This window comes from Euphorbia lathyris, chromosome 8 (genome assembly GCF_963576675.1).
Source record: "Euphorbia lathyris chromosome 8, ddEupLath1.1, whole genome shotgun sequence".
In the NCBI taxonomy this organism is placed as follows: Eukaryota; Viridiplantae; Streptophyta; class Magnoliopsida; order Malpighiales; family Euphorbiaceae; genus Euphorbia; species Euphorbia lathyris.
Genome location: NC_088917.1, coordinates 75,732,593 through 75,804,681, shown reverse-complemented (window position 1 = coordinate 75,804,681; position 72,089 = coordinate 75,732,593). Strand labels below are relative to the sequence as shown.

At 36.2% G+C, this 72,089-nt stretch overlaps 4 protein-coding genes and 1 long non-coding RNA gene across 7 annotated transcripts in view; 1 reads left to right on the top strand and 4 right to left on the bottom strand.

Annotated features, from left to right (window-relative positions):
* The window catches only part of LOC136202420 (chaperone protein dnaJ A6, chloroplastic-like), a 12,428-nt gene extending 1,220 nt beyond the window's left edge, over positions 1 to 11,208 (bottom strand). The window contains exons 1-7 of one of the 2 annotated variants that reach the window (XM_065993026.1): positions 11,063 to 11,208; positions 10,122 to 10,298; positions 9,080 to 9,233; positions 8,870 to 8,927; positions 2,702 to 2,744; positions 311 to 359; positions 121 to 201 (exon numbers count right to left, since the gene is read on the bottom strand). In XM_065993026.1, coding sequence (XP_065849098.1) covers positions 121 to 201; positions 311 to 359; positions 2,702 to 2,744; positions 8,870 to 8,927; positions 9,080 to 9,233; positions 10,122 to 10,228 — 492 coding nt within the window. In that variant the 5' untranslated portion in view covers positions 10,229 to 10,298; positions 11,063 to 11,208. The remainder of the gene's footprint in view (positions 1 to 120; positions 202 to 310; positions 360 to 2,701; positions 2,745 to 8,869; positions 8,928 to 9,079; positions 9,234 to 10,121; positions 10,299 to 11,062) is intronic. The other variant, XM_065993028.1, reaches the window with a different exon arrangement.
* An 8,145-nt stretch (positions 11,209 to 19,353) lies between these two features.
* On the bottom strand, positions 19,354 to 24,187 carry LOC136201965 (pre-mRNA-splicing factor SPF27 homolog). 2 transcript variants are annotated; one of them, XM_065992365.1, is made up of 7 exons: positions 24,039 to 24,187; positions 23,649 to 23,899; positions 23,387 to 23,565; positions 21,727 to 21,810; positions 19,927 to 19,996; positions 19,704 to 19,837; positions 19,354 to 19,620 (listed from the first exon to the last, which is right to left on the bottom strand). In XM_065992365.1, exons 2-7 carry the CDS (start codon positions 23,889 to 23,891, stop codon positions 19,560 to 19,562), a joined length of 771 nt encoding a protein of 256 aa, XP_065848437.1. In that variant the 5' UTR covers positions 23,892 to 23,899; positions 24,039 to 24,187; the 3' UTR covers positions 19,354 to 19,559. The 2 variants fall into 2 exon arrangements, with proteins under 2 accessions (XP_065848437.1, XP_065848438.1); XM_065992366.1 differs by having other exon boundaries at positions 24,056 to 24,174.
* Positions 24,188 to 44,166: 19,979 nt separating this feature from the next.
* On the bottom strand, positions 44,167 to 53,298 carry LOC136202787 (peroxisome biogenesis protein 3-1-like). Its single transcript, XM_065993664.1, has 7 exons — positions 52,838 to 53,298; positions 52,409 to 52,570; positions 52,104 to 52,303; positions 51,863 to 51,993; positions 46,898 to 47,025; positions 45,628 to 45,855; positions 44,167 to 44,652 (listed from the first exon to the last, which is right to left on the bottom strand). Exons 1-7 carry the CDS (start codon positions 52,849 to 52,851, stop codon positions 44,394 to 44,396), a joined length of 1,122 nt encoding a protein of 373 aa, XP_065849736.1. The 5' UTR covers positions 52,852 to 53,298; the 3' UTR covers positions 44,167 to 44,393.
* Positions 53,299 to 67,137: 13,839 nt separating this feature from the next.
* On the bottom strand, positions 67,138 to 71,589 carry LOC136202789 (peroxisome biogenesis protein 3-1-like). Its single transcript, XM_065993667.1, has 6 exons — positions 71,145 to 71,589; positions 70,716 to 70,877; positions 70,411 to 70,610; positions 70,166 to 70,293; positions 68,344 to 68,428; positions 67,138 to 67,611 (listed from the first exon to the last, which is right to left on the bottom strand). Exons 1-4 carry the CDS (start codon positions 71,156 to 71,158, stop codon positions 70,214 to 70,216), a joined length of 456 nt encoding a protein of 151 aa, XP_065849739.1. The 5' UTR covers positions 71,159 to 71,589; the 3' UTR covers positions 67,138 to 67,611; positions 68,344 to 68,428; positions 70,166 to 70,213.
* Positions 67,607 to 68,341, top strand: LOC136202791 (uncharacterized). Its single transcript, XR_010674597.1, has 3 exons — positions 67,607 to 67,810; positions 67,942 to 68,005; positions 68,088 to 68,341. It is a non-coding gene; the product is annotated as an uncharacterized lncRNA (long non-coding RNA).
* Positions 71,590 to 72,089: the final 500 nt, after the last annotated feature.

The following is a 72,089-nucleotide window of genomic DNA, read 5'->3' as shown; positions in this document are numbered from 1 at the left end:
ACAACAGATCAAACCGTGAGAAAGCAGAAGATGACAGAAAAATATCACAAGGGATTAATAACATTTGAACTATAAATAACAGCTTTGATATTATCCATTCTCCATCGAAATCGAACTTACCCCCATGCCCATTCCAGCACCTTTAATTCCAGCCTCACCATACCTATCATACAGGGATCGTTTTTCATCATCTGACAAGACCTGCAGGGGCAAGTTAGAGCTAGATAAACTAACGTAGATCATGTCCACCAAAACTGCAATGGTCTCTCTGTAAACAAAAGACGGGATAACCAGAAAGGGGAAATGTTACCTCGTAGGCATTACTAATGTCCTTAAACTTTTGTTCTGCCCCAGGTTCTCTGCAGCAAAAGATAGAATATTCCAACAGGTGTCAATGACACAAAAACAGGCCTTGAATAGTATAATTTTCCATGCTTCACAAAATTATGTATTTTGAAGATCCAAAACTGTCTGCTCTGATCTCCAGCTTTATTATAAATATACATATTTGAATGCAAAATTACATTTACACAGCAGGATGTTGAATACCACTCTTAGCAAGTAAATTTCTTATGAGTTTCAATTATTCTTTGTTGCCCAAAGAAATATTCCAGACAGATCCATCCTGAATATGGCCCCCCATCACAGAAATCTATGTTCATGCACAGGTTCTCGCCCCCTTGGCACATATAGACTATAGCTAGCTAGCAACAGATTATACACACAGCTGCATTTTTTAAAGTCTGGCCATATATGCATGTGAAGTGCCTCGGCAAAAGATAAAACTTGGTCTAGGTACTTGGCACAATTTTTCAGTTTGGCCATGCACTTAAATTGTGGCTCATTTTGAAGCCTTGTATTTTAAGTTCTCTAATCATTTGATTATTGACTGACGGTTCTGCTAATAGAATATCATGCACGTTGTCAAAAAGCATGTGACCAAACGGTATTGTCCAATTGTGAACAGTATGTATTTCGGAACCGCCAATCAAGGGCTAAGTTTGCAAAACATAATAATACAGGGAGCCAAATACACCAAAATTGAAGTAGGGGCCCTAAATGACAAATTGTGCCAAGTACAGTGGTCAAATGTGCCAAAATCAAAGTACATGAGCCAATTTGACAATTTCAATAAAGTACAGAGGCCAAATATTTCTTTTTGCCGAAATGCTTATATTAACCTTCAAGCTAATGAGAGGTTGCAATGACCAATTGTTTCATAAACCGAGTCATTAAGTAGCATGATTAATGAACACCTCCATCAGTTCTCAGTCAGCAGGATAGGGGGCAATTTAGATGGAAGGAACAAATTTTTGAAAGCACAAGTTAATCTATTGGGTGAGGGAGGCACAACAACAGTAAGCAGTAAAGACCACTATCGCCATAATATAAATATCGTTTTCAACTTCAAAAAACTATTAAATCGTCGACAAGAACTAGTTATCACTTATCATGTACAAGAGGAAGAAAAAGGAAAACGGATTACTAGCTAGCTGATGCTAAAAAAGGATTGCTAGCTGATGCTATAGATTCCTGCATATTGCAATGGGAGATTGAATAACGGAATTGAAGAGCATAATTTATCTTTTACTTCCAAGTGCCTTTAATTTGACCTACACTTTTCAACCTACATTTCTTGACTTCAGAGATGATTAGCCATGTCCAAAGCATTCCTTGTCTTCTATATATGATTTATCCAACAGCAGATTCACTTTAGTGATCCTAATCTAGGACGAGATCAGCTAGAATCCGAACACTACATTCTTGATTTTGACTAAGTTGCTAGGCATCATAAATAACCAAATTTTTTGAATATTTTAAACCACTGGCTGAAAACAATGCAAGGGCTGGATGATACTGAGAAAGACAACCAACCCCAGTGTATCACTGTCATGGGGTTGTCCACACCACTCACTTCTATATCTAAAATCCATGTCTGTTAACAGGTAAAAACATAGATTTAGAGGTAAAAACTAAAATTTAAGGCTTTTACTTGGGACAATTTGACATGTTTTGATAGAGATCTTGCAACTAATGGGGGGATTTTAGATCAACCAGCCCATGGACCAAGGGAGTTGAGAGTGTATACCCGAAGAAAGAAGAATAAATAGGGGCACGATGGGGTTTTGTTACTTTTAGTTTGTTATGCATAGGGGTGAGGTGGCATAGTTAGTTACTGCTTTTTGGTAGCTAGCAGGTCTAGAAGGTTGGTTATCTAGAGGGGAACGTTTTGTATGGGAAGGGCATACTGTTTTTGGTTATCATTCTGCAGTTTTTGCAGGGCTCAGCTTTTGAGTAGAGAAGGAAGCAATCTTCCTGTGGAGGCTTAGCCTTTTCTTGAATCTCTTCTATCTTTTCGGATTAATAATACAAATCTCTTCCCCTTCTTTACTTGCTATTAAGTTGTTTCCTGTTTTGAGTTCCTATCATATTTGGCTCCCATACTTTAATCTAACATCTAACACCTGGCAAAAGATTTAGCTCTTGACAAACAATTCTATTAACAATGCATTTCACACGTCAGCTCGTCAACAATCAATTTTCTTCAATTATGTTACGATGCATATAATATGCTGCAAGCAGAACTTCTATCAAGGGGCCAAACAGTACAATCTACAGCTGAAAAGAAGAAAAAAGAAGGGACAAAAAAAAGGATACAAGAAGTGAGAAGGGAAATAATCATGCTGATAAGCAAACTTACTTGTTCACATCTGGATGATAACTTCTAGCAAGTTTCCGATATGCTGAATGAGCAAAATGAAGAAAAAGAGTTAGCACATCATAAATAATAAAAAAAAGAACTGGGTTAATCGCAAAATTAAGTTTGTTAAATGTCAGATAAGCATTCAGTAATTGAGATCCATGAATTCTTCTACTGTGATAACATGATTACACTATCAATCCATGTAACTAAAGCCAGGTTTACAAGCTTTCAAATCTTGCCGTAATTCTTAGTTTTACTGCCTTATACAGGTACATGCAGCGAGAGAAAATTTCTTGCACGTGCCATTATCATATTCGGTTTTTCCCAGTGCTTCCACACCGCCACTCAAATTTATGCAATATTTTGATGCTTCAGGTGGTCTATGCCACAGATATAGTTTATTTCTCACCACTGAATGACTGAACAAATCACTTATTGCCTATTTTTGCACAATTTTTATTTATCACTTCAAATATCTCGAACTTCAATCTGTGTTAAAATCAAATTTCAGCTAATTCTTATTCATCTTGGAAATTTTTCAATTGTATTTTAAGACATCATTGCACCAGCTGAATCAATTTGTCTTCTCTCCCTTCCATTTTAGTGACACAACTTAAAAAGCAAGAGAGGAAAGAAAATTCTAGCTATGGCCAATCGAGACAACAAAATATATTAGACATTCCAATATGGATATAAACTCAGCTTTCTAACAAAAATGGCCACAATTAGCTCCCAATGACTGTATTTCCATACTGCAACACATAAAATTTCCCATAAATTGAAAATAAAGGAGAAAAATGAATTTCTGAAATTACACTGCTACTACTGACTACTGAGGCACAATTCATCAACAAACGCATCCGTTTTCCACGGCGATCAAACTTTGGATACTTGTGTTTAAAGGATCCAACAAACCCATTAATTCCAATGGCCTGGCCCTGATTAAATGATCTTTTAGAAAAGAAACCCACAACATCAGAACCCAGTGATTCCACCAAAAAATCAACAGGGAGTAGGGTACTTCAAGACACCATTTAAAACAAGTTAATGAGACTATGAGAGAGTGGCTGGAAGGAGATAGTGTACAAGTCAATGGAGGGTGAAGAGTGAAAAGTTGATGCCAATAATGACATAGAAGGTGTAAACGAAAAATGATAAAGATCGGGAAAGATAACAAATGCAGCGAACAAAAAGACAAGAATCAATTTTTATGGTTTCCAGTTTTCAAAATAAGTAGAAGCAGTCAATAAAACAAGTTTTAGAAACACGCTTTTCTTTCCAAGAAAACGAAAAGTACAACAATGTCAAGCAGAACATTAATGTTCATGCTCATAAAACCGCCTTGATAATGTAAGCTTTCTTGTTGAATGAGTACTAATGGGCTTAGACACCATACTCACATGGCAATAGGACAAATGATTGTGACATGCGAAACTCATGCTTCCCAGAATATTATTACTATCAAAGAACCATCATCCATCCACTATACTTATCCGCACATTATTTATGTCAATAGGATATTATTTGTGATACCAAAATCATCACCTTCTTACACTTAATATTTGTTACTATTGCCAAAAACAAGATGTGGGTGCCCTGCAGCTGTTCTAAGGCACACAAAATCATCATTCTTTTTTGTCGGAAGAAACAAAAACATCATTTTTCAATGTCATACCAAAACTTAAACCTATAACTATGTTTGATGCTTGAAATAAAACATAGAAAACCCAAACCTGATCTGGGAACAGATTTCCAATAAAGGTCCAAAATCTTTGCTTAAAGCTTAATTACAGTCCTCAGCTGAACATGTTCGCAAGACAACCATCGCATACAGCTAATAAGCTTTTCTTGTCTTTTTCTGGAAGAGTAGTCATGATTTTAATTTTTAACGATGATACTTCTTTTTAAAGATTAGGCTTCGACTTCGAACAACCTACTAAAAGAACAGGGTCCTCTAAATGCAGCAATTGCCAGGATGTTCCCGCATCCCATCTCCAATTTGCAACAGTGAAGAGTAGTTCTTGTGTCAGTCCCATTTGCCTAAGAAATCCTAAGATTGATTCTAAGACCTGAAACTTCAATAAAAACAGAAATTCCTCTAACATCACATGACAATTTGCAGCGGTTAGATCTAACTAGCCACTTTTAATGATGATACTTCTTTTTCAAGATTAGGCTCCAAATAACCTACTAAAACAATGGGGTCCTCTAAATGCAGCAATTGCCAGGATGTTTCTGCATCCCATCTCCAATTTGCAACAGTGAAGACTGGTTCTAGTGTAAGTCCCATTTGCCTAAGAAATTCTAGGTTGATTCTTAGACCTAAAATGTCAATAAAAAAACAGATATTCCTCTAACACTAGAGCACCACATAACAATTTGGAGCTTGTTGATGGCTTTTACTGACCCTCATGGTAACTTAACAACTAAGTTCTAAACTAATCCAGTGTTTTAAAGAGGAACATAGCATTCCTTCATGTACATTATAAGCTGTATGGAAATCCTATAAAATTAATTGATACAAAAGCTGTGGGGTTTGGAAGTTTAATTTTCCCCAAACAAGAGGAGAACAGCGCTTAAAACCTTAGAAAAGCAACATTACTAGAAACAATTTGTATGATGCTGCCTACATCATAGAGGAAATTGGACAATATATCTTCACTGCTCTGAACTTCTATGAACAATATTAGGAACTATCATATTGAGAGGCCAGCAAGTATATATATAAATTTTAGACATGTCATGGTGTCCATGTTGACTTCTAGAAAGAAATGGAAATGAGATGCTATACGTTGTGGTGTCTTTCCTCAACATTGTCCATTAAGCGCATCATAAAGACCCCTTTGTAGTGGAGATCCCATTGAATTGGAAAACAACTTCTTGTGAAGTTAGTAGCTTTTCACTAGCTGATGCTTTTCAATATAAGCAAGCTAAATGATTAATATATACAAGGAAACCTAGAAATCACTGACTACTTATTTTGAAGCTGCTATCATAAGAAGCATCATATTGACTTTCTTCTTTTTCTCTTCCCAATATTCTGCCTCTTCAATTATTTGAAATGAATGTTTAGTGGACAACAAGCAACAACAACAACAACAACAAAGCCTTAGTCCCGAAATGATTCGGGGTCGGCTAACATGAACCATCATATAAAACCGTGAAAATCAAGTCGTGTCAGCGACACAGATTCGCTCCCTCCACTCCGTCCTATCCACTACCATATTTTCCTCAATTCCCAATAAACTCATATCACTCTCGATCACCCTCCTCCAAGTTTGCTTAGGTCTTCCCCTACCCCTCACCACTACATCCCTTTGCCACTCTTCGGTTCTCCTAACCGGCGCATCAAGCGCTCTATGTCTCACATGGCCAAACCACCTTAGTCGGTTTTCTCTCATTTTATTCTCAATAGATGTAACCCCTACTTTTGTCCTAATTATTTCATTACGCACCCGGTCCTTTCTCGTGTGACCACACATCCATCTCAACATACGCATCTCCGCCACCGACATCTTATGGATGTGGCAGTGTTTCACTGCCCAACACTCCGTACCATATAACAATGCTGGTCTAATTGCCGTCCGGTAGAATTTTCCCTTCAATCTATTAGGCATGCCGGGATCACAAAGGAAACCCGTAGCACTCTTCCACTTCGACCAACCAGCTTTAATCCTATGGGCAACATCTCCATCTACTTCTCCATCCGTTTGGATAATAGATCCTAAATACCGGAAGCAATCCGAGGCCTGAACAACTCTCCCATCTAGGGTGATTGTCCCTGCCTCCCTACTCCTACGGCCGCTAAACTTACACTCCAAATATTCTGTCTTACTTCGACTCAACTTAAAGCCTCTAGATTCTAGAGTTTGCCTCCATAGTTCCAACTTCATCTCCACTCCTTCTTTCGTCTCATCAACCAACACAATATCATCTGCAAACAGCATGCACCATGGTATACCATCTTGAAGTGAACTTGTTAGTTCATCCATAACGATGGCAAAAAGAAATGGGCTTAGTGCGGAACCTTGATGCACTCCAATCGTAATAGGAAACTCTTCAGTTTTCCCAACACTAGTACGTACACTCGTGCATACTCCCTCATACATGTCCTTTATGATGTCAATATATTTCCGCGAAATGCCTTTCCTTATCAAGGCCCACCAAAGTACTTCCCTTGGTACCTTATCATATGCTTTCTCCAAGTCAATGAAAACCATATGCAAGTCTTTCTTCTTATTTCGATAGTGCTCCATTAATTGTCTCATTAGATGGATGGCTTCCATAGTTGATCTTCCCGGCATAAAGCCAAACTGGTTTTCCGAGATCTTCACCGTCCTCCTTAGCCTTTGTTCAATCACTCGCTCCCAAAGTTTCATAGTGTGACTCATTAATTTGATTCCCCGATAGTTGGCACAATCTTGGACATCGCCTTTGTTCTTATACAAAGGGATTAAGGTACTTTTCCTCCATTCTGATGGCATCTTATTGTTTCTCCAAATTTTGTTGAAGAACGTCGTCAACCATTCGATTCCTCTTTCTCCCAAACATCTCCAAATCTCAATAGGGATGCCATCAGGTCCTACTGCTTTCTTCAACTTCATCTTACTTAATGCCATTTTGACTTCACCCTTTTGAATTCTCCGCAGGCATTCATGATTTATCATATCGTGATGGATACTTATATCTCCAACATCTTGTTGGCGATCTCCATTAAATAAGTCATCAAAATAGGACCTCCATCGTTCCTTGATATCCTTATCTCCAACTAGGACTTTCTGGTCCACATCCTTCACACATTTAACTTTTCCGAGATCTCGCGTCTTCCTATCTCTCATCCGAGCAATTCTATATATGTCTCTTTCCCCTTCTTTCGTATCCAATCTTGTATACAGATCCCGATTCACCTTTGCTCTAGCATCTCGTATGACCTTCTTTACTTCCCTTTTAGCCTCTTTGTATTTTTCGTAGTTCTCGTCACTCCTACATTTCCCCAATAGTTTATAGGATTCTCTCTTACTCTTTACTGCTTGTCGTACTTCTTCTGTCCACCAAGATGTGTCCTTACCCGGTGGCATGCTACCTTTAGATTCCCCTAGAACTTCCTTCGCTACTTCCCTTATACTATGCTCCATCTTATTCCATATTGAATCTATATCCGAATCCATATTGCAAGTCCAAATATCTTTTTTGGTCATCTCATCCACAAATTTTTGTTGATTCTCCCCTTGCAATTTCCACCACTTAATCTTAGTCTCTACTTGAGGTGTTTGTTTTCTTATACATTTCCTACTTCGAAAATCTAGCACCACTACTCTATGTTGGGTTGTCGTACTCTCACCAGGGATCACCTTACAATCAATATAACTCTTTCTCCAAGCACTCCTTACTAAGAAGAAGTCAATTTGGCTCGCATTACCGCCACTCCGATAAGTCACTAAGTGGGATGTTCTCTTCATAAACCATGTGTTCATGATACTCAAGTCATAGGCTGATGCGAATTCCAAAATATCATTTCCGGCTTCATTCTTATCTCCAAAACCATACCCTCCATGAACACTCTCAAACCCATCTCGCCTGACAAGCATGACCAAAAAATTTGTAGAACATATGAAGGGGCTTGGTAGGAAAATGGAGGCCAAACAATTACATTCTTGCACATTGTTTGCACCAATTTAGTATATAAGGTTGTATATGAAACTAATCATTTTCATTTATTAGTACTAGCCAGTGCAATAAATTGGTAGGGGAAGGCTTGCCCCCAGTACACCCTTGTGGTGGGACCCCTCCCCGGACCCTCGCTCAGCGGGGACGCGTAGTGCGACCGGGCCGCCCAGTACTAGCCAGTGCAATTAACAGTTTTGAAATTGTTTTGCAAATATCTCCATGTTGTTCAGCACATGAGCTTTCATAGGATATGTATATTACGTGATTGGAGATCTTTAGTACGTCATTCTATTCTTTTTTATCATCACTTACTATCCTTTTTCTTACATTATTTTTTTCCTCTAAGAGAACTCATTATTTACCATATGTAAATGAAGAAAGCGAGCAAAGATGGACAAGAAAGCAAGGACAATGTTTCATCAACTATTTATGAAAATTTAGGCTCTTAAGCTTTCCACACAAAATTGTACAGAAAACAAGAACAGTAGGTCCACCTACCACTTTTGATTTCAGCTTTAGTTGAATTTTTTGACACTCCAAGTATAGAATAAAAATCCTGCATTTCAGACAGTTTATACTTCAGGTAAATCTATAAGATGAGAATTTCAACAATAAAAACCACAGTAAATAAATAACTGAGGCAAAGGTTATATGATATAATTGTATATATACACACAAGGAAATAGGTAAATGCAGTGTTAGACTCACAGCATCTGCTCTAACAATAAACCGTGATCCTCTACGACGATGTGAAGTTTGTGATGGCCCAATAAAAGACAATAGAGGGAATGAATCTCGCGAAAATAGGCTTGAACTTGGTGCTCCCAAATAGTTCACCTTGCTGTTAAGACTGCACAGTGGTCTAAAGGCACTCAATTATCCGACAGCAAACTAGGTGTGAACCATGTAATAAGATTATAAACTGTCATGCCAAAGAAAAGCCATGATGCACTACATGAAATAAACATCATAGCTGCTATTGTATGAATGATTACCACAACATGCCAGAGAACAAAATAAAACTCATAAAAACATGACAAAATTAATTTTTTTTTTTTAAATGGTCCGAGTTTCCATTTACATAATATACCAAATCAAAAGCACATAAATCTGACAAACTTATCACAAAGCTTGGCAACGAGCAGCAGTTCCTTATTTATCCATTCATTGGCCACAAAACATATCACATGGCTACAAAACCATTCTTCATAGTGTATGCATGTTTCCCATTTTCCCTAGACATAATATCTTTATCACAAGTGTGAATTTCAGGGAGCAGCAATGTAGGACATGTACCCGATCATCTCCCATAATTGGAAACAACTAAATATGAAAGAGGTGATTACAGCTTTGGGAGAAAAGAATCAATTTGTCAGTACACAAATACAATTCCGTTCAACCCAGCTATACAAAGATTTATAAAGCTATTAAACCATACACTTAAGGAGTTCGATATAAAAAGGAAATACCAAGATGGGTAAGGTATACATTGACAATTAGAAGTCTGAAAATTAGTACTCAATAAATAACCTTCAACAACCAGTCAAAAGAGCAAAAGAGTATAACTTCCGAGTATAAACTATAAAGCATGTCAGAAAATACGCCTCCTTCAATGAAGGACCCTATTATGGACATATAATAATGCCAAACAAAAAGTAACAACATATCAACCAAGCTTGAACTTCCAGTCACACAAGGCACATGCATGCAAAAGAAAGGGGAATGGAGTTCATTAAATAGATATGCTCACCCATAATGACAAGATACTATCCTATTCTGGATGTAGGATCTAAGCACGAACTGCGGTCGAATACCCCATTGTGCAACTGATGTGTTTCCACAAGGTATAATAGCCATCTAATCAAATATTTAGCAATGCAAACCAGATGGCCTGATCAATCGTATCAACCAGAAACCTTCGCACAAGCTGAAAAGATGAAAATTTCAAAATTAGTTTAGCACACATAATGCAATCCAAAACAATTACCGGTCTATCCAAAATATATATTGAACATCTTTATTCCAGAAATAAAACAAGCTTTTCCTTTTCCAATTAGAACTTGTGCAACCATTCCATTTAGTTGAAGACATAAAGATTAGGAGTTTAAACATAAAAAATGTAACGGATATCAATTGGTAAGAAGAAACATAGCTAACATAAGCATATCCTCACAATTAGAGTCCACTGATATTGTAAAGTAATTTTAAATTCCTAATGGTTCCACAACAAATTTGAGTGGAAAAGAAGAACACCTCAGAAGCCTAATGAAAACAGAGCGAGCAACAATCCTTTACCCAAAGAAAAAGGCTTCCTAAAGCGAACAATAAATTATGTGCATCGTTTCACTACATTAACAGTTACTAACATAAACCCTTCATTCTCATTCACTTTCGGAAACTTATTTTCCTCCAAAGAACAACAGAGAACGGAATTCAGTTACCAAAAACAATAAAAACAGGTTCCAAAATGGAGATAGCGAAATTCAAAATCTACAAACTAACGACTATAGATTAATATTAAAACTAAAGCAATCCCCAATTACTAAACATGCAATTCATCACTACTCAGCAACTAAACCACAAAAACACTCGAATTCGGCAAGTAAACTACTGTAATTCCCTTCCATAAAAACGGAAAACAAAATACAATCTCTGTAGGTCAACACAATTGAGAGGGAGAGGGAGAGGAACCTGAGTGCTATCTGAAGGAGTAAGCAGCTGCTTCGCCCTCTCGCCCAGACGGAGGAATTGGAGAATTGAAGGGTAGAAAAGGAAGCACACAGAGGAGGAAATGGAGGATTAGGCTAGAGTATTCTCATTGGGGAAGAAGAATACCTCTCGTTTAAATAAGCTGCAATTCCCTGTTTTCTCCTCTATACTTCATTCCCTGCACCCTAATCATCGACCGTTCATCACTGCCTTATATGTGATCCGACGATGTTTTCTGGAAGCTCTTTTAATTTTTTTTCTTTTACCGAATAAATTGATGCATGAATTTGTCTTTACAATATTAAGGAGGCTCTATCACAGAAAAACGAAAAAAAAAAATAATTTGTTTTTTAACAAAGTAATTTTGTGTGTTTTTATTATTGGATTAATTTTATAATCCATCATTTAATAGTGAAAATACACCAAGTAATGGTATTTTGTCAAAAACAAAATAACCATAGAAATCACTGAAAAAAAAATTTATTTGGAGGCTTTGAAATTAAATTATATAAATCTATGAAACTTAAAACAAAATAAAAATTGAGAAGAATGATAAAAATAGTAAACTTGGATATAAGTAATAAAAAAAAATAATTACAAATAGATGCTTTGTGGTTCTGCCGATTTATGGATGGGTATTTGTGGTTTTTTTTTTTAAACGCAACTATGTGGTTCATAAAATTTTACATTTGGGTTCAAGTTGTCAAAATTTGGCCAACAACGACTTCAATATGAAAATTTTCAAGAGTTAAATGATACTTTAAACAACTTTAATTCTTCAATTTTTTAGGTTTGAGGTGTTGTTTTTTTTATAAGAGATGAAGTTAATGTTTAGAGAGAGAAAACTCCAAAAAATGATGATTGCATAGTAAATATGATACTAAACAACTTTAATTCTTGAAAAGTTTCAGTTTTAAGTCGTTATCAGTCAAATTTGGTAAAGTAAAAAAAATTGCAAACCACATGGTTGCGTTTGCAAAAAAAAAAAAAAATACTGGTACCAATTTGCAAATCAGTGAAACCACATGACATCTATTTGTAATTAACCCATTAAAAAAATGTATTTCAGAAATGCATCAATAAGCTTGAATTTGCATTTTCAATATCATAAATCGTGATGTAGTAATAATGTCACTGCGAGAAACATACTCCATTCAGAATCGATTTTGTAGTCTTTTTTCCGATAATAATGTGATGATAGAAAAAAATTCTTCTATTTTTTCATGAAAGAAAATATGATAACACTCATATGGAGAGACATACCACAACCACATATAAACGAAGAAAGAACAAAACAATTACAAATAAAGAACAAATTTACAAAACCTACAATAGTAGATCAATTAAAAACCAAAAAAAAATATCGATCGTCCGATTTGCAAATTTGGATAGGTATATGGTTTAAAGTTTTACATATGGTTTATAAAATTTGCAGTTAAATGGTGTGAGTTAAGCGTTATCGATAAAAAAAAAACACTTGTGATTTATTTAATTTGTAAAGTCTAATTTTATAAATGGGATATACAAGGTTATTCCTTCTATTTACTTTTGATAGCTTTTTTTAAGTAAATATATAGTTACGACAATAATTTTTTATAGAATCATTATTTTATTTTATTTTTATAAAATGTCACATATCATCCCATTAATTTAATAATACAAATACAGTACGAAAGAAAGGGAAATAAAACCTTCATCCCATACAGGCAAAGACACACAAAGGGAAAAAAAGACTACAAAGAGTAATACATAAACTACAAAGAGCAATAAAAGATTACAAAGAGCACTATAAAATCATTATTGAATAGCACTTAAAAATTCTAATTAAGTCAAAAGGTAACTTATTCAGATAAGTTAAAATATTTAATTTAAAATTTTAAGTTAAACAATATCGACTAATATTTTTAAATTCAGTATTTATTTTTAGTATTTATTAAATAGTTGTGTCATTGAATATTTTCAACATTTATAATATTTAACACTTAATGTTTTTTTCAGCACTTAATTTCTAATTTTATCAAACATCTTCTGAGTTTACAAGTGGCGCAAACCACAACTTGTGCTTGTAAATTTTTCAACCACATACTTCAGTTCACTAAAAGAATTATTTGATAATAAATTTGAATATAAAACACAGCTATCGGCTTATTTCTTGTACATGGACAGATCTATGGGGGTTTTGGAGGGGCTTGAGCACACACTCGACATCGGAAATAGAGAAGAAGTGACTGAGACTTATTAGTAAGATGAGAATCAATACATGCATACGCGTTTTAAAGCCGTGAGGCCCAAGATGTTGGATTTGGACCAAAGCGAATAATATCTATATGGTATTGGACCAAAGTGTTACAAATTAAGTCATCTACTATACGGTATTAGTTACGAATCTAGTTATTTCGTCCTTTTTAGCTTGCACAATCTTTTTTTAAAAAGTTGGGTTTTCATACTTATGCAATTTTTCTAGAAAAATGTTGGCACGTTCATCCAATCTGAAAAAGATAAGCAACAGTGTCAAATGTGTCAACCTTAATCCAATCCAATTTTTTTATTCCATAATCGTATCAGCCTAATTGGAGTAGTGTCAATTGCTTGTCATGTCTCCATTCGAATGTTCTTTACAATGTACCTATATTAATAGTGACATTTAAAAATATGTGAGCTTAACCCTGACAATCCAAACATTCGTTAATATTATGTTGGTTTCGTGTGATTTGTTTACAAGTCACATGTAATTTAGCTTTCTCTTTAAGGATGATATAAAAAAAATATGGGAAGTTCTGGTGATATTTGCAAGTAATAATTATAATTTTATTACCTTTATTAATTCAAGTGATATATAAAACATAAGAGATTATGATAATAAGACATTTTAGAGTTATCAGGTCAACTTTTATCTATCCAAAAAATTTACATGTCGATTTCGTATCAACTCAAAAATGACTCACTATCTCTTAAGTTAAACTCAAAACATTATAATTGTATATTCGATTTCATGTTGTGTAACCGATTCATGTGTAATTTTACCCCTTTATTCTAAATGTTGGCAAGGGTTTAGTTTGTCGGGAGAGGTAGGAATAATTGTGTTTTTTTTGTCAAATTTATTGAATGTGAATTCCGTAATTGCTACAATGGTTAAGCACGGTTTGTTTACCGTAAAATAGGGGTGTCAAAATGGGTCATGACACGATAACACGATTCACGTAACCCGCAAATTAAGCGAGTTAGGGTTGAGGCTAAATGGGTCAAAGTGTTAAACGGGTCGATTCGTAAAACTCGATTAATAAATGGGTCGGGTCGCGGGTTGACTCGTGAACTCGTTACAACCCGCATAGTTTTAGACGAGTTAACGTGTCGGGTCAACCTGTTTCACTAACTCGATAAACCCGACCCATATAACTTGTATAACCCATTTAGCAATTGGAAATATCAAATTTTAGAGAGGGTATAATAGTAATTTAGAGGCTTATGTATGCCTAACAAATTGTTAGGTTTTTGTATTCCCTAAACTTATCAGCAGCCATCACAAACAATACAACCCCCTCACATCACACCATATACGATTTCTCTTCTCCCATCCCTTTCTTCTCCTTCAATTTTTTTCAAAGCTCTAACTGCTTTCCGCCGCCTCTACCGTTCTGCCACCGCCACCTTGCCATTGTTTCTGATCTCCTGTTCTTTCTAATGTTGTTTCATGTTTTGTGAATTTTGCGTGTTTTTTTCTTATGGTTTGTTGTTTATGTTGAACTATTTGGATGTTTTTTTTTTTATGTTTTGTTATATTGAACTTGAACTAAATGTTGTTTAATGGATTTGCTGAAATTTTATTGAAAGTTTAAAGTGTTATTGGGTCAGATAACTCGTTTAGGATGTTCTGACTCGTTAAGTATAAACGGGCTGGGTTAAAAATTGACATGTTTATTTATTAATTTAGTTAAATGGGTTATCTAGATTGACCCGTGTCAACCCGTATTTTAACCGAGTCGTGTCGTGTCAACCCGTTAAGTTAAACGAGTCGTGTCTGGGTTTCAATAAACGGGTCAACGGAGTAGGTTGACACGATCCGTTTATGACCCATTAACCCATTTTGACACCCCTGCCGTAAAATATTATGTTTTGAAAATTTTTGTGTTGGATAACTATTACTTTCTTTTTTCTTTTTTCTTTTTTTTTATAAAGGATGACTACTATTTTTAAAAGGGAAATAAAGAATTGAATATGGTTTCACAAGCTTAAAAAAAATTTACTCTTTTCAAAATGATAAAACATTTTCCTCATTTTTTTCGTAAATTTTTCTATTGACTAACCTAAATCAGCAAATGAACACCGAAAAATTATAAAATATTTTTCTGAACAATATTTTCCAACAAACAAACAAACTTTAATATTGGCCATATTCCCTTCTTTCTCAATCTCCTCTTACGAACTAGCCTCTTTCTACGAAGCCTTTTTCATCCGAGCTTTGTTTCTATATCCTTTTATTTCACCTGAAACACTTAATTTATTTTTATTTTTTTTAGTTATCAATTCTTTTATAGTGCATATATTTTAGATCAGTTTAACTCTAGGGATAAAATATAAATTTAGCTATATGGTTACTGGGAGAGAGTGAATTTTAACCTCTACATACAAAATAGTGCAATCTTCACTCTAATATTTATCAAACATTATAATTTCAAACCCCATTAATGAAATATAGTTTTTTTCATTAATGAAAGATGTGTAATTTCAAGCCTTATTAGGTAGTCAGAATGCTTATATGATTGGAGAATGACCCGAACATGAAATTGCACAAGAAACAAAAAGCTCATTTCCTGTTAACGGGTCAAACAAACAGATTTTAATATGCACATTAGACTTAATATTGCATTATTTTATACATAAGGGTTAAATCAACTCTCTGCCATAACCATATGATTAAATTTGTAGCTTATCTAACTTCATTGTGCCAAAAGATTGATTGTTCTTCGAACATATAGAAATATACATAAAGAAATACATTTCCAAGGAGTTTATCTATATACCCTTGAAATATTCTTTTTTTTTTTCTATTCCTCATCATAAACACATGGTTTATATTAAAAAAAAAAAACTCATAAATTTTGTTTTAATTATAAAATTGATTAAATTAATTAAAAAAAGAAGAAGTCAAATTGTAAGTATAATGTTAATTGTAGGTTACTTTAAGGTAAAATAGAGAAAAAAAAATCGATGAGAAATGATGAGATTACTAGTCAACGATCATAATGATTTTTATGTTAAAAAATATAAAATTCAGTAACTTTTATATTACATTTTGAAATTCAATAATAATACCATAAAGACGAGTAAAGTTTGATGGTGATGGTTGTAATTTACCTTGCAAAAGGTTCATAGTGATGGTAACATAACATAGTTACGTTAAAATATAACAAGTCTATAGGCAAAAAAAAAGCGTATTCTTTTTCCTAGTATTTAAGGAATATTGTTTTAATCGTAATTTAACAAACAAGATTTGTGGATTGGCCATGTGATTTTGTACTAGGGGTTTGGTGGATTTGGAGATGGCGGAACCAGATGGTGTTTAAAGGGGCTGAATTAATGGGTCAGAGAGCAAACTTTATCATGGCACGTGTGTTAGAAGCGAAGAAGGCGTCAAAATTTTATTCAGTTGCCAGGGACAGCCAAAGAGTGGACTAGTGGATTTGATGGCATCCTCCCGAGCAGCAATGGGTGAAAGTGAATACAGATGGTGCTAGCGAAAGCAAACCTTAAACTCACATCTGATGGAGGTCTAGTTCGTGATCATCAATGTGATTGGATTGGAGAAGGAGCTTTGCAGTGAGTTTGGACATTTGTACGGCTTTCTTAGCTAAGCTTTGTAGGCTTTTCTTTGGCCTATCTGTTGCCTAGGATAAAAGTTACTGCAAAGTTCAGTTGGAAATAAACTCAGTGGTAACCCTTGGGCGTGGCGTGGCTCATACTCAAATGTCAAGAACTGTGGAATAAAGACTAGGAACTTTGTCTAGTTCACACATATCGGAAAGATAATCGGACTGCTGACTGGATAACGAATTTTGTATGTGCTTGTTTTTTGGTCATCATGAGCGTGATGTGTCTCATGTAGACCTCCAAAATATCCTTCAGACGACCGGAGTAGATAGTCCATGGAAAAGTATAGTTACTAGTTAGTTTGTTCTCTCTATCTACTTTCTTTTTTCCTTATAATAATAATAATAAAAGAACATATTTTATTTTCTCTAGTATTTACAAGATTTTTAACACACCCAGTACTTCTCGTAGGTATTTTTATTTTGTTGTGCTAGTTTGGTAATTACCAAATTTTTGTGTTGTGCTTGTAAATAAATCATGCTTCATATAATTTTTTTTTTTCAGAAAATTAGAACCCCCGTACACAATTCTAGGTGCCTTCTATTGTTACTTTGTTTTTTACAAAGTAAGCCTTACTTCGTGTGTTTTTATCATTGGATGATGGAGCACAAAATTAATCCAATGATAAAAACACACAAAGTAAGACTTTCTTTGTAAAAAAACAAAGTAACCATAGCCTTTACCCATAATTCTATAGTGTTTTTCGATTTTTTTTTTTTTTTAAGATTAGAGTCCCATACACAACTCTATAGTGTTTTCAGTTTTTTTTTTTTAACTAATGGATGCTGAAGCCCATTTTATTTCCCACTCGATCCATCCTAATTATTAGGAGAGAGCAAATATATTCGCACAAAATAATGCAATTTTAAATTTAACCGTTTATTATATGGTGCAATTTCAAACCCCATTAACAGAAAAAGATGTATCAAGATTATCAAAAATCAAATGTATCGAATTGAAAGATTATCAAAAATAAAAAGATGCCTTTTCCCCTTTAGTTCCCCCTTGTAATTATGAGAACAATTCAGGTTCTACGATTAGAAAAAGCAATAGGATCCCGTTATTAGGAATGTAAACAGGGCAGGGCAGTGAAGAAGATTACATTCCTCATTCCTGCTCCCCGACTTATCTGGGATTCCCTGTCCCGTTCCCAACCTATTAGGGATTTCCCATCCCCGAAACCTAAACCGGGATAATTTTATCCTCATCCCAGCAGGGACCCCCATTCCTCTTTTTCTTCTGTTTTATGTATATATATAATTTCCATTCTGCTTTTTCTCCATCTTCTTGCCATTTGAAATAGTATAAGGATAAAGAATAAGATTAAACTAACCTAATAACTCTACAAAAAAAATCACAACAAAATGAAAGTATATAAAAATAAAAATAAATGTTAATTAATTGGAGGATCCGCGGGGATCTCGTGGGAGCATATCTAAGGACGGGCAGTAATTTTCACATGATCAGTGATTGACCAAGTGAATTTGGTCAATCACTACTAGATTTAAACTTATTAAAATTTTGTGGTGGAGATTAAAATCATTGTAAGGTTTAGATTCACACCTGCTAGATCTAACAGTGATTGACTAAATTCACTTGGTTAGTCACTAACCAGGTGAAAACCACAGACGGCAAGGACGGGTACACGGATGTCTGCAAAGTACAAAACAATCCTCATCCTCTCCCCACGGGAATCCCCGACAAGAACGGGGAATCCCCACCCAGTTTGCAACCGGAGCTGTTATATATAAAATCAATCTCTATAGCTTAACTGTGAAACTACATACAACCTTATAGCATAAAATTAGGATAATTAGATAAACTCTCATACCAGTCCTTACACTGCTTCCACTAAGGGTGTCAAAATGGATTGTCGTGTCATAATTGTGTTATGTTATAAAAAAAAAAAAAAAAAAAAGACGGCCCGGTTGCACTACGCGTCCCCGCTGAGCGAGGGTCCGGGGAGGGGTCCCACCACAAGGGTGTACTGGGGGCAAGCCTTCCCCTGCCAATTTATTTGGCAAGAGGCCGCTCCTAAGACTCGAACCCGTGACCTCTTGTGTTATGTTATATCTGATATAAATGCAACAAAGTAAAAATCGTGTCAAACAGGTCTTGTCAAGTGGACTGTCTCTGTAAATCGTGTTGTCGTGTCAAAATTGGCAGTACATGCTTCCAACAATCCAATCTGACAAAACATGTTTATTTCATAATTCACATGCATCTTTGACCTAACATTTCAATCTAGAAAACCATGGCATCCATATCCTATCAGCACTACTTTCAAAGATATAAAAACACCCATGGAAACTGTGCGCGTGGCTTTAATTTTGTGTAAAAACACCCAAAAAATATCAATTTAGCACCCATAAATCACAAGAGATCACCACAAACACCGCTGTTAGTGAATTCTGAATCCATCACTGCCTATCATACTTTCAAAGAATATAAAAGATACTTCTTATCAAGAGTTTCATCATGTATTTGAACCATCCAATCCAACTACTAGTTTCTATCAAAATGATGTTATAATAGTTAACAAATCATTCAAAATAGCACGTCACACAATGACAGCGACCACGTGCAAATGCCATAAAAACAAAGATATTACCTATTGTTCTCCATGATGTGATAAGGAACCATTCTCTACATTAGCTTCCAAATTCCAGCCTCTGAATAGATTGAAATTGGTTAGCTCGTTAACTAGTAAATCGCTCGAAATAAAAAAACTAACCAAATAGAAAAGTTATATAACCTCTCAGCAGCTTCTTTCTTCAATTCCTCTATCTGCATTTCTAGTTTAGCACATGCCCCTTGGATTTCGATATTTTTCAGGGAAAGCTCCTTCCATTGCATAGATAAAGCACTTAGTTCATATGCAGTATTTTGCTGGTTATTGGAATACAGGAAAATTCTTATCAGGTTATCAGCAAATAATTCAAAGAGAATATACAAGGGAAAGAAGAACTCTGCATCACCTGATGATATTTCCTTTCACGGTTCACGGCTTCAATTTTCTCATTTTGTTCCTGAGCTAACTTTTGCATTCTGACAAATATAACAAATGTAACATAAGGGAAGCTATATAACAACGTTAAATTGAACGTAGTTTGTTTGATGATCAGAGAAGAGAAAGCTCCCAAAGCACATCCCATATGGTTAAATAAATCAGAAAGGTAGTTCCGCTCTTGGTATTTATTCACACAATCACACATAATAGTTTTGAGCATTCAACTACAACGACTACAATGTTTTCAACAGAAAATCTCGCACTCTTTCAGGGACAAAAGAGAAGAATAAAAGTCTACATTCCACTAAAATTGCCATCTTGGAACTATTTAAGTTTTGCTTAGAAAAAATTATCACATCAGCTCATTATTAATGCTTTTAGTGGACTAACTGGTAAACCAAACAAAGGCACCACCACACACACAAATATAAGGAAAAAATCACATTTATCCCTCCAGTACCAAAACGCACAAGGACATACTTCCATGAATTGTGAACTTTCACCTAAATGATTGAGTCATTGGGTTCCAAAAAAAAGGTGCTTTGAGTAATGCTATTCAACTTGAACCAGTCAAAAAAGGTGACCATTTCAAAATATATTTTTTTTTGGTAAATAATTTAATAGTCCTTCATTTTCACCTGACACAGTGTTTAGTCCGTGTATTTTAATAATAAACTGTTTGGTCCTTAACTTTTGCTATGTTCAAAAGTTTAGTCCCTCAAATATTTGAATTATTAAACAGTTTAGTCCCTTCCCTCTATAAGGGACTAAACTGTTAAATAAAATAAACATTCAGGACTAAGCAGTTTATTACTAAAATACGAGGACTAAACAGTATGTTAGGTAAAAATATAGGGACTAATTACTTACCCTTTTTTTTGTTGCAGACAAAGTCATGCAAACTAAATAACCACATTGTAAGTCGCTCAAATCAGGGCTACTACAAGCCTCATTGACAAGTAACAGCCTGAGAGAACACTATTTTTGCTACGGGGATTATTCATATTCATCCATGTCTATAGGTCAAGAAACTGTTTTTCCAAATATTTAAAATTGATTCATAAACAGAGTGCTCTCTAATTTTTCTTTGGAGTCGCAAACTATGATGTCAAAGACATTGGGGAACGATGGCCAGAATGCTGGCACGTAAAGAAGCTTGCTTTTTGCTTATTGAGCTATACAAATAAGATGATTCTATTAATTAGATTGGAATTTGGAAGGGTATCCTTGGTACTATGAAACTAATAATGTAGATGCTAGGTAGCAATATAAAACTGATCTGGTACGTGAGTAAAGTAAAAATATAGATGGACAATGAAGTCATAGTTTGCAAAAATCATTGTTCTGACATAATTTAAGCATAAACCTCAAAGCTAAAAGTTACTTCACCCTTTTTGTAATTTATACCAACTACTCTGTGTTACAATCCTCCCACTGTGCCGAATAAGAGGTTAGATAAGGCTACCTTAGTCTTTGTGCTGTTAGAACTCACTTATTCAAATATGAGCCAGTATTTAGTGAAACACTATGGAATGCCAGCTAAGGATAGTGCAAGAGCATTAGTGCATAAGAAAGAGTCTGGAAAAAAAATGTCAAACTTGCAAGAGCATTAGTGAAAATGTCATATAATTAAGACTAGTAACAACTTTCAACTTCCTGAAACAATCTGCAGGATCAATTGAACCACATACATCTGCAGGAACCTCATGCACTAAAGATACAACAATGAAAAAGGTTTTGTACTTCACATGGCATGGTTCAGATATACCTTGCTAGCATGGCTTCTAATCGCCGGTTATGTTGTACCCAAACATCTGGACTATATTTTGTCATCAAATCCAAATTCTCCAGCCTGCAAATACATCCAGAAACAACATACCAAAATACTCAGTACCACAAAAAGTTCATTTAGTCGTCATCATTAAGTCAGGACTTGTCCTATATGGAATGAAGACCGCACTGAAAAAGTTTATGTTACCACACATAATGCCAAAGAAAGTACTATCCATGTCATAGAGAACGTCAAAAATCAACTTCCAGAAGAGCAAGGTCTTGAACATTTTGTGGATGCCAAAAACATTTCTTCATACTTAACTTGATCAATACAAGAGCTAGGCAAATAGAAGTCAACCATTTATCTAAAGGAGCAAGGCAAAACACAGGCCATCTTTGCACAAAAGTATGCATGCTGCTAAAACAACCTCATGGAGCTCATTACCTTTCCCACATCCCCACGATAATAAACCACAAAAAAAAAAAAGGAATATCCATGCAAAGACGGACATATGTGCAGTTGTGCACACAAAAAGACAAAGCCATGCTGTACAGCAATTATTCTAAATGTTTCAGCAAGATATTTTGATACATATCCGAATAATAAAGTCCACAATGTTTAGAACATTTTGGGTTTTTGGAAGTTTCACTATTAATCAATGAAACCTGCAGGTACTGTACATGAAAGAAATTGAATACCCCTCCCTTATGCACAATAGTCAGCATGACATCGGCGCAGAACAATGTGGGTCTTTGCTACCCCTCCCCAGCTATGCACAATAGACTTATTTATTTAACATGCAGGCACTGTATGCGAAAGAAATTGCACATTTACCACAAAGTAAATTTTGAAACTAATACTCTTATTACTGCAAGATTTTCTGTAAAAACTCATTGCTAGGTAGAATTCTTCTCCCAATGACAGTTACTTCCTACAAGAAACTTCAGTGAAGAAAGAATGAACAAAACTCAATGCAAGTGATATATTGAATAAAATCATATTCCTCTCCAGTTTTTTTTTTTTTTTGAAAGCAATATTCCTCTCCAGTTTGATAAGTTAGAAATTTCTTGGAGGCAATTCCTTCGATTAGGTGCTAATAGTAATCATAATTCCAAAGCGCCAGATTCCTATAAAATCACAATCACCTTAACTTCTCACTGCGCCCCTCGGCCCTCGCTAACAATTTCCTTTCTAACGATCATCCTTGAATCAAATTCTAAGTAACCAAGAAAGGCTTGAGCCTATGAGAGGATTTTATTTTAATATCTACTCCGAATGCAACTAGAAAATATCAATACAATAAGTTCATAACCTTTTGGAGTTGCAAATAGAACTGCAAATTTAAAGCAGGCAAGAAATAAGCACACCGGAACAACTAAGCGCAACTTAACCAATAACAAAAACCTCCTTCAACTATAGAAATTTAATCCTATCAATGAGATATTGATAAAATTGATCAATTTGGCTTATAAACTATCTTCAAGGCATACTCTATGCAAAAGCCAACAATACTAACAAGTTTTTAATCCTTACAATGCTTTGCCTCTACACCACATACAAAAAAGTGCACAGCACATACAAAAAACTGTACTAAAAGACTTGACCTTTGTTTACTGTCCTATGAAAATGGCTGAAAATTTCCCCAAATACTCACCTGATCACTTGATGTTGTAACAAGCGTTGCCCTCTCTGAAGTGCTTGCTTCCAAGCAGTTTCATCATTCATCTTATTCACCGATGGCAAATCCAGATGAGAGTATCGTGAAAAATCTAGAGTAACTGGAGGCCTCCCAGCTCTCACACGCTCGTATTCTTTAGCAAGCATTGGATAATTCTGTAATACAAATATTAAGACCCTAAAACCTCCAAACAAAAGACAAAAAAACGGTATAAAACCCTAAAATTCGTCAATCTTACTTCGAAACTGAACTTGGGGACAGGAGGCAAGTCTTTCAAAAAATCAGAGGGCTTCTTCGAGCTCCTTCGCATTTCATCCTCAACAAGCCGATCAACCTCCACCTTAATGGTTGGATTTCCATAATCGTCGTCAATGTAGGGCAACGCGTCAACGATTTCTGCATTAGAAGAGTTCGCCCACGGTCGAGAAGGCTCCGGTGGTGCCTCCAGCATAAGAACATCGCCATTGCCAGACGTTGTCATCCCAATTACTATTCGAAATCAAAATATTGAAGAGTTAGAGCTATAGTAACTACAGTTGATACAATTTATCAGAAGAAATAGGTTTGAATTATATAAAGAGAAAGATAATTTTGTGCAGATGAATATAAAATTAGCGTATGTACGTACATAGATAGTGAACGAACCAGGTTGTTCCGTTGGTAGCTTCTTGGCTCTCTCGCAGACAGAGGAAGAGTGAGCTGCAGACTTGCAAAGCAGAAAGCAGAAATAGAACCAGCAGCAGTATCTCTATAGCATGAATGTTTTAAAAACAGGACAAGAGATCAAACCACAATTTAGGGTCAACCGGTTTATTTTGATTAATTGAATCGGATAAAATTATCAATAAATGGGTTAAGGTGCAAAAATACTCCTAACGTTTTAGGTCAGGAGCAATTTTACCCCTAACGTCTAAAATGGTGCAATTTTACCCCTAACGTTGGAAGCCAAGAGCAATTTTACTCGTAACGTTAATAAATTTGGTCAATTTGAGAAATAATTCATCAAATTGTCTTCTCGGTCATGAATCTTGTCATCTACACTTCATACATATGTCAGTTTATCAATAACAAATCACAAACATTCGTTGGGATGTGAAAAAAAAATAAAAAAAATATACTGTCTTTTTGTACGGATTAGACACAAAAAAAAAATCCACCGAATTTATAAATATTAATCTCAAATTCTATTATTAAATTATAAAAAACATAAAATATTTTTTTAGAACGAATTATTATGCAATTGGTGCAGAATAATAAACAAAAATATCTATGTTTTATAATAGTGTCTGAAATTGACCTAATTTATCAACGTTAGGGGTAAATTTACTCTTGGCTTTTAACGTTAGGGGTAAAATTGCACCATTTTAGAGGATAAGGGTAAAATTGCTCCTGACCCAAAACGTTAGGGGTATTTTTACACCTTAACTCTAAATAAATAATACATATATAATAAAATTTTCCCCGATATTTGTATCAATAGAATGTCTCGTTTTTTACGAGTTAGTATTTAAATCTAAGTAAGAATGTCTCGCTTTCGACAAGTTGATAGTCGCCAGAATCAAAGAGTACTCTAAGTTTGAAATGTTGGGGAATGGGTAAATTCATTTTGAGAGCTGGTAAGGAGGTGTTGATTAAATCAGTAGTTCAACCGGTTCTCTCTTATGCTATGAGCTTGTTTTTAATTCTGGAGTTACTTTATGCGGAGTTTAAGCGTCTAATAAACTCATTTTGGTGAGGCTTGAATGGTTGAGATGGCAAAGGCATATGATGGACATCCAGTGATAAATTATGCCTTCCAAAATCTATTGATGGACTGGGTTTCAGGAAAATGAAGGAGTTTAATTTAGCTCTACTTGCGAAACAAGGATGGAGGCTTTTGAATCATCTTACTTCCCTAGTGGCTCGGGTATATGAAGCAAGATATTATCCTAATTCTCATTTTCAAGCTCAATTATGTTCGACGTCTGCCTGTCCAGCTGCTAAGTGGTGTCCGCCTTCGCCTGGTATGTTGAAGTGTAATATCGATGCTACGATTTTGAGTAGGCACTACTAGTTTTGGTTTCATTATAAGAGATAATTCTAGTAATCTGGTCGATGCATCAGCTGAGCTTTTATCTTGTTCCTTAGACCCTATTATTGTTGAATCTCTTAGTGTGCGGGAAACATTGAGTTGGTTGAAATATCACAATTACAAAGATATTATCGTGGAATCTGATTCTCAAACATTTGTTAATGTTTTTCATAATATAGATGAGATAGATTCTGTGTTTGATTTTATGATCTCTGATTGTAAATCTCTTTGTGCATATATCATTAACTGTCGTATCAGTTTTGTTAGTCAATCAACAAATCGTGTAGCGCATACTCTAGCGAGAGCTGCCGATTCTGAGTGTGGTTGTGGAGTATGGGATCATGTTCCCCGTCCTTTTTTTTTTGTAACGTTTTGGTTGAGGATTCTTCATAAAGTTTTCATTTTCCTTAAAAAAAACTACATATATGGTTAGTTTGTGGTCAAACCAGCCGGTTTAGTCCGGTTTTCAAAACAGGGTATAGCAACACAATGAGGTTTTTTAAAATAAAAATGAATAATAATAATTTACTTTCTATTATGAATGAATCGATGGATATTTCATAAGTGTAACCATTATAACTCTTCGGTCCTTTAATGTTGTAACTCTCCATTTCTTTAATGCTTGTAACTTCACAATTTATGTTATTATATAACTTATATGTTCATAAATCTATAAATATAGGTTTCATTCTTGTAATACATACAAGTGAAATATAAGCAGAACTATAAGAAATACACTTACTTTCTCTCTATTTTTCTTATTCCACTACATACTTTCTTTATTTCATAACACGTTATCAGCACGAGTTTGCTCATTCGGTTAATTTCAGTACGAATTTGTTAATCCAATTAATTCTGCTACGAACTTTCTCATTCGATTAATCTCTACTCGAATTTTTTCATCTAATTAATTCTGACAAGAACTTTCTCATTTGATTAATCCCTACTCGAATATGTTCATCTATTTATCTTAGAAAAATTATAAATCAATTTTTAATTTGTTTCATAATCTTGTATCTAGTTAATTATTTGTATTATATTTTATTTGTCAAACCTTACAAGTGTGAATAGCTTATTGTTAAAGGCTCATCTGTAATTTGAAATTTTTTGAAAGAAAGATATGACCATCATAAGTTGGTCCTATTACCAAAAACTCGTTATGACATGATACAATTAAGATTGCAAGATTTTAAATCGGTAACAGAATATAATTCAGTACTTTTTAAGTTTACAGCTCAAGTAAAATTAGGTGGTGATGATATTACTTATAAAATTATGTTGGAAAAAACTTTCTCTACTTTTTCATGCATTTAATGTTCTCCTACAACATCAATATAGAGAGAAATGCTTCGAAAAGAATTTTAAATTAATTTCTTGTTTGCTTGTAACATAACAAAATAATGAACTTTTAATGAAAACCCACGAGTCTCGTCTTACTAGATTGATTGAATTTCCAGAAGTGAATGCACCATACAATAATGAAAATAGTAGTGATGGACATCGTCGCAATCGTGGACGTAATCGTGGCTATGGTCGTGGATATGGTTGTAGTTATAACTATGATGCTAATAATAATACAAATACAAATTTGCTCTAGAAGTGGAAAAATCAAATCGATAAATTTGATAAAAAAAAAGAATAATCAGAGTCAGAGTTCAAATTAGAGTTCAAGTGGAAATAAAACGTCATCCTACTATTGCAGTAACCGGTCATTGATCACGTATATGTCGTACACCAAAGCATCTGGTTTTACTTTACCAAGCATCAATGAAGAAGAAAAGCACAAATGTTGAAACTAATTGTGTCTTTAATGATAATGAACCAATTGATATACCTCATTTGGATATGGTAACACAAATTTAATTGAAGGCTCCAAAACAGTCAATATAGTCCTACCAAGAGCAACAAAATTTATTATAAAACATGCATTATTTTTCTCAAAGTTTCACAATTTTTTTTTTTGGTTAAGTTTTAAAGATATTCGTAAAAATGGATATTATATTGAAACTGTAAGTGAATGAAATCAAAAATAACTTTATATTACAAATATAATTATGGGAAAGAAATATATACTAGAAAAATTTAATACTTTATAATCTAGTTTGCGTTACACATTTATTAACATAATTGAATCAAATCTTACTATAAACAAAAAGTTCACAGATTTTGATATTCATAAGATTTGGCATGATAGACTGGGTCATCCTGGTTATATAATGATAAAAAATTATAAAAAAAATACACATGAGCGTCCATTGAAGAGTCAGAAGATTCTTCAAAGTAATGAATTTTTTTGTGTTGCTTGTAAGCAAGACAAATTAATTATAAGGCCCTCGAAGGATAAGATTGGAATTGAATCAACGATATTTTTATTATGCCTTTAAGGTGATATATGTGGACCTATTCATCCACCATGTGGACCATTTAAGTATTTTATGGTTTTAATTGATGTTTTTACTCGTTAGTCATATGTATGTTTATTATCATCACACAGTATGGCTTTTGCGAGATTACTTGCTCAAATCATTAGATTAAGAGCACGGTTTCCTGATTATCTAATTAAGACAATTCATCTTGATAATATCGATGAATTCCATCTCAAACATTTAATGATTATGATATGTCGCTTGGGATAAGTGTTAAACATTATGTAGCCTATCTTTATATACAAAACAAAATGGTCTAGCAGAATCATTATCAACTTCTGCAATTAATCGCTAGATCATTACTCATGCGAACTAATCTTCTTATATCTGGATGGGGATATACAATTTTATATGCAACAACACTTATATGCGTCAGATCGGCAAGCTATCATGAGTATTCTTCATTACAATTGGCTTTCGAGCATGAGCCCAATATTTCTCATCTAAGAGTTTTTAGATGTGCAGTATATGTTTTATTGCTCCACCGCATTGTACTAGAATCGTTAACGTGAAATATGTTTAATATGAATTTATGTTTAATATTTCTCAAAGGAGATTAGGAATTTATTTTTAATATGAATCTCCCTCAATAATTAAATATCTTGATTTGTTAACGGGAAATATGTTTACTATATAATTTGCTTGTTTTTTACAACTACTGTATAATTTGCTTATTGTCATTTTGATGAATCCACAATCCTTAAATTAGGAGGAGAAAATAAAAACGTGAAAAAGACAATAACATTGGAAGCTTTATCACTTTCTCACATGGATCCTAAAACAAAGGATTGTGAACAAGAAGTTCAAAAAATAATTCATCTTTAAAATTTAGAAAATTAGTTGCCAGATACACTTATTGATCCAAAACGAGTAACAAAATCACATATACCGGCAATTAATGCACCAATTTGTATTGAAATTCCTGAAGAAAAATATGATGATCATTCTCAAACACGTTTGAAGCGTGAAAGGCCTATTGGTCTAAAGGATAAAAATCCTAGAAAAAAAATGGTCAATGATAAAAAAAAAAGGTTCTATTGAAAATATAGATACTAACATAAACATACTTCTTGAAGAAGTGAAAACACATGAAGTTGTTAAAAATGAAGATTTTAATAAATTATGTTAGTTCTGAAAAAATATGTAATCGAAAGGAAATGGTTATAAACCATATTTGTGCATATAATGTGGCAATGAACATTATAGATGAAAATATGAACCATGAACTAAAATCTGTTTAACAATGTCAAAAGAAAGATGATTAGAAAAAAATGAAAGATGCAATCCAAACTGAATTGAATCCTCTCAACAAATGTGAGGTTATCTATATTGTTCACTTGATAATGATACTTATATAAAAATCTTTGGAAGATTCAAACTGCGAGAAAAACGTGAAAAACGAGAACTTTATTCGATAAAGTTACAAAAGCTTTTGTATGGACTGAAACAATCTGGACGCAAGTGGTATAATCGCCTTAGTGAATATTTGTTGAAAGAGGGTTATAAGAATGATCGAATTTGTCCATGTGTTTTCATAAAGAGGTCGAGATTTTAATTTTCCATCATTTCTATTTATGTGGATGATTTGACTATTATTGGAACTCTTGAAGAGATTCCAAAAGCAATGGTTATTTGAAAAATGAGTTTGAGATGAAAAACCTTAGAAAGACAAAAATTTATCTTAGCTTATAAATTGATTGTTGGTCCCTTATAATGTTACAAGTATAGTTCCAAGGGGGGTTAGGAACTATTTAAAATTTTTCTCTAGGGCAGACTTCTTTTTCTTTAAGAAAAAGGTTTTAACAGCGGCGCTGAGTGAATAGCAAGACACTGGCTTAGTCAACTGGTGACTAGGTCAGTTTCTTTACTTGAGTCAGGAGATAGCACTTAGGGTCTATTCCTGAGCTCAGATATTCAATGCGCACAACTCAGCTTGACCTCTTTACTTGGTCAGTTTTGTTTAAGCAAGCAATATATATATTAAGGAGTTTAAGGTTAGAAAGATATTACTCAGCAGATTTATCCAGGTTCGGCCTCCAAGCCTACGTCCTGTCCCCGGAACACGTTCCGAGATTTCGAATTCTCTACTGAGCTCTTTAACGGTAGAGCATCAAACCTTTTACAACTGAGAAGCTGAGTATAACAAGAGTACCTTCCTCTATACCTCTTCTCACTCCTAATCTCTCGCTGAGTACTATAACCGAGTACTCAGCCTCTCCTTTCTAATCTCTAGAAATGATAAGTGTTTGTCCTAAACAACAATTGCTAAGACACCTTAGATGATTGAATAATCACTCTAGACTTTTACACGAAAGATATGAAATTTGGTGTAAGATTGCTTTGCTTTTTCTTTCAGAACTTTGAGTAGAATTTTGGTCAGCGTAATGGCTTGTTCAAGTTCTGTGTCGAATGAAGCAACTGAAGGGCTCTCTTTATAGAGACGTCTGAGACATCGGTCATTTCGAATTTCGAAATAACCGTTGGAGGGAAACGGCTTCCTGTCGTTGTCACTCAGTCTTGCTCAGAGCTCTCGGCCAATCAGATTTGAGTACCTTCTGTCCTCGGTCAGTGTTGAGCAGCTTTTAGTCAGCTCGGCAGATTGTCTCTCCATTTATGGTAAGGTCAACTAAACAGCGTTCTGTGTCTTCTGAACTTTACCCAAAGTGGAAACACTTTGTCTAGAAGTTGTTCTTGCTCAGCTGCTGTCTTGTACTCTTTGTCGATTCAACTCAGCAGCTTCGTCCCGAAGTTGTTCAACGAAGGTCTTCTAGATCCTTCTTCCGCTGAGCTGCGTTTTGTACATAACGACAGCGTTTTGACATACGCGGACCGAGTTGCATTGAACTGTTTGACTTGGGCTTTGACTTCCGTATTGGGTTTTGGGCCTTTTAATCTTTATGTTTTATAAACAATTTAACTCAACATTGAACAAACACATTAGTAGAATAAATCAAAGCATTTAAACTTAGTGTGTTTAGAATATTTTTGATTACACTTAAACAATTTTGTCAAATCAAAATTATGTGGAAAGGTGTTTCAACAAACTCCCTTATTTTGATGTTGGCAAAACTATTCAGCGAGGAACTCAGTGTTGAGCTCCCCCATGATAGTTGACCTATTATTGCTTAGCAAACTCCCCCATCAGGGTTGAGCTACTGACTTAGTTTTAACTCTAAACATTCTTAGGTTTACTCGAGTAGGTCTAAGGTCAGTTTTCAGATATAGGTCAGCTCATGGAACATATTCTATTTTACTCAGTATTAAGCGGAAGGTTTATCATTCAGAGAGCGCTGAGTAATCATTTTGTTCAATGGTCTTTATGAGACAGTGTTTCGTAAGCATACAAGATAATGTCAAACATTTGATCAGCATGGGATACAATCAACAAGTATTTAGACAGTAAACATAGTTGATGTAATTGAAGATACATAATAACATAATACTCAGCATCATATGAAATAACTCAAGTTAGGATAAAAGATTCAAGTATTGTATTTAAGTGAAGTAGTCAGCATACATAACAAAAGATGAGCATAAAAGAACATATAGACTAGAGACTAACTTAAACCAAGCTGAGCTAGCCTATTTCTACTTCTTTTTCTTTTGCTTAGACTGACTGCTTCTAGGAGCCTCGTGCTGAGTTCTAGCTTGTTCTTTCTCCCCCGTTTTGTCAGCATCGGGAGGAGCAAAAATTCTAAAAGAGTCGGTTAAGACAGCGGCGGTTAGCACGACAGACAGCTCCTTAAGTTTGTCGGCAGTTTCGTTAATACCGTCAAAGACAATGACGCCTTCATTCAAGAGCTCTTTTGGAATGCCGATTTCAGCAGCGCTGAGTAAGCTCAGTATGTAAGCTTGAGACTTACCTACCTAAGTAATTGACTCTGTCAGGGCAGCAAAGACTTGATGAAAGGTCTTCAGCAGAGCTGAGTCATAGTATTGGCGCTGGATATTACTATGTTGCACATGTGTGAAGGTCCTTTGGGTAGTGACCAGAATCTCATTATGCTTCATCTAGTCAGTGTCCATCTCTTGTTTATTTAAGTTAAGCAGACGAACTGCTTCGCTTATTTGCTCCACCGAGCATTGAGAGTAAGAGGCCAGCTGATTGTTGGTTTTGATTTGCTCAGTGTGAAGCTGGGCAAAAAGCATCTTAACTTCATCAGAAGTGGCATACTGAGTATTTGCAGCTGACAAGGTCTGGACTTGGCCTTGAAGAGTGTTAAGATGTTGAACAGTTGTTAGTTGGAGCTCAGCTAGCTTAGTGATTGAGTCCTGCTTAGGCTGATGTGATTGAATTAAGATCATATCACTTAGCAGATCCTTCAGTCCTTTAACCTCATTTAAAAGTTGAGTGACCTGGGACAGCTGAGTTGATGCATTGTTACTTGACCCAGCAGTAGGTTGAGCAGATTGATGAATGTCCTGAATTAATGACTGCACCGAGTTGATGAGTTTTCTACCAGACTCGGTGGCATGGAGATAGTTGAGAGATTCATCATCATGTTGCCTAGTTTCTTCAGTATGACCAGTTTGTAGAGGAGTCAGAGTAATGATAGGGTCAGTGACTGGAAATGTGGTGTCAATCTGCACTTGATGTTCTGGAAGAGTTGATTGATCGGCATTAGTGATGGTTGGTGAAGTAGTAATTCTAATGCTGTCAGTGCTGACTGGGGCATGAATATTTTGAGTCAGCACAGTGCTTGGAGCAACAGCATTGATGAGAACTTGCTCGATTTGGCTCGTTGAGTTTGCGGAAGCATTCAAGTCGGCTTGTTCCTTTGGTGAAGAAACAGAGGCTTGCTTTTCAAGAGAAGCTTGTTGAGAAGAAGGGGTTTGCTTACTGAAAAACTTCAGCTTCAGAGAAGAGGGATCTTTGGTCGGCTTTGGAACAGGGAGATCGATGACTGTTTGCTGACTTGCCTTTATCAATCTTCTTCTTCGAGGAGGAGTGGGATCAACTTGGATAGATTCTCCTGAGTCAGAAGGAGAAGTCTCTTCTTGATCAGCATTAAGCTGATTAGCTTGTACTTGTTCTTTATCTGCAGCCAACTCAGTGTTAGTTGGGTCAGCAGTTTCCTTTTCACTAGTTGTCTCCTCAGCGTCATCCTGACCGCTTTCTTCTTCTTCTTCTTCCTTATCATCCTGATCTGAGTTATCTAATTCTTCTTCCACCTGAGTGATGAAGTGATCATCCAGTTCCACATCATCTTCTTGATGCTCAGCTTCAGTTCCTTGACATTGAGTGTAGTGAGAATCACCAGGAACGATGATGTCAGTGGGGATAGCATCAATTGGGGTCAGCTCTGAAGACTTTTTCTTCTTCAGAGGTTGCTCAGCACCCAGTCTTTCCTCTGTATCAGGCTCATCTTGCCTGCTTCTCTTCTCAGCTGTCTTAGGTCTCTCCTGACCTTTTTCAGTAGCTGACTTAGGCTTCTTGGCCTGAGGCTCAGCCTTCTTTGAAGGAGTCCCAACAGCTTTCCTCTTTCGGTCAACTGGAGCCTTTGTCCTTTTGCCCTTCTTTGGGACAGTTGACTCCTTATCAGCCTCATCAGTATTTTTGCCTTTCTTAATTGGCTGATTGAACTTTAAAGCCCTCAGGGAAGCAGCGGTTATCTCAGATCCTCTAGCCTTAGTTTCCTCAGATAGATCAATTTGATGATCTAAGAGGATTCTGGTGATGAGCGAGCCCAACCTGAGAGTTCCAGTGCTCCTTTGGAAACCAGCAATCAAGAATACTGGCATGTTGATCGGCTTGTATGTCAGCATATGCCATATGAAGCATTGCTCAAAATTCGTTGCTGAGGTGGTGCAATTGATCTTGGGATAAATGTAGTAAGTCAGCAGATAGTGGGCCATCTTTTGGTGCTGACCCATTGAGGTGCTGGAGATTTCTCCAGATTGGCCAGCGGGCTTGCAGAAGGTGGTATTGTACCCAGTTCCTTCATGATCCCCGGACCGCCTCAGTTTTGTCCCCTCATTTTTTAACTTCAGCAAGTTAGCAAGATAGGTAGGGTTTATAAAAAACGTCTTTTCCTTTACCACAGTTACCAGATAGTCCTGGTTATCATCAGCAACTCGGAGATTGTGGTAGAACTCCCTTACTAGGTCAGGGTAGGTGTGATCTCTAATGGAGAACAGCTCGGTCCAGCCATTCTTCGACATCCATTCGCAGAAGGGTTGCTCAGTTTCTACGAAGGCTTCTGAGACCCATCTAGAGAAGTCAATCTTCCATTCTCTAACATCGTCGAATACCTTGATATAGGTTCTGATTTTGGTCGGTTTTTCCTTAGAGGAGGTGGCTTGGCCAACTTTGCCTTTGCTCGGCGTAGTGACCTTTGTAGTTTCAGGCGAAGTAGCTTGCCTGGAAGGTTCATCGGAACTGGTCTTAGGGTGACCGGCACCGGAGATGTTAACGGAAACCTTAGTCATAGTTTCAGAAAAAGATTGGGAAGCTTTGAGAGTTTTTAGAGAGAGAATGCTTTGCCAGAGAGTTCGGAAAGTGTAAAGAGATAACAATGGGGATTTGCCTATTATTTATAGCGGTGAAAAGTGGATCTTATCGAATCCATGTGTCAGTTTTGCCTTGGGATTGTGAACCGACAATAATCTTGGCTTTTATGACACATTCGGCGCATACGTCATCCTAGGTGGCTATTCGCGTGCTCTAGCATTAAACGCAACGGATCTTATACTCAGCGTTTAGAATACTAAGCGTTTTATATTCTGAGTGGTTAATTTTATATATACGGATGATTTCTCAGTTTTATACTACTCGGTGTCAATGTTTGCTCATTAGCATTAAACACTCAGCATACATTTATTCACTCAGCAAACAATGGATCATTCAGCATGTTAATTCACTCAGCATGATTCTATATTAAGAGCTGGAATTTACTGAAGAGGATTAAACATACCAATGGCTTCTCTCAGTATGTTGAACTGTTCACGAGCCAGTGGCTTTGTGAAGATATCCGCAAGCTGCTCATCCGTTGGGACGTAGGTCAGCTTTATCTCACCCATGAGTACATGGTCTCTAATGAAGTGATGTCTTATGCTGACATGCTTCATCCTGCTGTGTTGAATTGGGTTCTTGGACAGATCAATTGCACTTTTGTTGTCACATTTGACCTCAATTGTCTTTGTTTGAACACCATAGTCTTCAAGATGTTGCTTAATCTATAGGACTTGAGCAACACAGTGTCCAGCAGCAATGTACTCAGTTTCAGTGGTAGACAAGGCTACTGATGCCTGCTTCTTGCTGAACCAGGATATAAGACAGCTTCCTAAGAAATGACATCCTCCAGAGGTGCTTTTCCGTTCTAGCTTGTCTCGTCCATAGTCAGCGTCAATGTATCCAACTAGTGTAAAACCATGAGTGTTGGGATACCATAAACCTGCGTTCACTGAGCTTTGCAAATATCTAAGGATTCTTTTTACAGCTATGTAATGAGATTCCTTAGGGTTAGATTGATATCTAGCACAGTAGCATACTGAGAACTGAATGTCCGGTCTATTTGCTGTTAAGTAAAGTAGAGAGCCTATCATACCTCGATACAATTTGCTGTCTACCGACTTACCATTCTCGTCAGCACAGAGGACAGTGTCAGTGCCCATAGGAGTGGATATTGGCTTGCAATTTTCAAGATCATATTTCTTCAATATCTCCTTGGCATATTTAGCTTGACTGATGAAGATGCCATTTTTTCCTTGTTTGATTTGAAGTCCAAGGAAGAAGTTGAGTTCTCCCATCATTGACATTTCAAACTCAGTTTGCATTTGCTTGCTAAATTCCTTGCACATTGACTCATTAGTAGCACCGAAAATAATATCATCAACATATATTTGAGCCAGCAGTGTATCTTTACCCTTTCTCTTAATGAATAAGGTTGTATCAGCTTTGCCCCTGACATAGTTTCTAGTCAGCAGGAAACTGGTCAGCCTCTCATACCAAGCACGTGGTGCTTGCTTGAGGCCGTACAGAGCCTTTTTGAGTTTATAAACGTGGTTTGGGAATTTAGGATCCTCAAACCCTGGAGGTTGATTAACATAAACTTCCTCGTTTATAACTCCATTAAGGAATGCACTCTTAACATCCATTTGAAACAGTTTAAAGTTCATATAGCTTGCATACGCGCATAAAATTCTAATAGCCTCTAGCCTTGCCACTGGGGCAAAGGTCTCACCGTAGTCAATACCTTCTTGCTGACTGTAGCCCTGGGCTACAAGCCTTGCTTTGTTCCTGACTATGTTTCCTTGCTCATCCAGCTTGTTGCGGAAGACCCATCTTGTTCCAATGGTCTTCTGACTCCTTGGATGTGGCACTAGCTCCCATACATCGTTTCTTCTGAATTGGTCAAGTTCCACTTGCATTGCGCTCATCCAGAATTCATATTCCTCAGCATCAGCGAAGTTCTTAGGTTCCTGAACTGAGACGAAGGCTACGTTGCTGAGGTATCTCCTGAGTTGGTTTCTTGTCATCAGGGTATTCTCAGCGGCATCAAGAATAGCACTCTCTGAGTGTCCTCTTGGTATTCTTATCTCCTTTGGTAGATTTATGTCTTGTGCTGTCTGTGTTTCAACAATCTCTGCAGGAGTAGACTGGTCAGTGAAAACAATCTTAGGTTCACTTTTACCTTTGGTCAGCCCTTGAGGGAATGACTCGGCGGCTGTATCTTGATCAGCAGATGCTGAGTGTGGATCATCCTCGGTCAGCGGCTGGTATCTACCTGCAGGGTTAGTTTCGTCGAACTCAACATGTACTGACTCTTCTAAAACTTGAGTTCGTTTATTGAAAACTCTATATGCTTTGCTGTTTGTTGAGTAGCCTAAAAAGATAGCTTCATCAGCTTTTGAGTCAAACTTAGCTAGGCTATCTTTGGTGTTTAAAATAAAACATTTACAGCCAAAGGCACGAAAGTATCCAATGTTGGGCTTTCGTCCTTTCCAAAGTTCGTAGGGGGTTTTCTTTAGTATAGGTCTAACAAGAGCTCTATTAAGAATATAGCACGCTGTGTTAACAGCTTCTCCCCAAAAGTACTTTGGAAGCCTATGCTCACTCAGCATTGTCCTGGCTATTTCAACTAAGGTTCTGTTCTTCCTTTCAACAACCCCATTTTGTTGAGGCGTCCTAGGAGCAGAGAAATTATGGTCAATGCCGCTGGCTTCACAGAATTCAACAAACTATTGGTTTTTGAATTCTCCACCATTATCACTTCGGATGTGAGCCAATTTTAGGTCTTTATCATTTTCAAGTTTTTTAACCAAATTTGAAAATGTCTCAAAGGTCTCATCCTTGCTACTCAGCAAGATGACCCAAGTGTATCGAGAGAAGTCATCTACAATGACCAAGGAAAATCTTCTTCCACCAAGACTCAGCGGCTGGACTGGATCGAAGAGATCCAAGTGTAGTAATTCTAACGGACGCTTAGTTCAGACAATATTTTTACTATGAAAAGATTGTTTGGTTTGTTTTCCAGCTTGGCAAGCGTGGCATAGTTGATCTTTTTCAAATTTAAGTTCTGGCAGTCCCTCAACCAATTGCTTTCTTGCTAATTTGGCCAGGAGGTCCATGCTTACATGACCAAGTCTCCTGTGCCATAGCCAGGAATTTTCTTCCTTTGAAACTAAGCATACAGTTTTTGAAAACTTTTTCTCCAAGTTCAGCATGAAGACATTATCAATGCGAGGGGCAGTTAAAATTAACTCATTAGTTTTACCCTCGTATATTTTACATCCAGTGTCATCAAATATAACTTTTCTCCCATGATCACATTACTGAGCTACGCTGAGTAAGTTATATTTGAGTCTGCTAACTAGGGAGACTGACTCAATAGTAGGATTACCTCCAACGGTTCCTGACCCTACTATCTTACCCTTTTTGTTGTCTCCAAAACTTACGCTTCCTCCTCGTTTACGCTCAAATGTGATGAACTGAGTTTCATCACCAGTCATATGCCTCGAGCATGCGCTGTCAATACACCACATCTTTGACTTCTCAGCACATCTCAGCCTTACCTGCAATGTAACTAGTTACTTTTATGTACCCAATTCTTTTTGGGTCCTTGCTTGTTAGGTTCAACAGGTAAAACATCATATTTAATTTTATGGCGGCATACTTGGACAGTATGGCCATTCTTTCCACAGAAGTCACAGCTGACCTTCCGTTTAGGATTTCTCACTGACTGGTCAGCACCCCAGTGCTGAGCGTGCCAGCACACCTTTGTGGTGTGTCCTTTCTTCCCATAGAAGTCACACTGGACATTCCACTGAGGATTCCATCTCTGCTGACCAGTACCTCAGTACTGAGTATTTAGAGGAATATTTCTTTTGTTTGAAACCTTTAGTTGGTTCTGGATAGTTGTGACGTCCTTTCTCAGTTTCTTAGAATCTGATTGGACTTCAGAGACAGACTTATGTATGATCTCCATGTTTCATGCAAAGTTGAGTTGTCCTGAAGAAGGAATATGAGGTCACTCAGCTTGACCTCTTCAACCTCGTCACAAAGCCTGCTGAGTGCTCTAACTCTCTTATTAAACTTTTTGACAAGTGTGTAGAGGTCACTTAGGGCATTTACCATTTCATTTCTGAGTTGGGGAAGTGATATTACCTCATTTGCTTGCTCCTCATCGTCAGATGCAATGGAGGGGTCAGCATGCTCAGAGACGCACGGCTCAGCAAGTTCGTCAGCCATAAAACAGATCTTTGCTGACTCAGTGGCATCAGCTTCTGAAGATGAAGACTCATCATTGTCGCTCCATATTGCCACCATTTCCTTTTTGCCGTTCTTCCTTTCTTTCCTCAGCGTGGGGCAGCTTGACTTGATATGGCCAGTTTGATGACATTCAAAGCATGTAATGGGCTTTGGGTTGTCCTTCTTGTATTTTCTGTCGCTGGACTCGGCTTTATACTTATCAAACTTTCTGTAGGGCTTCTTAGAATATTTGCCATTCTTTCTGAATAGCCTTTTCATCTTTCTTGTGAACATAGCCATCTCTTCATCATCTGTTGAGCTCCCATCAGTGGAGTCAGCTTTCATGACAAGAGATTTTTGCTTCTTGTCTTCAGACTTTTCCTTCACCTCGAAGTTTTTCATTGATATCTCATGGGTCAGCAGCGAGCCGATGAGCTCATCATATTTGTAGGTGGTTAAGTCCTGAGCTTCCTCAACAACGGTCTTCTTTGCTTGCCAGTCTTTAGGAAGACTCCTGAGAATCTTCTTGACTTGTTCTTCCTCAGTGAAGATCTTCCCAAGTCTCTTGAGCTCATTGATGATATTTGTAAACCTTGCATTCATGTCAGATATTCCCTCATCATCGTTCATTTCGAACAGCTCGTACAGTCTCATCTGCTGGTTCACCTTGGACTCCTTTACTTTATTGGTTCCTTCGTAGGTGACCTCCAGCTTCTTCCAGATCTCTTGCGCTGACTCACAACCTGAGATTTTATTATATTCTGCAGCATCGAGTGCACAGTGAAGCATGTTTATAGCCGAAGCGTGATTTTGTAGCTTCTTGAGATCATCCTCTGTCCATTTGGCCTCAGCTTTAACAACTGTTTGGCCAGCCACAACTTCGACAGGTACAAATGGGCCTTGGACTATGGATAGCCAGGCACTTATATTTGTAGCCTGAATGAAATTTTTCATCCTATTCTTCCAGAAGGTATAGTTAGACTCAAAGAATAGGGGAGGCCGAGTAATGGACAGCCCCTCAGGTAAGATCTGAGTTGTTTGGTTTCCTGGGAGAAACCGAGTGATGTTTTCGCCCATAGTGGGGATCAGCTCAAGGTGGTTAAACCTTTTACAGTGAGCTTTTAAGCTCTGATACCACTTGTTGGTCCCTTATAACGTTACAAGTATAGTTCCAAGGGGGTGTTAGGAACTATTTAAAATTTTTCTCTAGGGCAGACTTCTTTTTCTTCAAGAAAAAGGTTTGAACAGCGGCGCTGAGTGAATAGCAAGACACTGGCTTAGTCAACTGGTGACTAGGTCAGTTTCTTTACTTGAGTCAGGAGATAGCACTTAGGGTCTATTCCTGAGCTCAGATATTCAATGCGCACAACTCAGCTTGACCTCTTTACTTGGTCAGTTTTGTTTAAGCAAGCAATATATATATTAAGGAGTTTAAGGTTAGAAAGATATTACTCAGCAGATTTATCCAGGTTCGGCCTCCAAGCCTACGTCCTGTCCCCGGAACACGTTCCGAGATTTCGAATTCTCTACTGAGCTCTTTAACAGTAGAGCATCAAACCTTTTACAACTTATAAGCTGAGTATAACAAGAGTACCTTCCTCTATACCTCTACTCACTCCTAATCTCTCGCTGAGTACTATAACCGAGTACTCAGCCTCTCATTTCTAATCTGTAGAAATGATAAGTGTTTGTCCTAAACAACAATTGCTAAGACACCTTAGATGATTGAATAATCACTCTAGACTTTTACACGAAAGATATGAAATTTGGTGTAAGATTGCTTTGCTTTTTCTTGCAGAACTTTGAGTAGAATTTTGGTCAGCGTAATGGCTTGTTCAAGTTCTGTGTCGAATGAAGCAACTGAAGGGCTCTATTTATAGAGACGTCTGAGACATCAGTCATTTCGAATTTCGAAATAACCGTTGGAAGGAAACGGCTTCCTATCGTTGTCACTCAGTCTTGCTCAGAGCTCTCGGCCAATCAGATTTGAGTATCTTATGTCCTCGGTCAGTGTTGAGTAGCTTTTAGTCAGCTCAGCAGATTGTCTCTCCATTTATGGTAAGGTCAACTAGACAGCGTTCTGTGTCTTCTGAACTTTACCCAAAGTGGAAACACTTTGTCCGGAAGTTGTTCTTGCTCAGCTGTTGACTTGTACTCTTTGTCGATTCAACTCAGCAGCTTCGTCCCGAAGTTGTTCAACGAAGGTCTTCTAGATCCTTCTTCTGCTGAGCTTCGTTTTGTACATAACGACAACGTTTTGACATACGCGGGCCGAGTTGCATTGAACTGTTTGACTTGGGCTTTGACTTCCGTATTGGGCTTTGGGCCTTTTAATCTTTATGTCTTATAAACAATTTAACTCAACATTGAACAAACACATTAGTAGAATAAATCAAAGCATTTAAACTTAGTGTGTTTAGAATATTTTTAATTACACTTAAACAATTTTGTCAAATCAAAATTATGTGAAAAGGTGTTTCAACATTGATCACCTAGAAAATGGAATTTTTATTCGCCAAATCGCATGAGCTCACACAAAATGGGAACTACCATGGCACTTCCAAGCCCCTTGCAGTTCCAGCTCATGACCTTCATTTAGGTGGGCAAACCCTCCCATTCGAATCTACCATTGCTCCATTTTTTGGATTAGACTCCAAGTTTCTACTAACTTGCGAAATATTTTTAATGCTTCCTGAATCTTGCACTCCGGATAAAGAATGAAGGTCGAAAACCATGTTGCTTACTTGTCCCGATGTGCCTATAAGTTTATTTTATCATGCTCATTAGCTCCGCCAGCCTTTCGCCTCTTACGTTCCTCCGGGAAAACCAACCATACATACGTCAGCATTTCCCCTGAGCCACCTCCAAAAAGCTTGAACCCGCAGTTGCATCCAAGTTTTGTTGATGGAATGCTAGGTTCTGCAATCCCTTGTCTATTGGCTCAAACAACCCCCTGTACGACCCGTCCCATCTTTATAATCTTCTCTCAGCCAACATTCACCCTCATATCACTACTACAACGAGTAGGGGCTCGTATTGATGCATCCCAGTTTTTAACTAAATCTTCTCGTGCATGTTCGAAGTATTTGTCACAATACCTGTCAATATGCCCGATCAATCCGCAAATGAAGCAAAATGTAGGGAGTTTCTCATACTAGAATATGCACACCATCCAGCTGCCACCAGTCTTCGTTACCTTTTTTTTCCTTATTTAATGGTTGTCTAATGTAAATGCATATGTGAATTCGTAAGAAGGGTTTTGTCTAGAGTCCATTTATTCTTAGTATCAAATGAAATAAACTTCGCTACGAAGTTCCCCAATGTTTGTCCGACTACCTCAATGAAGAAGTTTGTTGGCATGTCATGTATTTGTTCCCAGAAGTTCACCAGATTGAGAGATACATTGCAAGGCTCTTCACCCGGCTTGATTTCTTATAATGCAAGTAAATTATTATCAAAAGTCTGCAGGCTCCCGTCTATAACCCATTGCAGATCATGCCTACGATAACACCAAAACAATATCAATTTATTCTCAAGTTCCTTGATCGTTAAACCACGGCCCGACACCCAGCTGCTTGTCGTACGACTTTTGAATATTTGGAATTGATATTTCAATTAATAATAAAGGTTCCAATGGAGCATAATTCAAGTGATTCTATATGTTATTCCTTCCCAAGGTCTGTGAATTTAAAACCGTCATCCAACAGTGTGAAATTTCGTATTTGTTCTTCCATAATCGACAAAAACGAAAAGGAAATAATTCCCAGCAGCCGCAAAACCCTGAACCTTAATAGAGAAGGGAGAGAGCTCCCATAAGGGGCAAGAAAAAAAAAGTGTTATTACCTAATTTTTCTTGAAATAGCTATTAGTATCTGTTAACCCTAACCAAACACTTTATATTTAATGTTTAAAGTAAAACATTAAACCTAAAGTCAAATTTTGATAAAATTCATAACGCTAAAACTATTATTCCTAGGATGAATACATCAGCCCCCTCAACTTTAAGCGTCTCTTATTAGTTCCTAACTTTGTTTACAAAAACTTAGGGTAAATTACACCCATGGCCACTGAACTTTACTCATTTTCACATTATGGCAACTGAACTTCATTTCTTTCCGGTATGGCCACTGAACTTTACACTTTTTAACACCGGTGGCTACTTAACGTCTCAAAACGACCTTTGACGGTTAAAAATAAAAAATCCAAAGAGTTAATGATATTCTAAGGAACTTTAATTCTTGAAATTTTTCGTTTTGAGGTCATTTGGGTGTTGTTTGGTTAGGAGAGAGAAAATGAATTTTTAGAGAGAGAAAGCTCCAAAAAATGTGATTTTTGAAAATAAAAAAAATATGGTTTCATGGTAAATGTCGTTCTAAACAACTTTAATTCTTGAATATTTTCATTTTGAGGTCGTTAACGATCGTTAACGGTCATTTTGAGAAGTTAGTTAAAATTTAGTGGCCACCAGTGTTAAAAAAGTGTAAAGTTCAGTGGCCATACCGGGAAGAAATGAAGTTCAGTGGCCATAATGTGAAAATGGGTAAAGTTTAGTGGCCATGGGTGTAATTTACCCCCAAAAACTTATTAACCCCTAAATTTACTTAAAGTAACATATCAACCCTTTTAAAGTGGTTACAATTTATATTATAAAGTTTGCTTAAAGTGACACGCATTTTAATTTGTTAAAACTTCTTCCTGTTCTGCTACGTGAATTCAGAAGACTAACTAAATTTAGTAGGCTAATAAATACCTCTAAAGTCCGGTTCTTCTTGCCAAATTCAAGGGACTCGCCTATTTTGTATAGTAGCATGAAAAATGACATTAGAATCCTTGAGCTGAAGCCTTGTCTTGCTACTGTACAACTAAAAGTGTCAATCATGTCAATTTTCAAGATAGTGTGAAATAATTCAATTCTAACCCAATTCAAAAACTTTTATGTTATAATCATATTAATCTAATCGAACTAGTGTCAATTTTGTTATAATTTCTCTGTACATATATTAATGATAATTTTTAAAATATAAGAGATAGTAATATTTTTAAATATTTAATATCATTTTTAGATTAATATGTTAACATTGTCTAAAAATCCGCTAATATCATGTTGGTGGATCATCTAATATGTTTACAAATCCATTATATGTTACTGTCTCTATTGAGAATGACTTATAACAATATAAAAAGTTTGAGTCGAATTTACAAGTAATAATTATAATTTTATTACCTGAAAGAATATAATAATAACATTAAATATTCGTATCATTTCGTGTAATTTAAATTAGCATGTCAACCCTAACCCAATCTAAAAATTTGTGTCGATTTGTATCAACCCAAAAATGACAGATTAACTATTAAACCAAACTCAAACACTAAAGTTGTGTCAATTTTATATCATGTAATCGAATAACGTGGACTTTTGCACCTAGACATACAACAACATACTAAATGTCTGTTTGTTTCCATTTTTCGAAACTGTTTTTTGTCTTTCAATACTAAACAGGAGATAGAAAGTGTTTGATAAAATTCTGAAACATCTGCTTTTTACAGAAAGAACAACTAATATCTACTGTCTATCAGCAACATCAGACAGTTTAAACAAACGGACCCTAAGTAACAATACAAGTGCACCAAAACATTGTTTTGCAAAGAATTACAACTTCATAAAACATTATTCAATATTCTTCCTCCTTTCTCCAAATTTTCTGAATTCAACACTCCTACTATAACACCATACAAATTATTTTACATGAAAATCAAATTTAAAAAACCCTAACATGAAAAATCATCCTCACTAACCTACGATGATGTCGGCATATTTGCGTAAAGGAGGGTGAAGAAGAGTTCTACTTCTTGTATGCTCCGAATCATTTGGATGAACCGGTTTTGGTTCGGTTCGTCGAGTAGTACCGGACCCATTTGAGCGACACGAGGCAAAAGTCTAGCCAATGGCATTCCGGATGTTAGACTACCCCCAGTCGACTCGGACCCCATTACATCCACGAGTTCATCCACCACGGTTTTCAGTGATATTTCAACAACTCTACCAAATTCAGCACTGCAAAAAAGATGAAAATTTGCCTTTTTTTGTTTGTGCACAATGGAAAAATTCGCTTACTGTTGCGATTTCAGCTTCCTAGACATGATTGCATATGCTACATACAGTCTTTTGAAAATATGTACACAATATTTTGATGCATGGTGACCGAAATTAAATGGAAACAGATATTGGAAACGTTATTCTAAGACAGTTTTCAAAACATAGCCAGGAAACGGAAAAGAAACTAAAACGGACATGAAATGCAAATATGCTACTGAAGAGGTGTTTCCGTGCAACATATTGTACAGAAACAAAACTTAAAACAGAAATGGATATCGGGAAACGATAATTACAAAAATAATAGGCATTGGAAATGTGAGGAAAATGTGTAAATAACAGAAACGTAGGGGGATAATTATGAATTTTGAGATTATACATGCATATGTAAATTTATGTATGAAATGAACAAAGATTATATAGTTACAGAGAGGGAAAGGATGAGTTTTTTTTCAATTAGGAAAAGATAATTTAAAAAAATTAGGAATGTAGTGCAAATCGACACATGATGAGCTGATTATGGAAATTCTTTTTATTCTAGAAAACAAAGTTCCGAACTTTCTTAAATTACAAAAAGGCGCCCAACACGTAAACTACAATTTTCTATGAGTTTCAGTTTTCAAAATATTTTGAAAACATGAAAACTCTTCGAAATGAAGTTTTTTGTCTTGAAATGTTAGATATAGCGAGAGCAAAGTGCAGTCTTTTAGATATCAATTTTTCAAACTGATACGAAAATCCATCACATGCCGATGAAAAACATGAAAGGTATAACGAGAGCAAAGTGCGGTCTTTAAGATATCAATTTTTTGATGCAAGAACATTATGAAATAAACTAACTTCCAGAAATTTTGTTTGAATCCTCATAACCGATTGCAAATCAGTGCACCTGAAATTTAAGCATACACATTTTGTGGAATGAAATGCTGCACATACCTCGATAAAACCGCACGGACCTCTGACATTAACTCTTCAAATTTCGTTGTATTTGTAACTTCTGTGTCATCACTGCTGGAAGCTATGACTAGTTTATAGAACCTAGCATCTACAGGCATCATGTACTCTGCCCAGTGGTATGGACCGCCCCTGCTCATGAACAAGTCGAGTATCTGTATAACAGTTTCATGAAGAGCCGTGTTGTTGAACAAATCTCTTAACTGCTTTCTGCATATATAAGGTTGTAAAGATTTAATAAAGCATAATAATGGATTTTTTTTTATCTTCTATAAAAGAAATTGGGTAATTGCTCGAACCATTGTACTCGCATTTCATGCAATACATCAATAGATATCTGAGCTTCCGAAGGGACAAAATGATTTCTATTAAAGAACCACTTAACCCCAAAAATTAAATTGATAGCTAAAGTTACAAGAATAGCTTAGCATGAACGTTTTTGAGCTTCAAGCGTGTACAAGCATGGTTCCTGCACTACCTTATTCTGAAATTCCAAACCTCTTTGATCTACGAGGCTCAAAAAGGGTAAATTACGCTGCCAGTCACCTAAGTTTGGGGTATGTTTCACTAAGGTCACTAAACTTCATTTTCTTTCAATAAAATCTTTGAACTTCATATTTGATATTAATAAAATCATCCTGGCCAATTTGTGTACAAGAATTCACTGGAATGTTGCATAGAAAATAGTTGACTATATGCCAACTAAGCATCATGTCGGACAAGGATGTGGTTTTCTTAAATCTTTTTGTGGCTTAAGATGTGCCACATGGCACAAACGTGGCTGCCAGATGTCTGTCACGTCATTCGTAAAAGTCATACATGTCCGATATGGTGCATAGTTAGCATATATTCAATTGTTTTTGTGCCACGTCAATATTCCAGTGAATTTTGGCACAAAAATTGGCCAGAATGACTATTGAACTCAAATATAAAGTTCAATGACCTTTGTGAAATAGACCCCACACTTCAATGATTGTCCGTGCATTTTGCCCGACTCAAAAGACAAACTAACCAAAAACTTAAAATTATAGATAGGGTTCCAAGAATATTTTTTATTAAGAAAGTGCAAAGATCAAATAAAGCTACTATGCCCACTTATGCAAAAGAATGGAAAATCCTTTCTCTAAAACTAGAATTTTCCACTATCCCGAACAAGAATTTGAAATAATTTTAATCTATCCGAAATTACTTAGAGGAGGAAGAAATCGTTGATGGGACATGCCAAATTTTCAAATAAACAGGGTGACCTTACCCCTTGAGAACCTCTGTGGCTGCTCCTTGGACATTAGAAATAAGCGTCAACAAGCCATAATTTGCAAGAAAATCAGAACTAGCCAAAAAGTTCTGCTGGTCATCCCTTTCAATGAGATCAGCATCCTCCTGTAAAAAGAAAAGAAAAGAACTGTCATCAGATAAATAATAGACTAGTACGCAAACAGACAGATAAAAGCTTCCGTATAAGTTGAGTAGAGGAATCCTTGGGTCTGTACATATTACTGTTCATCCCAATACTTAACATATCATGCATAATTTCTATATTCCATAAATTCCAAAATGAAACAAGAACTAGCATCACCAAACCAAAATGTACAATGTGGAAGGTGAAACCCGCCATCCCTAATAAATTCTCCACTTCTGCAATTCTATTTTTCAGGAAAAGTAATTGTAAGACATCACCAATAGATCAGTTCCATTAACCAAATAAATCTCTGATGTGGTTGAAGTCCCAAAAATAAAAGGAATACCCAATCTCTGGTTTTAAAGAATTGGCAACTATCTCTTTCCGGCTTTAATGACATGCAACTTGGATTGTGTTTAAATATCACTCTTTTCAGGCGAAAAGTACAAATAGGAATTATGTGATACTACACTTTCAAACTTGTCATCATCTTTGTTTGACATTTGAGTACCTTTCTTTCATCCAAAGACACTTCAATGCAAAATAAAAACATCATAATAGTTTATAAGATAAAGCCTAACAGGAAAACACTTGTATAAAAATATCTTTTCAATGATTTGGCATCTATAAGCATCATGGATCCAGAGAACAAGTTCAGCTCTCGAAAAAAATTAGTACACGAAGGAAACTTTTTACCTGTAATCTAATGCATTACAATACTAGAGTACTAGTTGGATTCCACAGAAGAAAAAAGTAATTTCTATGCACTCTTGCACCATAAAAGTCACAAATGACATTTGATTGGTTTATTTACTAGAGCTAGCTGTAAAGTACCGGATCCAAAGTGCGAAAATACGACATCAAATTTATATCACAAGTTGAATTACAGCATTTTTATGTTCTGATCCCAGTGATTCACAGCTCTCTAGAACCCCATAGGTAACCATATGAAGGAATCAAATTCATGCTACCACAACGTGTGAAAATTCACTGACTACGTAATTCTGCAACAAGCTTCAAGCTTAGTAAAAGTGAAACCAGATAAAGTAGATAGGACAATAACTAGGTCAAGAAGTTGCTTCAAGCCGTGTAGATGCTAGAACGGATAACAATGCCAACCATGTAGATGCTAGAACAGATAACAGTGCCTTCACAGGCTGAAGTTGTCCAGCCCACTCCTCAACCAGCGGATGCCCCCGGCCCTGCTAATCCAGCAAGCTACCCCGACGAATCAGGGGGAAGTTACAAGAATGGCTACTTACTGGACCGCTTCTCTAGATATTGGCATTTGATGCAAAGGCAAGTTTTTTGAACTTACAATTGAGCCAAATTAATTAAACTTGTGGGTTAATGCTCGAAAATGAAAGAATGGGAGTCCCACATCAAAATTTATGGAGAAAATGAATTGAACACGACAATGAGAGAATACAAAGACAACTACCTTGGGGCACTTGAAACCAAAGGCACGCTCTCATACCCAAGGCTCAATGCCAGAAAGATCAAATGCAACAAATGGACCAAACACTCCCCAACCAGATGAATCAGGCCACTAAAGCAAACAAGTTTTCCTAACACTCTCGACGGAACCAATCAGATAGAGATCATGGAGCTTTGGCTCAGATACTGGATCAACCAATAAGGAGCAAAGCATTTGGCAGGTGTATGCTAGGAAGAACAGGAGAGCAGTTGTAGGTTGGTTTTGATGTGGCATTAAGGGTATGAGCTGCAAGGGTTTGTGGGAAAAGGCTATAGTACAGGGTATATGTAGGCTGAGAGGTTTGCTATGATAGGCACAATGAAGTTTGTTATTACAAATTGATCATCCTTGTGATGGAAAGGGATAACCATTAGGTTTTATTTGGGGGATTGAGAGCTTTTTTTCAGTTCAGCTTTCTGTTTTTATGCTTATCATTTCTTTGCAGCGTTTTCATAATTACCTTGGGTTACCCTTTTTAAGACTGTAGGTTAAAATTTTGCTCTTGGGTTGTATTCTCGAGTCCCAAAAGCTTAAGATTTCTGTCTAACTTGCACTCTTGAACCTCATATCCCACAAGTCTACATTTTTATTTATCATAGTACATTGCTAAACCAATCCGCTAGATTTTATGCCTCTTGGATCTTGGTGGTGTTAGACTTGAGCTCCAATACCATGTTAATCTTTCGACAAACATAATTCATGTCCACAGGAAGCTTCATGCTTCATTTACATGATTAGCATGGGCTTGAATTCTCCGTTGGTGCCCTTTTATTGTGAGAATCAAGCCTTTCCCCAAAATGCCTTTTAGGCATTCTGGATTTGGCTCCTTTCTCTTATAAGACCTTTATTATCTCCATCAATTTTGTTATTTTTGTTTAGTCCCACTTGCATTTCTCTTTCCTTGATTGAGCTCCATTTTCAACAAATGTATATATGTTTATTTTTAATACAACCATTTTGATCAGAACAAACTAACAACCATGTCTATGCTTCTAGGTCGTATATGAACTGATCAGTCTGCTCTAGTTTAAAATTACATCATGTAATACTAGAGTTTCAGTAGTTAGGTAAGACTTATCAGAGAAAATGAAAGAAAAGATGGTTGCATACATAGATGCACACAAAAGCATATACACATTACATAAACATAGAAGGCTAGGTAGGTGCATATAAGCTAACTGTTCTAGCAACAACTTTTTTTGTCGTATAACTATATCCAGGCAACTCTAGAACTATGGTTAAGTGCTTCAATTATTCCTTCCGATGTCATATTATGACTCTTTCTAGCATCTTGTAAGATAGGAATCGAGAATGAATGCTCAAAAGAATGTACTAAACCATAACTTGATAGTGAGCCAAACTATGCATCTTTGTCAACAGATAAATAAAATAACAGCAATAAGTTAAAACGTTACTTAAATTCACTTTGAAAGTTATTGAGTATGAGAAAAAGTGTTCTTTAGAAGTCGCAAAATGCCACAATAACCTATTAAATCAAGGACAAAGTAATTCACTAAAGTCACGCTAAAACCCCTTCTTTCCCGACTCTACATCCATTCCCTCAAAGCATGAAAAGGGGTTGCTCATCTCATTTCTCTCTCCTATTCTTAGCGCTCTTGAATAAGTTCTTGCCAAATATTGTCATGATGTTTTCCAAAATCTAGAATAGTCGGATTATTTCCTCTACAGAGCTCACAAAACTGAAATCTATCACTCAGACCTTTTATTATGGAGATTTTCAACCACAAATCCAAGCAAGATGTTCCGTTGCAAATTTCTCAAGGGTTGCAAACATCCTAATGATTTGCCAAGTGTTTAAGTATGCTACTTTTCAATTAATCCAAGCTACCTCTTCTCCAAATAAGACCAAACCAAGGAATTAGAAACAAATCCATTGCTTCATGGTGAGTATTGATTACAAAAATTGAAGCATTTAACTCAGCCCCTCGCACATATAAACCCTAACGGGGTGTTTGTTAGAAGGGATATAGGAGGTGGGATAGGGATAAAAAATACGAGATAAGTTATCCCGTGTTTGTTTGGGAGATAGGAGAGTGAGATAGATGAGGGATCTTATCCCTCAAATCCTATACCCAAGAGGGAGGTGGTATAAGGAGGTGGGATAAGCTCCTGCATTTTTAATAGGATGGAAAAGTCCATCTTATCCCTCAAATTAATGGTATGTAGTTTAAATAAGGTTAAAATAGTAAAATGTATTATTTTAACCCTATGCCTATCCCACGTACCAAACATTGAATAATAATTCTCGACTATCATATTTTTATCTTTATCCCAATCATTTATCCTTATCCTTATCCCTATCCCAATCTTTCTCCTTATCCCTATCCCAACAATAGAATACCAAACGCCCCGTAAAGGTCTAAACAATTCTTAGATAGCATCAAATCCTGAAACCCTTCATGAGGTTTTTTTCGGATATATCGTTACATTAATATACGACCAAACTTGATAACGGAGCATCTCCATACCAAATATAGAGCACCATCCAACTATTATCTCCTACTCCATACACAACTCTTCAATTAAAATTGAGAGGGCAAAAGAAAGTACTTTTTAACTTTGGCATTTGGTAAATTTACAGAAATGCATATCCAATTCTAAAGTATTTGTTAGAAGTTCTCTTCATCACAAATCATTTATTCGTACATTTCTGAATGATGCATGAATCTTTGACCACAACATTAGCTAATTAAACACCAAAAACTCCATGTACACTTCATGCTTTGTTAAAGCTTAAAAAAATTGACAGCATCAGAAGAACATTTTATAGCAGTTTGTTCATTAAGACAAATCAAACTGCTCTACTTAGATCTTTAGTATGATTAAAACCCAGCTAATGAATAATCGGCACGTCTTCATTAACATTTAGTAACAACAATAATGTTTCTCTGAAGTGCAAGTCCATCAACATAAGCAATCTACTCTTGTAAATGAAAGCCATACGACATAGAACATATACTCTAGACACAAAGTTCTTAATACATGAAGTACAAGTAACATACACGACTAAGTCATATTTCAAACAAAGAGTAATCAAAGAATGCTAATAAACTTATAATAACTTTTAAAAGAATCTTAGGCGATAAACTAGCAGTAATGTCTAGTCGAACCAGATCTACTGATTCAGTGATTATTAAGCACAAAAAATCATACCCATTGGTGTAACTATGCTAAAAAATTACTTGCAACGTAGAACAAGAAGAATGGAAAAGGAACTTTCAGAAAAGCGACCTTAGAAACCATTGATAGAATTGTTAACACATTAGGCAATCATAAATTTAAGTAAGGGCCTTAGGTGCAGAAAATGGAATAAAACTTACAAGTAAGATGGTGCTTTCGAGGCCACGTGCAGTATCAATATACAAATGTCTTCCCAGAATATTTACTTGAGTTCTGATATACAAGCTAAGCATTGTAGTTGCCCAAAGGGAGACCACCATCCTTGTGAAACCTGCAGAAAACACAACCCGAAAATTCCAAAATAACACATCTACAACTACAACTTAAATAATCAATTAAGAAGTATGCATATCACAAGAAAAAGCAAATGCAGTTGTATACTTAAGATTTTGAGTCTATCCCACAGCTCAAGCTTCTCCAAGGTAGTCAAGGTATTCGGTTGACCCTTCCCTTTAAGTAGCCTGTCAGTAAGCTGAGAAAGGTCCAATTCGTCTGCTATCCGGCCACTCAAATAGTGTATTGCATGAGGCAATGTTGTCGTATCAGCTATTCTTTGGATATTCTCGAAATGGGCTTGCATTCTATAAGTTAATGAATGACCAAAAAGATAAACTTAAATAAATATCTAGATTAATCATCTAAAAAGAAGAGAGGAAAACGAGATAATCAAGAGATCAGAACTTAACTGAGCCTTGATGAGTTCATCATGTTCTCGTTCATTAGCAATTTCTCTCTCAAAATCAGCAAGCCTACGCTTGTGTGCACTGTATAATTTATACAAACAATACCCACTTCCCAAAACACCTGATGTAATAAGAATTTTCCTCCTATGTCTTCTCCAAAAATCCCTAAAATGCCAAAAGGAAACATGATCAACAAGCACCAAATGCAGAAGAGCTAATAAAACACCCAAATTCAAACAGGAAAAGCAGGAATACGATAAACCTAGAACAGAAAACACAAAACTAAACCACAAAAGCATTTACTTCTGAGTTGCACAAATTAAATTGTCAAGCAAAGATACCGCAAATAGAGAAATGGAGAGTTACAGGAAAAACAGATAAAAAGTCAACAAATACTCATAAGATCAATGATCAAAAAGAAGAAGAAAAAACCTTAGATAGAGCATTTTCGAAGCTAGAGAAACCCCCAAAGATCCATAACTAAACCTTCATAATAGCAAATCCATTTTAGGCATATGGAAGAAGAAAATAGGCTGAAAATGGTAAAACCCCCTCAGGAAATTGGGAATGAAGTGAGAAAAAGGGTTTTATCTGGGACGGGCCTAGAAAAACCCGCCAGCAGGCAATGAAATAGTGGGGTGGGGGCGCAATTAAGTAAGAGAGAGAGAGGGGAAAGGAAGGAATGGTTAGAGAAATTGAGGGTTTAATTGAGGAATTACAGCAAGTTGAAGAAGAAGAAGAAGGGTTTAGATAAAATTGAACAGCTAAAGCAGTGAGAGTGTGTATAGCTGCCATTTTTTCACGCTTATTTGTCCTTTTATCCTTCCATCTTTACCATTCGCCATTTCGAGGATGACGATGATGATTGATGAAATGAGTAGAAATGAGTAGAAAAATTCAATTTTACCCTAATGTATAAAATGGATTCAATTGAAATTTTTAAGCTTTTAAAAGAACCAATTATTTTGAATAATGGTCAAATTTAATCCGGTGAGGTGCAGATTTTTTCTTAATATACAAAATGGTTTATTTAACTCTAATACTAACCAATATTAATTTTAGCCTATTTTACTGAAAATTTGAAAATGCTAATATGAATTTTATTTAAGGGATAAAGTGTAAAAATACCTCTAACGTTTAAAGTCGTGAGCAATTTTATCCCTAACGTCTAAAATGATATAATTTTACCTCTAACGTTGGCAACCAAGAGCAATTTTACCCCTAAATATATGATTAGACGCGAAAAAATAAATTAAAAAAACATAAAAAAAATATACTGTCTATTTTACGAGTTGGGTAAAAAAGAAATTCAAAATATTTTGCCGAATTAATAAGTATTAACCTCCACTTCTATTATTAAACCACAGAAAATATGATTTTTTTTAAACGAAGTAATATGCAATTGGTGCATATAAGGAATAAAATATCTGTGTTTTACAATAATGTCTAAAATTGACCCAATTCGTTAACATTAGGGGTAAAATTGTTATTGGCTGCGAACGTTAGGGGTAAAAGCATCATTTTAGATGTTAAAGGGTAAAATTGCTCCTAACTGTAAACGTTAAGTGTGTTTTTGCACATTATCCCTTTATTTAAGGGTTAAATCTGACCTTCTAAACATCCATTATATCTAACGCTGTTATAAACAAAAAAAAATATATATATATGTTAAAATGCTAACAACTAAGTATGTCACATATAAATAAGTTAATCACAACAAAAATTGTCAAACCGTCCAAAATATTTCTTGTGTTACTTATATAGTTACAAATATCAAGAATTTTTTTATGAAACTACTTGTTCAGTTCAGTTTTTTTCAGTCATAAAAAACTGATAACAACCCAAATTATTCTTGAATAAGGAATAAGGGAAAATTAATAAAAATAATGGCAAACTATTATTCCTTCTAAAAGAGATATTTATACATGATTAATGTGGAATTAATGATAATTAATGCATGGGAGAATATGCAAATAATGAGGAAAAGGAAGGAGTTTCTAGCATTATGTCACGCCACGTGGACCATGGCGAGATACGCCATAACGAGATACGCCCGATGAGAGCGAGTAGCGGAGACCCGCCATAGCTCTCAAGGAGAGCGTACATACGCCTTGACGGATCAAAGAATACGAAAAGGGATATTCATCTTACTGACAAAATATTATCCCAAGGACCAAAAGGGATATTCACCTTGAGAACGCCGCAAGAAGAACCGGATGGCGGATCTCCACGGTTCAGCTCAGTGAGATCCGCTGGCGAACCTATGAGGCGAATCTCCTCTTTCACCTGATTCATCACAGTAACGGCTAACCGCCGACTCGGCCATAAAGACCATTAATGAGCTATCAATTAGCTAACCGTCAGCTTAAAGGTAACCAGTAACCGCCATTAATGGAGCATTAATGGAGACCTTCTAGTTGCTGAAGGTACGACTTCCTAGCTATATATAGCCTACATCCCTAGGCTATCAAGGTACACATTCTCACAACCTTTGTCATTTCAGTTTGCTCTCTTGTTCCTCTATACTGACTTTGGCATCGGAGTGTCCCCGGCCGATCCCAACGGCGCCTCACAGGAAAGTGCTCCGATCAAGGATTTTTCCCCGAGTTATCAATTGGTGCGGTGAGCGTGGATCTCTAACAAACAGAAGATCACAAAATCTTGATTGTATAGAGTTTCACAAAGAACAAAACAATGGAGTCAACAGAATAGAAATCACAATCTCAAACTTTGGCTCAATCAGTACAACAAATCTATCCAAAGATACAGTTCTCCATATATTGGTGGGAAAGAGTTTTCTACATTAAATCTGGAATTTTATGATGAAAAAGATAAGTTTCCTCCCATTTCTTATTCCATTTTTAATTAAAGAAAATTGAGATCCCTCACTCTTATAAAGTGCTATAAATATCATTACATGTTATTATGATAAATCTAATAAATTGTGAAAGATAAAGTCATAGACACAAATCTTTCATTAAATCTTGCATGCTCAATATGCCTTATATTTCCATGCATGACAAGTGTAACATGCCATTATCATTGAATTAGTACAAGATGCATCTATAAGATCCGTAATCTTGGAATTTTATAAAAAAATTCATCCCTTCAAGGTGATTTTATCACTTAATATTAAGATATCATAAAAGGCTCGTGTAATTACAGATTACTTAGGTCTGATCAGTCTTTTGGATGAACATACATATAACTATTAGAAGAAATTACAAAAAGATCATATTTGGTTTTTCCTTGTACAATTCACCATCATCTATTCACCACCATCTATGTATGGCTTTTCTCATATATAGTACTTTTAATATCAGAAATTCATATTTTTGAATATTGTTTTGTCAAACAGTTATTTCATCCCCCTTTTTACAAGGATGTGTTTATTCATATAAAAACTGTTTATTTGACATTGTTAGAATTTCTGTTACCAACACAAGAGACTTGAAAATATTGAGTCTATTTGTAATTATCCTGTAATTGTCCCTAACTATTAAGGCCATTATGGGTTGATGAATTACCAAATTGGATAAACAAAACTTTCATGTCCTGAGCTAACTACAAAATAGTGCAAGTGTCGGTTTCGGATTAAAACATTAATTTATGCAAAATTCTTAGGATATACATGAGAATTCATTAAAGATTGGAGGATTGTATGTGAAGGTAGGTAAGAGTGAATTTTGAGTAATTTTCCTTACACTCCAAATTGGAGGAGAATCATGGTACATGTATTTTTCTTCCAAAATTACCCTTTATATTTATTTTATTTATACAAATGAAATGATATAAGAGTAATTTCATATATAACTATATTTCTTTAATTACACCTCATTCAAATCAGGTTTTAATGATCTCTGAATGCCATTAATGTATGAATGCACAATGTTAATTGCAAGTAAATAGCAACTATGTAAGATACCTTACTCAATATAGAATGTCATAACTTTTATGACGTTTAAAATAAATATGTTATCTCGGATATTAATGCGCATTGAAATACAAAAGGCCATTATTCTTAAACCATTCTCATTATGGTTACTTATTAAGAATTCATTATGATATTCATGTGCAGTAGCAATCTTTATGGTTATGACCGTTATACGTGATATTATTATTAAAACAAGCACGATTAAAATTCTATTATGAATTTGTTTGACATATAATATTTACTCGGTTTTATCCTTTGACTAAGTTCATTCTAGAGTCAGGGACCAACGCGAAGGAATTATTAAGTTGATTCCAAGATGAATTAAAAAATTCCATAAAGAGAATTGCATCATACATGATATTTGCCAACAAGGCCAATGCAAACAGTCTTTTGCTATGAAGTATGTTCCGTGGATCAAGCCACTGATCCCCAAGTGCTAACCCACAGGTACAAGGGAGTTGCTAATACTACAACCAGTGCAAACACTGATATGAAAAATAAAGCTCAATCCAAAGAAGTGTATATGCAGAGCCACTTCAGAAAAATTCATTGACTATGTCATTGGCCAAAAAGGTGAAAAGAGCGCCTAAATAAAAGCCAGGCGAGGAAAAAGGTGAAAAGAGCGCCTAAATGAAAGCCCCACTATGGGTGAGAAAGATCCAGAGGTTGAACGGGCGGATCATCGTACTAGAAAGATTGTCAACAAGCATATCAAGGTATAAAACAATTCCTAGCAGAACCACCCTTGATGAGCAGACCAATCTGAAGGGGAGACCTGCATTTGTATCAATCTGTCATGGATAAAGCTATGTGCACTGTGGTTATTCAAGAAGAAAAAGGTCAGCAGTTCTCCATCTATTATGTTATCAAAATGTTGAAGGATGCGGAGACAAGATATTCGAAGCTAGATAAAATGGCTCCCACGGTTGTGACAACATCCATCCACGTTAAACCATAGCTCCAAACATAACCTCAACATGATCGAGATCAAGATCAAGAGCCGGCTTCACCATCATGATTCAACATTGAACACACGAATGATGAGATTGAAAGGTGAGTGCATGCCACTCTGGATAGATGAGAGAACAATGCAGAAAGGTACGCCCGTCCAGTTAACAGGAATTCGGCAACACAACACAGATCATGTGGAACGAGGCGGACAGAAGGTTTAAAGCTTCCAACTTGCCACAATATAAAAGAAAAGAATCAATATAAGCGGGACATTACATATCCCGAACCCAAAGGAGGGGAGCATGTAACCGTTGGAAGAAACGCCAAAGCGTACTATAGGTTGACCACCACACTGAAGCTTGCTGGGAGCTGGCAAACTAGATAGCTTTGTCCAGAATAACAAATAACAAGACGACAAGCAGAAGACAGATCCCAAAAAGAAATTCAAATGTGTCATTAATGTCATAGCAGATGGACCAGTGTATCAGCCACCCGTGGAAAAAGCAAAAATATCAGCTCTGGATAAAACATCCCTCCATTGCTCCTTTTGCAGAAACAGGTCCAGTAATCTCTCCACAGGCAGATGCATTGGTAGTAACAATGGCGATTCAAGGATGGGAGATAAAATAAAGTGAGTAAAGACACGGGCAGTTCTCGCAATGTCATCACCATAGGTGCATTCGCCAAACTAAAGGTTGATCCAATCCAAATAGCAACAACCATTGTTGACATCATTGGAGTGACGGGTCACACTATCCAGACCAAGGGCCAGAGGTTGCAGCCCTAATTTCCATCCGTCGTTTGACAATGTACATTCCCACCAACAAAGGAGGAGTAATGATTAACGGGAAACAAAAGGTGGCTAAAGAGACTTATACTCGGCGTCACTATCAATCCGCCCACAATCCAAAGAGGACGAAGGTGAGAAATATTAACTTGTCACTACAGCTTTGGGCGACACAGAAACGCTCCTTATTGCTGATGGAAAGCGGATGCGGATCGCCAAAAGATTAAAACTTGAGATCAAAGAGGATGTTAAAAAAGTTCTCATTGAATCTGAAAGCATATTTACATAGGAGAATGAGATCCCCACAGGAGTAAGCCCAGATGTGATTACTCATAAGTTAAACATCATTGAGGATGCGGTTCTAGTTGCTCAGAAAAGACGGAACCATGGGCCTAAAAATCAGTATTTTTACATATTCTTATATGTGCATTAAACTGTTATAGTATCCTACATTTTATAATTTATTCTTTCTCGCCATACTTCTTATATTCATTTGCCTAGCTTTTAGTGTTGATATACGCCCAGTGGCTGGCGAATGAAAAGTTCCACAGGCGGATCAATTACCTCAAAGATAGGACAATTGATCCCATCATGGGCGGATCCCCTTTCCACAAAGATAAGAAGCACAGACCCTCAGGAGCTTTCAAATGAGCTCAACTCTCTCCTCAAAGACAGGAAAAGGATTGACCACCATCAAAAGCGGGTTAAAATCGTCTCAAACATGAGATCATTACACCCTCAACTTTCTCCTCAAAGATAGGAGAACACTCTTATGGGCGGATCCATCTTTAGATGATCACCATTCTAGAAAGAGTTAAAACATTCCTTGGACGCAAGGACTTTACACTCTCTCACTCCCTTCCCAAAGAAGGGTTCACAAGTCCTACGGGCGGATCGCTTCACCTCAAAGATAGGTAGCAGGTTGATCCCCTAGGCAGCTTTACTTCCTCTAGGAGGAATAGAACAGCTTCAAACCTTCACAAAGGTTCACACATTGGGGTACGGCTGGCCACTTACCCTAAACAATCGGAGAAATCCTAAACCAGATTCTAGAAAATTACTTGCTAAAAGATATAATGCATTAGTAAAAATAGTTCTGGAAAGCAAAGGGTTCATCTCCAAGTAATGAAGTCTCGTCTTCATCTCCAAATAATGAAGCCTCGTCTTCATCTCCAAATAATGAAGCCTCGTCTTCATCTCCAAGTAATGAAGCCTCGTCTTCATCTCCAAGTAATGAAGCCTCGTCTTCATCTCCAAGTAATGAAGCCTCGTCTTCATCTCCAAATAATGAAGCCTCGTCTTCATCTCCAAGTAATGAAGCCTCGTCTTCATCCAATCAATGAAGCCTCGTCTTCATCTCCAATCAATGAAGCCTCATCTTCATCCAATCAATGAAGCCTCGTCTTCATCCAATCAATGAAGCCTTGTCTTCATCCAATTAATGAAGTCTCGTTTTCATCAAAGTAATGAATCCTCATCTTCATCATAGAAATAACAAAGTCTCGCCTCCACAAAATGCACAAAAGTCCCTAAATGGCTGATCATTCTTACTGATCCCTAAGGGCGGGTCATTCTCCTCAATATGGCAGAACTGAAGAAAATAAGTCCCTAAAGGCGAATCATAATCCTATGCGGTAGGAACAAATGGTCCCATAAAGGGCAGATTATTCTTTTCTAAAGGAAATATAACTCTCAAGAAGCCCCTAGAGGCTAACAATGGATACGGTTGGCCACCTATCCACGAAGAAGCAAAATCCCCTAAAAGCGTATCATATCCATATATGATCCCACATAGGGCGGATCTTGTTCATAAGATCCCGCATAAGGAAGCACCAAAAGGCGCATCATTTCCATATATGATCCCCCATCTAGGGCGGGTCCACTTTCCTCCAAGATGGAAAAATAAAACACCATTTAGACAGCCCTAAAGAGCTTTTTATACCTTTAGGAGGGGCTTCTGATAACAACCCAAATTATTCTTGAATAAGGAATAAGGGAAAATTAATAAAAATAATGGCAAACCATTATTCATTCTAAAAGAGATATTTATACATGATTAATGTGGAATTAATGATAATTAATGCAGGGGAGAATATGCAAATAATGAGGAAAAGGAAGGAGTCTCTAGCATTATGCCACGCTACGTGGACCATGGCGAGATACGCCATAACGAGATACGCCTGATGAGAGCGAGTAGCGGAGACCCGCCATAGCTCTCAAGGAGAGCGTACATACGCCTTGACGGATCAAAGAATACGAAAAGGGATATTCATCTTACTAACAGAATATTATCCCAAGGACCAAAAGGGATATTCACCTTGAGAACGCCGCAAGAAGAACCGGATGGCGGATCTCCACGGTTCAGCTCAGTGAGATCCGCTGGCGAATCTATGAGGCGAATCTCCTCTTTCACCTGATTCATCACAGTAACGGCTAACCGCCGACTCGGCCATAAAGACCATTAATGAGCTATCAATTAGCTAACCGTCAGCTTAAAGGTAACCAGTAACCGCCATTAATGGAGCATTAATGGAGACCTTCTAGTTGCTGAAGGTTACGACTTCCTAGCTATATATAGCCTACATCCCTAGGCTATCAAGGTACACATTCTCACAACCTTTGTCAATTCAGTTTGCTCTCTTGTTCCTCTATACTGACTTTGGCATCGGAGTGTCCCCGGCCGATCCCAACGGCGCCTCACAGGGAAGTGCTCCGATCAAGGATTTTTCCCCGAGTTATAAAAAACAGAGTCTAAGTGTCAATTATTTATATTATTTTTAAGGGATAATATGTAAAAATACTCATAATGTTTACACCTAGAAGCAATTTTACCCTTAATATCTAAAATGGTGCAATTTTACCCTTAATATTGGTAGCCAAAAATAATTTTATCCCTAACGTTGGCAAGTTGGATCAATTTTAGACATTTTTATAAAATATATGTATTTTGTTCCTTATTCTGTACTAATTGCATGTAAGTTGATTATAAAAAAAAGTTTCATATTTTTTACAATTTAATAATAGAATTGAAGATTTATATTTTCAACTTCGGTGAAATATTTGAATTTCTTTTATATAAATCATACAAAATACAGTATATATATTTTTTTTTAATTTTTCATGTTTAATCAGATATTTGTGATATGTTACTAATGAGTGATAAAATGACGCAAATGTGTAATGTAGATGGCAAGATTCATAACTGATAAGATAATTTGATGAATAATTTCTCCAATTGACCCAACTTGTTAATATTAGGGATAAAATTGCTCTTGGCCGCCAACCTTAAAGGTAAAATTACACCATTTTATACGTTAGGTAAAATTATTCCTAGGTGTAAACGTTTGGGGTATTTTTGTACTTTATTCTTATTTTTAAAGAGTGCACTAAGAGCATCTTGCACTAAGAGCTCAGAAGGCTGCTTGATGAAGTGGAGAGTGCTTGAAAGAGTGTCTTGCATTGGAGTAACAAAGATTGCTTAAATGATTATGGTAATGTTGCCAATTTTTTACACCCATTTGGCACCCTTACTTTTTTTTAATATAAAAAAGATTAGTTGCCTATTATTCGTATAATTTTATGATAATATTTATAATTAAAATAAATTATATATAAAATAATGATTTGTAGGACCATAGTAGCAACTTGTAGAGTTGTTTTGCATTGAAGTTTTTTTTTTTAATTTTTTTTTTTCAAAGGTGATGTAAATGAGAGAAAATAAAATAATATATTTTGTGATAATGTGTTAAGTTTTGGCAATTTTAAAGGATGCTTGCATTGGAGATACTCTAACTTTTTAAGTTAGGGCCTGTTTGGTTTAGCTGTTAGCTAACAGCTGTTGTGGTTGTTGTTAGCTATTTGCAGTTGCAGGAAGCTGCTAGCGGTTGTTGTTAGCTGTTTGTTATTAGTTGTTTAATTACTAATGTTTGGTAAAATTATATTGAACGGTTGCTGTTCGGATTTAAAATGTCTAAAATAAACATGTTTTAAATTAATCAATGATGAAATTATAAAAGGAAAAAATGTGTAAAAACGTTCATAACGTTTACAACTAGGAATAATTTTACTTTTAACGTCTAAAATGATGCAATTTGACTCATATCCCTGACAGCTAATAGCAATTTTACCCCTAACATTGGCAAGTTGGGTTGATTTCATATATTATTAGAAAACATAGATATTTTATTTCCTATTCTACACCAATTGCACATACCAGTAGTTTTAAAAAAGAGATTTCATATTTTTTTTCGATTTAATAATAAAATTAATTTTTTTTTTTTTGAATCAGTAACCAACTTTATTAATGGCAATCAGCCGAAAGAATGTGCGATAGAAACGGAGGTGGACCAACCCACTCTCCATGAACAGACGTCGACACTACAGCCCGTGCAAGGCTATGAGCTGCAGTATTCGCTGAACGTTTAACAAACGAAATTGAGACATTAACTAAGCCTCGCATTAATACAATACAATCAGAAACAACGTCACACAGATATGATAATTGAAATGTTGCTCTGTTGATAGCCTACACCACGGACAAACAATCAGATCTCACTTCCACATTTCCGTAATTATGCTCCTTCAACCACGATAATGCCTCGCGGATTGCTACCGCTTCTGCTACTACCGGTTCATAAACACCTTCCAGGGGGCCATGCGATGCAGTAATACATACGCCTTCCTCATTTCTAATCAGGAATCCGAATGAGCAGTGGCCCTCTTCAGAAAAAACACCAGCATCAACGTCGCACGCCAGTTGGTTCGGTGCTGGTTTCCTCCAATGCGTTTCATGTGGTATCCTGGGAGAGCCTCGGATTGTTGTGCTTTTGTGTGCCGCTAACCACCCTTCCCTGATCAATATTGCCTCCTCAATGATGCGATCTGCCGTTGCCGAGCTGTGATTCCAGACCGCCGAATTCCTGCTCTTCCAAATTGACCACAACACACAAACTACCTCCTCTATAGCATGTCCGCCACATCCATTTAACCCTGTAATCAGCCAGTCCATACAATGTCCTACCTGTTCCATCCGCCGATCACCAAAAAACAGCAGCCACGCCCTCTTAACAGTTTCACAATTCAAGAATGCATGGTCTTCGTTCTCGCCCGGGGTTTTACAGACGGGGCAGAAGTTAGCTAGAGAGCTGTGTCTCCCCTCGAGATTAGCCATCGTAGGAAGACACTGTGAGAGTAATCTCCAAAGGAAGTTTTTTATTTTAGGGGCTGTTTGTAGTTCCCAAACCTTTCGCCAAATCATTGAATTATGTGGTTGAGGCGTCTCATCCCTTGCTATGGATGATCGGTAAGCGCTTCGTACCGAGAATTCCCCGCTCTTCTCAAACTTCCACCACCAACCATCCTCTCGAGTCATATCTCACCGCGGTATTGAGCGGATTAACCTCTGTTCTTGTATAGTGAATCTATTGGTAAGCAGGGGGACATTCCAACTACCGTCGTCAATGAGAAGAGAGCAGACCTGACCATCTCCATAAGTTAAATCAACCGGGCTCACCGGGTACGGTGATTCATCGCTCGGTAACCATGGGTCATTCCATATGTTCATTGACGCTCCGTTCCCGATTTTTCTCCTGATTCCACGCTTCAAAAGATCCCTCCCTTTCAATATGCTTCTCCACGTGTACGATGGGCTATGACCCTCAACGGCCGAGAGGAAGTGTGAGTTTGGGTAATATTTAGCCTTTAGAACCCGGCCGACCAGTGAGTTGGGATTTTGTAGAAGGCGCCATCCCTGTTTGGCCAAGAACGCCAAGTTGAAGTTCTTGAGATCCCTAAACCCCATGCCTCCCTACGTCTTTGGCTTACACAACTGCTTCCAGCTTATCCAGTAAATTCCTCTCCCTGTGCTGCTCGGATTTTTCCACCAGAAGCGACTTAGCAAGCCTGTGACTTCAGTACAGAATTGATCAGGCATGCTGAAGACACTCATGATGAACGTTGGAATAGATTGCAGAACTGTCTTAATTAGAACTTCCTTCCCCGCTCTTGATAAGAACTTCTCTTTCCTATTTGTGATACGGTTTCTGATTCGATCTTTCAAATAGCCGAAGGTGTATGTCTTGCTCCTTCCTACCTCGATTGGTGCCCCTAAATACAAGCCATGGTTATCTACCTCCTCCACTCCCAATGTCTCTCTCACCTGAACCCGTATGAATCTCGTTGTATTTTGACTGAAGAGAATAGCCGATTTCTGGAAGTTTACTCTCTGACCTGACGCTGCCTCATAAACTCTTAGACAAGATTGGATAGTCGATGCTTCCACATGATTAGCTCTGAAAAAAAGCAAGCAATCGTCGGCGAAAAAGAGATGAGAAATTACCAGGGCTGTTCGCGCTATTTGGCAACCGTGGATCCTCCCAGCTCTCTCCTGTGTTGATAGCAGACATGACAGGCCCTCCGCACAAATAAGGAATAAGAAAGGAGAAAGGGGATCTCCTTGCCTTAAACCCTTTGTTGGTATAATAGGGCCTATTTCACTTCCTCCATGATTTATTACATATTTGACTGTGGTCACTCCCATCATCAACCAGTTAGACCATTGTTCTGAAAAGCCCAGAGCTTGGATCATAGCTTTCAGGAAGGGCCATTCGACCCTGTCGTAAGCTTTGCTCATATCCAGTTTTAGCGCTGCTATGCCATGTCTCCCTTGCCCGAGACCCTTTATTTTGTGGATCGCCTCATACGCTACTAAAATGTTGTCTGTGATAAGCCTACCTGATAAGAATGCACTCTGATTCTCTGAAATGATAGAAGGAAGAACCTTTCTGAGTCTGCTAGCCAAGGCCTTAGACACAATTTTGTATAATACATTGCACAGCGAGATTGGTCTTAGGTCAGTCACCTTCTCCACTTCTTTTTTCTTTGGAATTAGTACCAGCATTGTGTCGTTTAACCCCGGCGGAATACTAGAGCTATTCAGAATCGATAAGCAAGCTTTCGTCACATCTTCACCAATAATGCTCCAAAAATGCTGATAAAATGCTGGGTTTAAACCATCAGGCCCCGGGCTCTTGTCTGGGTGCATAGAGAAGCATGCCGCTTTAATCTCCTCCCTGTCAAACAGCTGTGTCAGTGACTCAAGGTCTGATTTGGTCAGTTTCGCTGTCACCCTACTGGTAATTATCTCTGCCTCGTTGCCATTGCTTGCAAAAATACTACGGAAATAATCAGAAAGCAGTTCCTCCAATCCTTCGCCCTTCCCCCGCCACTGACCTGTGTCATCTTTTAGAGCTGTGACTGTGTTATTTCGTTTTCTTGCCGATGCCTGGGCATGAAAATAGCTTGTGTTGCAATCCCCATCCTTTAACCATAGTAATTTCGCTCTCTGTTTCCAAAATTCTGCCTGTTGATGTAGCGTGATACCATACTTGTTTGATGTAGCCCGGAACATCTCCACACTGTACTCATCTGTCTTTCCCCGCAGCTCGTTTAGTCTGAGTCGAAGATTGGTGAGTGTACGGTTGAAGTTCCTGTTCAGATTTCTGCTCCACGAGCTTAACGCTGCTGTACTTCTGTTGATTTTACTCTGAATATCCGACCCCCTATGTCAATGTTAGGGGTAAAATTTAACGTCTAATCATATGTTGTGATCTGTTACTTATGATGATAAAATGGTGCACATGTGAAGTGTAGATGACAATATTAATTACCAAGAAGACAGTTTGATAAATTATTTCTCAAATTGATTCAACTTGTCAATGTTAGGGGTAAAATTACTTTTGGCTGCCAACATTAGGGGTATAATTACATCATTTTAGACGTTAAGAGTAAAATTGCTCCTAGCTATAAATGTTAGGGGTATTTTTACACCTTATTATAAAATAAAAAATTTGTTACACAAATTAATAAATATAATATATATAAAAAATAAATAATTTATTGAACGCAACAAAATCTTATTCTTCCTGTAATTATGTTGTAGAAATATAAATAATGTAAAAGAATAAACGTATTTTGTGGAAATAAGAAGGATAATTTTGTCAATAACAAATAACTACAAACAGCTGTTTATGAAAAGCTTCAAATAGGAGCTTTTCGTGAAACGCTCTAAAACGCTGCAGTTTCCGAAGAAAATGCTAAACGCTGCGGTTATATAAACCTAACCAAACGCTATATTTCCTGCGGTTTGGAGTGAAACGCTAAACGCTCCTCCGAAAAGCTGAAACAAACACCCTCTTAATATTGCAATTTTTGACACCCTTATTTTTTTAATATAAAAAAAGTGATTTAATTGCCTACTATTGGTACAGTTTTATGAGTATATTTATGATTAAAATAAATTATACACTATGAGACCATAGTGATAAATTTTAGAGTTATTTGACATTGAAGTATTTAAAAAAAATTGACACAAAATGATAAAGAAAATAAAATGTTATATTTTTAGATGTTGTAGTAAGTTTTAACAAATTTTTAAGTTGCTTACCTTTGAGATAAGTTTCTTGGGTTGCTTTAAATATTTTTAATATTTATTTCAAATAAATATATACATATGTTTTGAAATTTCATCTTTAAATCTTCATATTTCATTGTAAACTCTGTTTGTTATAATTTTATTTTATTATAAATCAGTTAATAAAGTTTATAATTGGCCCTTTTTAATTATTAATAGTAAACTTTCTCAATGAATCTTATATTATCTGCATTAATGATTCTTCAAAAAAACATATCTGCATTACTGAACTTGTTGCCATATTTAACCATCTAACTGCCCATAAATATTTTATATTTTTTATTATTTATATTGATCTCTCTTTTTTTTAAGTTCATATTGATCTAATTATATACACAAATATAATTATATTTTTAAATAGAATAAATAAATTTCTGTCAACAGCGATTTTATTAACGTTTATTTTTATAAAATGTTATAATGCCAATACATGTATAATTTTATAAAACTTATCAGTTTAATTTAGGCTGTTTTATTATGAAATTTTCTATTATATTGTTCATTATTTTGATTATTTTTTTAAATTTAAAATGATTTTGGTAAATTTGAAAATTATTAATGACAGTAAAAGTAACAACATTGACTGAAGGATGAAAAAAGAAGGGTGAATTTTTCAAATAACAGTAGATGAGGTGACATATGCAGCATCATTATAATATTACAAAATCAGAGCAAGTGTTGCTCCTAAAGTGCCTATAAAAATGGCATTCATCCCTCTGAAAACTTCACACCATCAACCTCTCTTCAAACTTCTAAATCCTCATCCGATGAGGGGACTAGACGGGGAATCATTTCCGTCTAGTGTTGTTTCCTGAATTAGCCTGCTGTGTATTTTCTTAGCTACTTCCTCCATCTTCTCATCAGTCTTTTCCGGAGCAACTCCCCGAATCTACTTTCCTTTACTTGTTGGCCCTCTTTTCAGAACTGTTATCTCCAGTTTCCATGTCTGCAGCACGAGTCTCCTCAGATCCATCCGCCTCTTCCTCACCTGAATCCACAGCTTCTTCATGCTCTACCGTCTGGCGGTTGAGCGACTCAATCACCGCCATCACTTCTCGGTTAACCTGATAATAACAGAAAGAATTATAATATTTTCAGTTATGAGTGATTTGAGTCGCTGCATCGCCAGACGGAAGAGTATGCAGAAAAATTATAACCCACTTTCTAAAATCACTATAAATTTACACAATTGTTTACTGTTGAAACCGCTAGGCGGCTCATGAGGCGATGAAAACTAGGCACCATCCTACGCACACAACCGAGGTCAGTTTAGCTACTACTAAAAGAAAGAATCTCATTTTATCATTCACTTTCTAAAATCATTATAAATTTACACAAAATTTAGCTTTCCTTTCCTCTTCTGCATTTAAGCAGTTCTAAAACTTTGTTTACAGTTGAAAGCGCTAGGCAGCTCATGAGGCAATGAAAACTAGGCACCATGTTACGCACACAACCGAGGTCAGTTTAGGTACTACTAAAAGACAGAATCTCATTTTATCTTTCTGCCTTTGTATTTACTTTTCGATTTTGATTTCCACAGACAGCGACAAAGGATAGAAACAGAAAACAGTGGATTTACGTTTCAATTTTGATTGCCACAGACAGCGACAAATGATAGAAACAGAAAGCAGTGTATTTACGTTTCGAGTTTGATTTTGACAGACAGTGACAAAAACAGTATTTAAGTTTTGTAAAGGAATATTTAGGTTGTTTTGGAAACTAAAGTTTAGTATTCAAACCCAATTTGTATTAATTCAAATGTTATTACCTCTAGTACTACATATGAAAAATCATACCTTGGGATCTTTTTCTATTCTGTAAATCCCATCATAGCGCACCCCGCCGTCAGGTGCATATGAAGAACGCTTCTCCTTGCGTGACCTGCTCCTTTCAAAATGTAAGTATGAAAAACATAAAAGAAAAAGAACTAAATGACCAAGCTATAAAGATTTAATGTGAGTAATGGGATTAAGCATCTCTTCAAATTGCCACAAAAAATGACCATTTTGGCCAAATAGTCTCAACTTTGCTGGGCTAGGCGCCCTTCAGGCAATGAGACCTCAAATTGCCTGGCACTCATGTCGCCATAGGCAATCACCCGAGCGACGCAAGTTATGTTGCCACGATTTAACTCAAAATTAAATTTTATGGTCAGACATCTAATAACAATTTATATTCCATAAAAACAAACCATCATCAAGTTAAGATGGTTTTTAACTTCTAATTTTGAAAAAAAGGGGCAACTGCTATATTCTTTATTTTGATTTGATTTTTTTTATTTTATGTATCAACCCCTCTTTTTTGTGAGATTATTAAAAAAAACCCATATATTATACCTAATTAACTAAGTCATGTCCCCGAAGTGTCCATGCATGTCCTCGTATAAAAGAAAAGGAGCACTTAATTATGTAGTGACCGACACTAGTAAGGCAACTTGCCTTTTTCTTTCCCTATCTTCTCTTAAATATATTTAATTTTTCAAAAACGAAGAAAAAAGATGGTTTTGAAACCTAATTAATAATTATACTGTTGTTACCTTCGATCTCATATTCTCCTTCCGAAATTGTATATAGAGTGAAGGTTAGCATCAACTTTGAAGAAATTAGAATTTACTTGATGTTCGAAAATAAAAAAAAGACTCTATGCGCCTTGCACACACCTAGGAAGCGTCTCTCTGAAGGTACCTCGACAAGGGGTTTAGCGACACTAACCTTAACAAATTCATTATTTGACTTGATTAAAAGCATAGTTGTTAAAGGCGCAAGGCGCACTAAGGCTCCAAGGGGTTCTGGAGCCTAGGCTCAAGGCGCATAAAATAAAATATATACTCTTTTACTAGTTAAGCATAAAAAAAAAAAAAAAAAAAAACACTTCACTAACACATACTCAACGTCTTAACCTAAAATACCTAATTATAACTAATGGAAAATGCTACTAAACTAATAACCATCCATTGTCAATCAAAAAGAACACGCACAACAAAACTAATCATCATCATCATCAAGATCATCACTCTGTTTCTTCTTCACTCTGTGTCTGTGGAAGTTTGTTTTTGCCTAAAGTGGAGGATACTTCTTTCTTTTAAGTGACTTCTTCTCCTAATCTTTCTCTATTTTTTATATATTTAATTATGATTGAGACTCTTGATATTCTTATTTAAATTAAGGGTTTAGATTAATCTTATTTAAGTTAGATTAGTGGTTGAGATTAATCAAACAATTATTTAGAGAAAACTGTAAAAATCAAAATAAAAATTTAAGTAAAAACCGCCAGGCGCACCAGGCACCAGGGGCGAGCAAGGCACACAAGGCGAGAGCCTTATAGGGCCTCATTTTCTAGGTTCAAGGCTCAAGACTCTGAGCCCTTGACTGAGGCGTGCCTTTAACAACTATGGTTAAGAGAAAAACGAAAAAACCATCCAGTTAATTAAGTTTCCATATATCATTTAAAAATGTATTATTCGCTGCCAATGTGATAGCAGAGTTCATTTATTAGCATGTAAAAACAAATGAGTCCAACTAATGAGTATATTTACTATCTTTGGTTAAAATGTTAACAAGTTAGGCAATCATAAATTTAAGTAAGGGCCTTAAGAGCAGAAAATGGAATAAAACTTACAAGTAAGATGGTGCTTTCGAGTCCACATGCAGTATCAATATATAAATGTCATCCCATAGTTACTTGAGTTTTGATATACAAGCTAAGCATTGTAGTTGCCCAAAGGGAGACCACCATCCTTGTGAAACCTGCAGAAAACACAATCCGAAAATTCCAAAATAACACATCTACAACTAGTAACTACAACTTAAATAATCAATTAAGAAGTATGTACATCACAAGAAAAAGCAAATGCAGTTGCATACTCAAGATTTTAAGTCTATCCCACAGCTCAAGCTTCTCCAAGGTAGTCAAGGTATTGGGTTGACCCTTCCCTTTCAGTAGCCTGTCAGTAAGCTGAGAAAGGTCCAATTCATCTGCTATCTGGCCACTCAAATAGTGTATTGCGTGAGGCAATGTTGTCGTATCAGCTATTCTTTGGATGTCCTCGAAATGGGCTTGCATTCTATAAGTTAATGAATGACCAAAAAGATAAACTCAAATAAATATCTAGATTAATCATCCAAAAATAAGAGAGGAAAAAGAGAAAATCAAGAGATCAGAACTTAACTGAGCCTTGATGAGTTCATCATGTTCTCGTTCATTAGCAATTTCTCTCTCAAAATCAGCAAGCCTACGCTTGTGTGCATTGTACAATTTATACAAACAATACCCGCTTCCCAAAACACCTGATGTAATAAGAATTTTCCTCCTATGTCTTCTCCAAAAATCTCTAAAATGCCAAAAGGAAACATAATCAACAAGCATCAAATGCAGAAGAGCTAACAAAACACACAAATTCAAACATGAAAAGCAGGAATACGATAAACCTAGAAGAGAAAACACGTAACTAAACCACAAAAGCATTTACTTCTAACTTGCACAAATTAAATTGTCAAGCAAAGATACCGCAAATAGAGAAATGGAGAGTTACAGGAAAAACAGATAAAAAGTCAACAAATACTCATAAGATCAATGATCAAAAAGAAGAAGAAAAAACCTTAGATAGAGCATTTTCGAAGCTAGAGAAACCCCCAAAGATCCATAACTAAACCTTCATAATAGCAAATCCATTTTAGGCATATGGAAGAAGAAAATAGGCTGAAAATGGTAAAACCCCCTCAGGAAATTGGGAATGAAGTGAGAAAAAGGGTTTTATCTGGGACGGGCCTAGAAAAACCCGCCAGCAGGCAATGAAATAGTGGGGTGGGGGCGCAATTAAGTAAGAGAGAGAGAGGGGAAAGGAAGGAATGGTTAGAGAAATTGAGGGTTTAATTGAGGAATTACAGCAAGTTGAAGAAGAAGAAGAAGGGTTTAGATAAAATTGAACAGCTAAAGCAGTGAGAGTGTGTATAGCTGCCATTTTTTCACGCTTATTTGTCCTTTTATCCTTCCATCTTTACCATTCGCCATTTCGAGGATGACGATGATGATTGAGGAATTCGTATTCCCTATAATCAATTGTATTATTGTATCAAATGAGTAGAAAAATTCAATTTTACAATAGATTCAATTGAAAAGTGCGTTAACACGTAAAAAAAAAATACCTCTAACGTTTTGAATGAGAAGCAATTTTACTTTTTAATGTTTAAAATGATGCAATTTTATTTCATAAGTTGCTAGCTAAAAGCAATTTTACCTCTAACGTTGACAATTTAGGTTAATGTCGGACATTATTATAAAACACAAATATTTTTGCTTCTTATTTTATACCAATTGCATATCAATTTGTTTAAAAAAAAGATTTCATATTTTTTATAATTTAATAATAGAAGTAGAGATGGTGTCTTCTATGGTTACTTTGTTTTTGACAAAGTACCATTACTTGGTGTGTTTTCACCATTGGATGATGGAGTATAAAATTAATCCAATAGTGAAAACACACAAAGTAAGGCTTACTTTGTAAAAAAATAAAGTAAGCATAGCTTTTACCAGTAGAGATTAA

What these genes read in the sequence shown, in the direction of transcription:
- LOC136201965 (XM_065992365.1), bottom strand. Translation starts at nt 23,891, where the DNA reads ATGACAACGTCTGGCAATGGCGATGTTCTTATGCTGGAGGCACCACCG. An exon ending in TTACAACATCAAGTGATCAG is followed by an intron (nt 21,811 to 23,386) that starts GTGAGTATTTGG and finishes ATGTATTTGCAG; the next exon opens with GCTGGAGAATTTGGATTTGA. An exon ending in AAGAAAGAAGCTGCTGAGAG is followed by an intron (nt 19,621 to 19,703) that starts GTTATATAACTT and finishes CAATCTATTCAG; the next exon opens with AGGCTGGAATTTGGAAGCTA.
- LOC136202787 (XM_065993664.1), bottom strand. An exon ending in TCGAAAGCACCATCTTACTT is followed by an intron (nt 47,026 to 51,862) that starts GTAAGTTTTATT and finishes TTCTTTTTACAG; the next exon opens with GAGGATGCTGATCTCATTGA. An exon ending in GTCCGTGCGGTTTTATCGAG is followed by an intron (nt 44,653 to 45,627) that starts GTATGTGCAGCA and finishes TCTTTTTTGCAG; the next exon opens with TGCTGAATTTGGTAGAGTTG.
- LOC136202789 (XM_065993667.1), bottom strand. An exon ending in GATGAACTCATCAAGGCTCA is followed by an intron (nt 70,611 to 70,715) that starts GTTAAGTTCTGA and finishes ATTAACTTATAG; the next exon opens with AATGCAAGCCCATTTCGAGG. An exon ending in GGATAGACTTAAAATCTTGA is followed by an intron (nt 70,294 to 70,410) that starts GTATGCAACTGC and finishes TGTTTTCTGCAG; the next exon opens with GTTTCACAAGGATGGTGGTC.